This window comes from Dipodomys spectabilis, unplaced genomic scaffold (assembly GCF_019054845.1).
Source record: "Dipodomys spectabilis isolate Male_0828 unplaced genomic scaffold, ASM1905484v1 ptg000073l, whole genome shotgun sequence".
In the NCBI taxonomy this organism is placed as follows: domain Eukaryota; kingdom Metazoa; phylum Chordata; class Mammalia; order Rodentia; family Heteromyidae; genus Dipodomys; species Dipodomys spectabilis.
Genome location: NW_024870750.1, coordinates 8,095,524 through 8,166,403, shown reverse-complemented (window position 1 = coordinate 8,166,403; position 70,880 = coordinate 8,095,524). Strand labels below are relative to the sequence as shown.

The window sequence follows — 70,880 nt, the reverse complement described above, 5'->3', positions numbered from 1 at the left end:
CTGGGCCTGGGTGCTGTCCCTCAGCTCTTCAGCTCAAGGCTAGCGCTCTACCACTTGAGCTACAGCGCCACTTCTGGCTTTTTTCTTTTTGCTTATGTGGTGCTGAGGAATCGAACCCAGGGCCTCAGGCATGCAAGGCAAGTGCTCTTCCACTGAGCCACCTTCCCAGCCCCCAATACATTTATTTTTATTTCCACAAAATACTAAAGAGCTCCAAGGTACTAAAAAGCTGTACCAAAATTCAACTTTCAAATTATCAATGATTTATTTTTATTTTTTGTCAGTTGTGGGCCTTGAACTGCTCTTTTGCTCAAGGCTGGTGCTCTACTACTTTGTGCTATAGCTCCACTTAGGGTTTTCTAGTGGTTAATTGGAGATAAGAGTCTCATGGATTTTCCTGCCGGGGCTGGCTTTGAACTGTGATCCTCGGATCTCAGCCTCCCAAGTAGCTAGGATTACAGGTATGGGTCACCAGTCCCTGGCTCAAATAGTATTTTATAAACTGATTTCTGAGTAGTGCAGATGAACCTCTGATTACAGCATGAGTAATCCCATGTTTTTCATTCACCACCAAATCAAGGTGTCACTGTAGGTACTAATAACTATTTTGTACATGCAGGCTTTCATCACTCACCTCCCTTAAAATAGACCAATGCAGCTGGATGCCAGTGGCTCACGCCTGTAATCCTGGCTACTCAGGAGGCTGAGATCTGAGGATTGCCATTCAAAGCCAGCCTGGCCAGAAAAGTCCATGGACTCTTATCTCCAATAAGCCACCAGAAAACCAGAAGTGGCATTGTGGCTCAAGTGGTAGAGCACTTGCCTTGAAGTGAAGAGCTGAGGGACAGTGCCCAGGCCCCCAGTTCAAGCCCCACAACTGACGAAAATAAGTAAAAAATAGACCAATGCATACTCACTGTGAAAGTGTGTTGATTTCATATTCTGTAGTAGTTGGCCTCCGGCTCAAGAGGAGACAGAGCAATAATCCAAAGGTGTGCTTTGCTAAGACACCATTCCAATCATTCCAACGGTCATTTTTAGATTTCTCCTCCCCTTTCTTTATTCTCACCAGTTTTTCCTTTCTTGCCTTTGTTGCAGTTTTTTTTTTTTTGTTTAGCCTCATTTTGGTTTATCTGTGTGTGTGTGTGTGTGTGTGCACGTGCATGCACGTGCGAGCGCGTGCGTGCAGGTATGCTGATAATGGGGCTTGAACTCAGGGCCTCAATCTCTGGCTTGGCTTTTTTTCTTTCAAGGCTGGTGTTCTACCATTTGAACCATGCTTTCCAATTTGTGATGGATAGTTGGATGTAAGAGTCTCTCAGGTTTGTCTGCACCAGTTGACCTCAAACCAGATCTCAGATCTCAGCCTCCCAAATAGCTGGGGCTACAGGTTTGAGCTGCTGGCACCTGGCTTGTTGGTTTCCTTCTTACAGAAAATCTTCCTCTGCCCCTTTCCTCTGTCTTCCAAGTTGAATGTACACGGATTGTACCACCGCAGTGCAGCCAGTGTGGACAGCGAATTGACCACCACTGTCATTGTGGGGAGGCCATGTGCGCGTCCCACGGGGCTGATGTGCTCTGGCCATTGTTATTCACTGTCACAAGAATCCTGCTTTTAGCTTAATGATGGTTCAAGTGGATTTGAAATGACCACTGTCTCCATCAGCCAAGCTTCCTTCCATAGGTATTTTTCTTTCCTTGACAGACAAGGGTGTGAGAAAGAGATCTACTCACTACTATTCATTCTCTTTGCTTAAGTTTTCCTGCAATATGATCTCTCTCTCTCTTTCTCTCTCTCTCCCCTCTCCTCCCTCCCTCCCTCCCTCCCTCCTCCCTTCCTTCCTCCCTTTCTTCCTTCCTGAGCTTCTTTTGTTCAAGGCTAGCACTCTACCCACTTGAGCCACAATGCCACTTCCAGCCTTTTCTGTGTATTTGGTACTGAGAAATGGAACCCAGGGCTTCATGCGTGCAGTGCAAGCACTCTACCACTGAGCCACCTTCCCAGCCCTGCAATACGTTTTTCTTGTGTAATAAGCAGCAAAAGGTGGATGTTTGTGGGTCTTTAAAAAGACAGCATGGTGTTCTCATGAATTGAATATCTTCTGTAGGATGCCCCATGGCAAACAGTCATCGTTGTTTCTGATCAACTATAGGCACGAAATGCATTTAAACAGGACCTTGAACTCTGTCCTGGGTTCAAGTCCCTTTCAGCTACTGATAGGCCAGGTGATTTTAGCGAAGTCACTTAGCCTTCTAAACATCTATTTTCTCAGACACAAAATGGGAATAATGAATGAATTTACCTTTTAGGCTTGTTGTATACACAATGACACACACACAGCAGGACATGATTAAATGTTCAATAAGTAATGGCTGTCTATGCAGCTGTTGTTTCTACTGGCTTCCTTTCTTACTATGTAGCTTCAGGTATCAGAAATAAGCAGCGTGAGCCTCAGTTTCCCTCGCCTGAAAAGCGAGTAAATATCCATCTCTGAACTGGCATGAGGATTGATTAAGATGCTGTGTGAGTGCTTAACACAGTGCAGATAATTGGTAGATGGCGGTTGCCTTTAATCAAACACTATCTTGTGTGTGTCTGTGTGTCTGTGTGATTGTATTGGGGCTTGAACTCAGGACTTCATATTCTTTTTTTTTATGTCGGTCGCAAGCTCTACCGCTTGAGCCACTTCCGGTTTTCTAGTGGTTTATTGGAGATAAGAGTCTCACGGACTTTCCTGCCCGGGCTGGCTTTGAACCGCGATCCTCAGCTCTCAGCCTCCCGAGTAGCTAGGATTCCAGGCGTGAGCCAGGGGCGCCCGGCTCGTCTCTTTTTCACATGGATTTTCACACGGTGGGTTGCGCCAGCCCCTCTTCTGCTCCCCATGATTTTACCAACGGTGCCTGGCATGCACCCTGAGAAGAATCAGGCTCCCCGCCTGAGCGAAGACCGTGCCCGGGAGGGCGCGGCGCGGCCGCCAGGGGGCGCCAGAGGCCTCGCTCGCGCGACCCCGGCGCCGCGAGCCCCAGAGCCCCGCTTCGGGGGGCGGGAGCGGGGAGGGGGACCCGCGCCCCATCGCCAGCCCCCGCCCCGGGCGGCGTGGGGAGGGGGGAGGCCCTGCCTCTGGGGGGGCGCAGGTGGGCGGGGCCCCTCCACAGCCCCTCTACTTTCTTGGTTGTGTGGGCGCCCATTCACGTCCGCGCCGGGGCGGGCGGGGGGCGCTCTGGGCCGCCCCGCTTCCCTCCGAGGCGCCCCGGGACTCGCGATGGTCCCCACCGGGGCTGGGGAGGTGTGCGTCTAGTGTTCGCCGCCGCCCCTACCTCCGTGCAGAACCGATCCCAGCATCGGCCGGGCCCTGGCTCCGAATGCTCGCTCTCAGGCCTTCTGCGTTGGAGACCGGGGTGGGGTGAGGAGAGGTCTCCTCACACGGGGGGACGCCGAGGCCCAGAGCCGCTGCCCGGGCGCCAGCCCTTCCACCCGGGTCCTCCCGAGTCACGTGGGCTCGCCTCGAAACCCCTGCGCTCCCCACCTTCTTGCCGGTCTTTAAAAGCCAGAAGCTCGCGGTGAAGTCGGGGTGATCTCGGCGGCGGCTTGGTCCTCCCTCCCCTCCCTGCGCTCAGGCTCGGAGAATCACCCCTTCGGCGTCCCGGGACCACGACCAGGAGGAGCCGGCGGGTCCCCGGCACCCCGACGCCTGCGCCGCGCGGGGCTGCGCCCGGCGCCGTCCCTCGGCAGGTAGGCGTCCCTCGGCCCCGGGCGGACTGCCGGCCGGCTCGGTGCGTCGTCGGGGGGACGGTGAGAGGAAGGGGCGGCGGGACGGGCCCCCGCGCCGCCGGGCGGGGGGAGAGGGCCCCGCGGCGCGCTCCCAGAGCGGTCTCCTTAAAAAGAGCGAGACCGACCCGCCGCGGCGTCCCCGGCGGCTCCCCGCGAGGGTGCGCGCGGGCGGCGGGGCCGGGCGTGGGGCTGGCGAGCCGCTCCGCGCCGCGCCGCGCCGGGCCGGGCGTTTCCCGGAGCGCGGGGCAGGCCGCGCCGCCCGGGCGCGGGGGCCGGGGGCGCTGAGGAGAAGCGGCCTCCGGAGAGTTCCACGCACACCCGCCGGCTCCCGACGTGCTGACGAGAAAGCCACGGCCGTCTCCCCGTCCTCGTCGGATCGACAGCGCGTCAGGGGAGCGCGCTGTGTTCGCACACCCGAACTCCGATCCGGAGTAGAGTTGCGCGCAGGTGAGGAAGGGGACCACAGCCTCCCCGTTCCGCAGAGGCGTGTGTTCCTGCACACGACGCTGGGCAGAAGAGTGTGCGTGTGCGCGTGTGCGCGTGTGTGGAGAGGAGAGGGTGTGTGTGTGTGGAGAGTGTGCGTGTGTGGAGAGGGTGTGCGTGTGGGGAGAGTGTGCGTGTGTGGAGAGGGTGCGTGTGTGGAGAGGGTGCGTGTGTGGAGAGGGTGTGTGTGTGGGGAGAGGGTGTATGTGTGTGCATGTGTGCGTGTGTGTGTGTGCGTGTGTGGAGAGTGTGTAGAGGGGAGAGGGTGTGTGTGTGGGGAGAGGGTGTGTGTGTGTGCATGTGTGCGTGTGTGCGTGTGTGTGGAGAGGGTGTGTGTGTGGAGAGTGTGTGTGTGGAGAGGGTGTGTGTGTGCATGTGTGTGTATGGGGAGAGTGTGTGTGCATGTGTGTATATGGGGAGAGTGCGTGTGTGCGTGTGTGTATGGGGAGCATGTGCGTGTGTGTGTATGGGGAGAGTGTGTGTGCATGTGTGTATATGGGGAGAGTGTGTGTGCGCGTGTGTGTATGGGGAGAGTGCGTGTGTGCGTGTGTGTATGGGGAGAGTGCGTGTGTGCGTGTGTGTATGGGGAGAGTGCGTGTGTGCGTGTGTGTATGGGGAGAGTGTGTATGCGTGTGTGTGTATGGGGAGAGTGTGTGTGTGCGTGTGTGTATGGGGAGAGTGTGTGCGCGCGTGTGTGTATGGGGAGAGTTGTGTGCATGTGTGTGTATGGGGAGAGTGTGTGTGCGTGTGTGTGTATGGGGAGAGTGTGTGTGTGTATGAGGAGAGTGTGTGTATGGGGAGAGTGTGTGTGTGTATGAGAGTGTGTGTGTGTATGAGGAGAGTGTGTGTGTGTATGAGGAGAGTGTGTGTGTGTATGGGGAGAGTGTGTGTGTGTATGAGGAGAGTGTGTGTGTGTGTATGGGGAGAGTGTGTGTGTGCGTGTGTGTATGGGGAGAGTGTGTGTGCATGTGTGTGTATGGGGAGAGTGTGTGTGTGCGTGTGTGTATGGGGAGAGTGTGTGTGTGCGTGTGTGTATGGGGAGAGTGTGTGTGCATGTGTGTGTATGGGGAGAGTGTGTGTGTGTATGAGGAGAGTGTGTGTGTATGAGGAGAGTGTGTGTGTGTGTATGGGGAGAGTATGTGTGTATGAGGAGAGTGTGTGTGTGTATGAGTGTGTGTGTATGGGGAGAGTGCGTGTGTGCGTGTGTGTATGGGGAGAGTGTGTATGCGTGTGTGTGTATGGGGAGAGTGTGTGTGTGCGTGTGTGTATGGGGAGAGTGTGTGCGCGCGTGTGTGTATGGGGAGAGTTGTGTGCATGTGTGTGTATGGGGAGAGTGTGTGTGCGTGTGTGTGTATGGGGAGAGTGTGTGTGTGTATGAGGAGAGTGTGTGTATGGGGAGAGTGTGTGTGTGTATGAGAGTGTGTGTGTGTATGAGGAGAGTGTGTGTGTGTATGGGGAGAGTGTGTGTGTATGGGGAGAGTGTGTGTGTGCGTGTGTGTATGGGGAGAGTGTGTGTGCATGTGTGTGTATGGGGAGAGTGTGTGTGTGCGTGTGTGTATGGGGAGAGTGTGTGTGCATGTGTGTGTATGGGGAGAGTGTGTGTGTGTATGAGGAGAGTGTGTGTGTATGAGGAGAGTGTGTGTGTGTGTATGGGGAGAGTATGTGTGTATGAGGAGAGTGTGTGTGTGTATGAGTGTGTGTGTGTATGGGGAGAGTGTGTGTGTATGAGGAGAGTGTGTGTGTGTGTATGGGGAGAGTGTGTGTGCATGTGTGTGTATGGGGAGAGTGTGTGTGTGCGTGTGTGTATGGGGAGAGTTGTGTGCATGTGTGTGTATGGGGAGAGTGTGTGTGCGTGTGTGTGTATGGGGAGAGTGTGTGTGTGTATGAGGAGAGTGTGTGTGTGTATGAGGAGAGTGTGTGTGTGTGTATGGGGAGAGTATGTGTGTATGAGGAGAGTGTGTGTGTGTATGAGTGTGTGTGTGTGTGTATGGGGAGAGTGTGTGTGTATGAGGAGAGTGTGTGTGTGTATGGGGAGAGTGTGTGTGCGTGTGTGTATGGGGAGAGTGTGTGTGTGCGTGTGTGTATGGGGAGAGTGTGTGTGTGTATGGGGAGAGTGTGTGTGTGCGTGTGTGTATGGGGAGAGTGTGTGTGTGTATGGGGAGAGTGTGTGTGTGCGTGTGTGTATGGGGAGAGTGTGTGTGTGTATGGGGAGAGGGTGTGTGTGCGTGTGTGTATGGGCAGAGAGTGTGTGTGTATGTAAAAAAGTGAATCTATTTGAGTATGACAAGAACGCATTGATTTTTTTTCTCTTCCTACAAAACTCTGCGCTTTCCCATGCGTTCTGGAGAAGGTGAAATGCTGTAGGTGTTCATCAATGGAATGAAAGCTGGGAAAGTTTAATCGTTAGGCTTCCATTCTAGGTTCCAGCATTATCTTACAAAGGTGAACCTGAAGCATTCCTATTTCAGAAGCTGTCTTCTCTAACACTTACATCTTCATCAAGGCCTAAGGAATCTTTGAAGTCAATTAAAAACAGAACTAAATGTGGAAACGGAATGACTTTGACCATTTTTTCACACTTCTCAAGGTTAATATACCATATAGGAAAGGTGACAGCAGTAACTTCAACCTATACAGATAGAATCGACATTGAGTAGTTATTATGTCCCTTTTTATGAAAGCAGCATAAAACCCTCAATGAAAACTGTTGATCATTGGGGTATGGGGGAGTGGGGAAGGGAAAGGGGTTCTGTGTGTAGGAGGGTGGGGGTACTAGACAGGAGGCTGGGTTAATAAGGAAGATGAAAGAGGATGAATAGAATGGAAATAGCATGTTTGCAACTGTGAAAATAGAAGTGAAACCTGTTGAAATTGTTTTGGGAAGAGGGAAAGGGAGAGTAGAAATGCAGAGAAATGTAACAATGAAAGCCTCCTCTGTTTAACTAATGTAAGCATTGTAGCCTCCTCCTTTGTTTCCCCTTCCCATCCCATCCTCCCCCCTACTGTGCCTCTCTTAAAGAATAACAAACTGAGACTGAAAGTGTGGCTCAAGTGGTACAGGGCCTGCCTAGCAAATGGTAAAGATCTGAGTTCAAACCTCGGTACAACAAGAAATGACTACAATTTTCTATAAACATGTATCCAAACAAGTAATGATTTAAACTATACCATGTGACAATTTTTGATGTTTTAAGTCATTTTGCAGAATAGATAAGAAAAGTATTACATAAAATACTGAGGGCTAACCACATTATTTTACTTGATGATTATATCTAGAATCTTGGAGAACCCTGCGTTTGAATGTTGAACTTCATAAGTCAATGCCTAGCATGTTGTTTTAGCTTTATGACCTATAGTTAAAATCGGCCTTTTTAGATATACCATTCTATGAATTAGGACACAAAGGGAATTAGGCTTCACTCATTTAGGAAGATGTATGAGCATGTTCTAAAAAGTTGCTTGTAAAATCAATTATTACTTGATCAGTTCTGTGGGTTTTTTGAGTAATTTTTCCTTATTCCTATTATTTGTTTGTTTGTTTGGTTTTTTTGGAGGGTCTAGTCATGGGGCCTGAACTCTGGCCCTGGGCACTGTCCCTCAGCTTTTCAGCTCAAGGCTAGCGCTCTACCACTTGAGCCACAGTGCCACTTCTGGCTTTTTTCTTTTTGCTTATGTGGTGCTGAGGAATCGAACCCAGCGCCTCATGCATGCAAGGCAAGCGCTCTACCACTGAGCCACCTTCCCAGCCGCTTTATTCCTATTATTAAACTGAGGCCTGGATTTAATATTTTGTTTTGAAAAAGACACATTAAAAGATTATTATTGCCAGGTGCTGGTGACTCATGCCTGTAATCCTCAGGAAGCTGAGACCTGAGGATTGTGGTTCTAAGCCAGCCTAGGCAGGAAAGTCCTTGAGACTTCAGAAAATCAGAAGTGGTGCTGTGTTTCAAAGTGGTAGAGCACTAGCCTTGAGCGAAAAAGCTCAGAGACAGTGCCCAGGCCCTGAGTTCAAGCCCCACTTAAACAAAAAGCTTATGGTTGCTAGGTAAGTGCATATACAATTATATATATATATATATATATATGCATCAAACATCCTTGTGGATTTTATGTATATATACTACAGGAACCACAGTGCCACTTCTGGTCCTTTCTGAGTAATTTATTGGAGATAAGAATCTTACAGACTTTTCTGCTTAGGCTGGCTTTTTTTTTTTTGGGGGTCCAGTCATGGGGCCTGAACTCTGGGCCTGGGCGCTGTCCCTCAGCTCTTCAGCTCAAGGCTAGCGCTCTACCACTTGAGCCACAGCGCCACTTCTGGCTTTTTTTTTTTTTTCATTTTGCTTATGTGGTGCTGAGGAATCGAACCCAGGGCCTCAGGCATGCAAGGCAAGCACTCTACCACTGAGCCATCTTCCCAGCCCCTAGGCTGGCTTTTAACTGCAATAATCTGATCTCAGCCTCCTGAGTAGCTAGGATTATAGGTGATGCAAGAGTAGTTCTTTTAGTCAGAATCCTCAGTCTTGCACTGGCTTGTGTCTGGTACGACAATGAAACTCTTTACGAGTACTTTCACCAGGTGCTGGCAAGGAGTTGTTCCATTTTGTGGACCTGTCATGGAGAAGGTTCCCTTACTCAGCCTGTTCTGTCTATTAATGGGTTAAGTTCTTCATCCTGGGCTGTGGTATGGCAGGAAGAAAAATTCTTTGCATCGGCCTCCAAGTGACTAATGATCTAAGCGGCCACTGACAGATAGTAGGCCCATGAATCTGGAGACTTCCAGAAGATACTCAACCAAATACAAGCTTGCTTTTTAGTGTCTGTGCAGTTGTCTGATACAATAATCATTTTGATGTAAAGAAAGGCTAGAGAAGTTGATTGGCCATATGCCAGTGTGTGACACAAGACAGCTATAATAATGTTTGGGTTCTGTCCGTCAAGCACTTTAAAAAAAAAAAGTTGCTATCTTTAAGTGGTTGTACAAAGAAGTTCCCATCCTACAAAATAGTGTATGAATACAAAGTGTCTGATAACATTGTCACCCATCCCTCCAAACCTACCCCTTCTCTCACTTCTCTTTTCTTCTTCTTTTTTTAAATTGAGATTAGGTGAATACATAAATTTCACATATTTCACAGTATTGTGGAATAGTGATACTTAGTAACCTTCACAAGGCAAATTGTCATTTTCCTGGTCTATAAAGTTTGTGAATTCTATGAGCCGTCAAGCACTTTTAAATGTGCTTTGGTTAAATGTTTGTCTACTTCAGAGATGCTCAGACAATAGAATAACAACAATGAGCCAAAATATTATTAAGGTATAACATTGAAGGCATAAATCACCTGCTTTGTGAACAGGTGTGCATGTAGGTGGATTGAAATAGGAGAAGTGTTTTCCAGACAGATTGAGGCATAAATGCCTATTAACCATACTGTTATTTAATTGCTGCTATTTAATTGTTACCAATGAATGAATTACCAACTCTGGCAGTCATTTTGATATTTAGCTACTCTAACCCAGTCATTTCTGTGGATCTGGAACTGTTTTCAAACATCTCTGCAGAAAATGTTTACTTGATCAATCCAATATGGTCTGTGCATACAATGGAATATTATTCAGTTTTTTTTTTTAATGCTAGTCCTGGGGCCTGAACTCAGAACTTAGGCTCTGTCCCTGAACTTTGTTATTCAAAGCTAATGTTTTACCACTTGAGTCCAGCTCCACTTCTGGCTTTTTTGGTGGGTAATTACAGAGTCTTTCAGGCTTGTCTGCCTCCTGAGTAGCTAGGATTACAGGTGTGAGCTATTTATTTACTTATTTATTTATTTTTGTTGGTTGTGGGGCTTGAAATCTGGGCCTGGGCATTGTCCCTGATCTCTTCAGCTCAAGGCTTGAGCCACAGTGCCACTTCCGGTTTTCTGAGTGCTTTATTGGAAATAAGAGTCTCATGGAGTTTTCCTGCCCGGGCTGTCTTTGAACTGTGATTCTCAGATCTCAGCCTCCTTAGTAGCTAGGGTTGCGGGTGTGAGCTACCAACATCCATCCATCCATCTACCTACCTATCTGTCTGTCTGTCTGTCTGTGTAGATCCTTGAATACTGGACTTGGACTCTGTTCCTGAGCTTTTGTGTTCAGGGCTAATGCTCTACCACTTGAGTTACAGCCCCACTGTGGCTTTTCTTTCTGACAGGTTTAATAGAGATAAGAGTCTCACGGACTTCCCTACGTGGTTTGGCTTTGAATCAAAATCCTTGGATCTCAGCCTCCTGAATAGCTAGGATTACAGATGTGAGTCACCAAGTGTTTGGCTTATTCAGCCTTTTTTTTTTTTTTTTTTAAAGTAATTCGGATGCTATGACATGGGTGAAACTTGAGGACTTTAAGCTAAGTGAGCTAAGCTGGCGATGAAATGATGAATAGTGGGTAATCCATTTTTATGAGGTCTCTAGAGGAGAAGCTGTGTTTCAGAATTTGAATTTGGATTTTTCCTTGTGCCAGTGACAGACAATCCTGTCTGGATGCTGGGCACAGAAGCTTTCTGAAGGCAGGCTTCCCTGAGCCTCCCTTTCTTCAGCCCCATACCACGTCTGCCAAAGCTTATATTTTATGCTTATATTTGATATTCTTTCTGTTATTCTTATATCTAATATTCTTTCTCTATCACAAATATTTCTTGAGTTGTAGTGGAAGGTGGATAAGAAATTGCATATAAGCCGAGCATCAGTGGCTGCTTTGAAGCCAGTCCAGGCAGACAAATTCAAAGGACAATTCCTTCCAATTAATCAGCAAAAAGCTGGAAGTGGAGATATGGCTCAAGTGGTAGAGCACCACCAGTGAGTAGAAAAAACCAAGTGACAGTGTGAGGCCTTAAAGTTCAAGCCCCAGTACTGGTGTGTGTGTGTGTGTGCACATGCATGCACACATGCACATACACAAAAGGAAGGAAGAGTTGCATATGCCTTCAGAGAACTTAAACTCTAGTTTTACTTCGTACTTTCCTACCCACTTCTACCATTTCCAGGAAGGATTTGGTATATCTCTAATTCAATAAAGAGGATTTTGTTTCTAAGTGATTTAAAGCTACTGCAAGTGAAGTGCTTATTTCTTATGGACACAGCAGGTTTTCCGTGGGAAGAGCTGGTTAGAATGAATGAGAGTTTAGGCAATGTAGTAGAATGCCTTAAAGGAAGTGGTGTTATTTTTAGAGAGGTTGGTGGGAAACAGTGCAGATTGGATGGAGCTAGTTGTTTTGTTTGCTTTTGTCAAACCCAGGGCCTTGAGCTTTTTGCTCAGCCTTCCTGTTCGGTTAAGCACAGCTGGCATTTAATGTTTTGCTGGTTTATTGGAGATGAAGTCTTCAGACTTTTCTGGCTTCAAATCATAGTCCATCATAGTCCTTACATCTTGGTTTCCTTACGAGCATGAGCCACTGATGCTCAGCTTACTACTACTACTACTACTACTACTATGTGTTTGTGTATATGTGTGTGAGTAGTGTGTGTGCCAGTTCTGGGGCTTGAACTCAGAGCCTGGGTGCTGTCCTTGAGCTTTTTTGCTCAAGGCTAGCTCTCTATCACCCTAGCCATAGTTCCGCTTTCTGCTTTTTTGGTGGTTCATTGGAGATAAGAGATTCAGACTTTCCTGCCCTGATTGGATTCGAGCTAGGATCCTCAGATCTTAGCTTCTGGAGTTGTTAAGATTACAGGTGTAAGCCACTGAAGCCTGGCATCATTATTATTTTGTTTTTTAGTTTTGTTTTTTGCCAGTCCCTGGGCTTGAACTCAGCTTTTTTTTTTTTTTTTTTTTATGTGGTACTGAGGAATTGAACCCAGGGCTTCATGCATGCTAGGCAAGCACTCTACCACTAAGCCATATTCCCAACCCATCATTATTATTTTGAGACAAGGTTTTATTACGTAGTTCAGGCTACCACATACTCAAGATATTCCTGCCTCTACCTTTCAATTGCTGGGACTGCAGGTATGTGCCATTGGCTCTGGTATTACTTTATGCTTTTTTTTCTTTAATACTTTTAACCAAAAAATTCAAATTTACACAACAGTTGAAAGATTCGCATCACTACATTTCGATTCCTGCTATCTAGACTCAATAATTGTAATACTTTGACTCATTGGTTCTTACCAGTTTTACATTCTTTTGTGAAGAAGAGGTTTTTTTTTGACCTTGGGATAAAATAGAAATTTCCTCAAAAAGGCAGGGAATGGGCTGATTTTTTTTTTCTTTCAGTACTGGCGTTTGGCTTCAGGGCCTTGTTTTCTCATTTGTGGTCCTCAGATCTCAGCCTCCTTGAGTTGCTGCTCCACAGAGGAGCCATGCCTCTAGCTCAAGTCATTTCCTTTACTTCCCAGTTTCTCAGAGTAAGCAACGAATGTGACTGTCATTTGCAACAGTAACGAAGAATTCTTTTTCTAAGAAAGACTCATAATCCCCAGAGCAAAAACACATGGAGCTTTGTTATCTATTTCCAAAGGCCAATGGGATTGTTTCCTTTGGACGTTCACGATCATTATAGGAGAGAGTTCCATGCCCAGTATAAGTTGTCACACCTTTACTTTGCCAACCAGAGTTTTGAATTTTTGCCTACCATTTGAATTTTCAATCTAGCACCTGCTACTGAGGTCATTTTAGCTTTGAAGGAATTCACAGAACCTAGAGTGAAGGTGCATGCAAAGCAAGAAGCAATAGATTGATAAGTGGCAAGTTACCTTCAATTCAGTCAATTTGGTTTATAAGTAACTGATAATGATCAAGTTGCCTCATGTGATAATTTTAAATTATTTTCTAATTTTTTTATTATTAGAGATTTACAATATATTTGACTATAATGGATACTAGCCCTGTTCACTGATCTTTCCTTTTATGGTTTACCTGGCAATTCTTGTTTATTTTTTTATAAGAACTTACAATTGAGCTTATCACGGTCTAGAAAAAGGAATTTGCTGGCACTTAAATGTATTCCTGTATTTTTGAATTTGAAGATTTTGATTTCATTTCCTTCCTTCCTTCCTTCCTTCCTTCCTTCCTTCCTTCCTTCCTTCCTTCCTTCCTTCCTTCCTTCCTTCCTTCCTTCCTTCTTTCCTTCCTTCCTTCCTTCCTTTTTTCTTTCTTTCTTTCTTTTTTGTTGTTGTTGTTGATTGTGGGGCTTGAACTCAGCATCTGGGTTCTGGCCCTGAGCTTTCTTTGCTTAAGGCTAGCACTCTGATATTTTGAGCCACAGCTCCACTTCCAGTTTTCTGGTGGCTAATTGGAGATAAGAGTCTACGGACTTTCCTGCCTGGGCTGGCTTTGAACTGCAGTCGTCAGATCTCAGCCTCCTTAAGTAGCTAGGATTCCAGGCATGAGCCACCAGTGCCCAGCTCTTGTTGTTTGTTTGTTTGTCGGTCATAAGGCTTGAACTCTGGGCTTGGGCGCTGTTCCTCAGCTCTTCAGATCAAGGCTGGTGCTCTACCACTTGAGCCACACAGCACCACTTCTCATTTTCTGGTGCTTAACTGGGGATAAGAGTCTCATGGACTTTCCTGCCTACGCTGGCTTTGAACCACTATCCTCAGATCTCAGCCTCCTGAATAGCTAAGGTTACAGGTATGAGCCACCAATGCCCTGCATGTTTGTTTGTTTTTTTGAGACAGTGTCTTGCCTCTAGCAAACTCATGATCCTCCTGTTTCAGCCTCCCAGTACAACTTTAAAGAATATTTATAATAAATTATTGGGCATAAAAATTTTGCAGTTATCTGTCCAAAGCAATAAAGAAGTGAATGAAAGAGAAAGCGAGCTACCCATGCCTCACACTTCCACCCCTCGGTGGTTAGTATTTTCTTTTCTTTGCTGCTGACTCTCAGCAGCACTTTTACTGTACATACAAATTGAAATAAAGACCTCAGCTATTAAAAAAATATTTTCTTTTCTTTTCTTTTTGTTTTGGTCCGGTCATGGGGCCTGAACTCTGGGCCTGGGTGCTGTCCCTCAGCTCTTCATTCAAGGCTAGCGCTCTACCACTTGAGCCATAGCGCCACTTCTGGCTTTTTTCTTTTTGCTTATGTAGTGCTGAGGAATCGAACCCATGGCCTCAGGCATGCAAGGCAAGCGCTCTACCACTGAGCCACCTTCCCAGCCCTGGGATTAATATTTTCATCTATAAGTTTCCAGATGTATTTGTCATCCCATACAAATATGGGCATGTATTTAAAACAAAATTATTTTTTTTTTTCAGTCAAGGTCTTACTGAGCAGCCCAGGTTGGCCTCAAACTCAGGATCCTCCTTTCTCAGTTTTCTGAGCACTGAGATTACAGGCATGTACAGGCATGTACCACAACATCCAGGTATAGCTCCTTTTTTTTTTTTTTTTTTGGTCGGTTGTGGGGCCTGGGCACTGTCCTTGAACTCTTCAGCTCAAGGAGAACACTCTACCACTTGAGCCACAGCGCCACTTCCAGTTTTCTGGTGGTTTATTAGAGATAAGAGTCTCAGGGCCTTTCCTGCCTGGGTTGGCTTTGAACTGCAATCCTCAGATCTCAGCCTCCTGAGTAGTTAGAATTACAGGTGTGAGCCACTGCTACCCGGCCAGCTATAGCTCTTTAAACAGTTATTCCTATAGGGCTAGTGAAGTTACCAGGATGTTTCTTCTTTATAGGCACTTCACCTACTCATGCGGTTCTGAGACCATTAGAATGTCCATTTGTGCCTCTTCTCACAAGGAGTTTTCTCAGCTGTTACCTGTTCAAGACATGGATATCAAAAACTCACCGTCTAGCCTTCACTCTCCCACCTCTTTCAACTGCAGTCAGCCTGTCCTACCCCTGGAGCATGGCCCCCTTTATATTCCTTCCTCCTATGTAGAGAGCCGCCATGAATACTCAGCCATGACATTCTATAGCCCAGCTCTGGTGAACTACAGTCTTCCTGGCAATGCTAATAACTTGGATGGTGGGCCTAGTCGACAGACCACAAGCCCAGATGTGCTGTGGTCAGCTCCTGGACATCTGTCTCCTTTGGCGATCCATTGCCAGTCGTCGCTTCTGTATGCAGAGCCTCAGAAGAGTCCTTGGTGTGAAGCAAGAGCACTAGAGCACACCTTACCTTTAAACAGGTACGTATTCCTTTGGAATCGTCATTCAAGAGCACTGTTCAATTCACTTTATGAGCCATTGAGAAGGAGGATGTGTATGGTATGATGTCTTTATTTGTTAGTCGGCTAGATTACTTACATACTTATAGCATCCAAGACACAGGATGCTCTGTTCCATTCTGATATTCTCCTTCTTATTAAGAAATTATGCTAGCTGGCCAGGGTGGCTCAAGACTATGGTTCTAGCTACTTGGGAGGCAGACATTGGAGGATTGTGGTTTGAGGCCAGCCTGGGCATAACATTTTGTGAGGCTCTCAACTATTGGCTGGGTATATGGGTTCATGCCCATCATCTTTGGTGACATGAGGAAATTACAAGTAGGAGGATCAGATCCCAGGCTCGCCAGTTTTAAAGCCAGATCCATCCAGAAAATAATCAATTCAAAACAAAAAGGGACTGGTAGGGTGGCTCATGTGATAGAGCACTGCCTAGCCAGCATGAGGCCCCGCACCCAATCCTTAAAACCTATTACTGCCAAGTTGTGCTTATGAATGGATGTTGTGGGAAGAGTTCAAAATCATGACTACTGTTTTTATGCAATAAACTCCCAATTTGCTCTTGATGAAAGCGTTTGGGTTTGAAAAATAAATGTTTACTTTCAGCTTAGAGTGCTATTATGAAATGACAATTTAGTGTTCATGACAAGCTATTTCCAGAATGAAAGTAGCTATGTAGTATTCCAACTTAAATGAAGTACTAACAATGAAGTCTGAAGAGATAATTGGTAAAACACACACACACACACACACACACACACACACACACACCTTCAAAAATAATGAACTAAAATAGCACCTTGTAAGGATCACTGAGAAACTATTCAAATATAGCATTCCAAAGCTGGAAACTGGTGCCTCATGCCCATATATATATATATATATATATATATATATATGAAATAGCTCAGATTATAATCTGAGCTATTCAGGAGGCTGAGATCTGAGGATTGCTTTCATGCTTGCTAGTCAAGTGCTCTACCATTTGAGTCAGTCTCCTAACCTTTCCTTTCCCATTTAAGTTTTGGGTTTTTTTTTTTGCCAGTCCTAGGGCTTGAACTAAAGTCCTGGGTACTGTCTGTAAGCCTCTTTGTGTTCCAAGGCTAGTGCTTTGCCACTCGAGTCACAGAACTACTTCTGGCTTTTTCTGGGTAGTTTATTGGAGATAAGATATCTCACAGGCTTTCCTTCCTGGGCTGGCTTAGAACTCTGATTCTTAGATCTCAGCCTCCTGAGTGGCTAGGATTACAGGCATGAACCACTGACACCTTGTTTAAGTCTTTTACAATGGACATTTCCTTTGCTTCCAGAGAGACGCTAAAAAGGAAGGTTAGTGGGAGCAGCTGCACCAGTCCTGTTTCCAGTTCAAGCTCAAAGAGGGATGCTCACTTTTGTGCGGTGTGCAGCGATTACGCATCTGGGTATCACTACGGAGTCTGGTCATGTGAAGGATGTAAGGCTTTTTTTAAAAGAAGCATTCAAGGTACAGGACCATTGCTTTCTGCTTCTTTAATTTTCAACTTCTGCCTTCCAACAATTTTGCAGAGATGACCTGATAGACATTTCACTATGACCCATTTGACACTTGTACTTAATGAGCAGTTCCAAGGTTCAGTGTGTGTTTGAGAGAGTGGGTTGGGTATATGGGGGGGGGGTAATAGATTGCTTCAAATGTGAGTTTTTGTGAATTAAAAATAATTTCAATATTTGATATTTTATAACTTAATAACTTTGGTTGTACCTGTACCTATTTCCTACTCTCACCTGGGTAGTGTTGTCAGTATTATTGAACTGTAAGAGATTTCACTGAAGTATTGCAACAATGATCTTATTTTTTGTTTGTTTTTATTGTCTGCTTTAGGCCATAATGATTATATTTGCCCAGCTACAAATCAATGTACCATAGATAAGAACCGGCGTAAAAGCTGCCAGGCCTGCCGCCTGCGGAAGTGCTATGAAGTAGGGATGGTGAAGTGTGGTGAGCATTCCCATCCTTTCTGCTGTGTGGGGCAGGGATAGACGCTGGGGACTGGCGGGCTGGAATGACAGGAAATGGACGGCGTGGTTACTGCCTTCAGTATGTGGATGCTGTTGTGTTGCTCTGACTTATTTCCCATGGCTGCAGGCAGAGCTTGGGTAAGTGCAAGCAAACAACAGGAGGCAGATTTTACTTTAGCAGCAGAAGAGGCCACTACACAGCTTCAGGGACTTGTGGCCCTTGGTTGGATAATTACCTGACTGACACCTTGGCATGTCTTTCAAACCCAGGGCCTTGGTAATTTGGAGGCATCTTAGTAAAAAAAACAAAAACAAAAAAAACTTGGGCACTGGTAGCTCATGCCTGTAATCCTAGCAACTCAGAAGGCTGAGATCTGAGGATCACAGTTTAAAGCCAGCCTGAGCAGGAAAGTCTGTGAGACTTTCATCCTCAGTTAACTACTAGAAAACTGGAAGTGGTGCTGTGACTTAAGTGGTAGAGTGCTCTCTTTGAGCTGAAAAGCTCAAGCCCAGGCCCAGAGTTTAAGCCCTATGACTGCCCCCCCCCCCACTCTGCATTCCCCCCCCCCCACAAAAAAAAAAAAAGGTTTTCAGATGTAGATCCTAAACTTCTTTTCTTGGTCAGTTGTGGGGCTTGAACTATAGGCCTAGCACTGTCCCTCAGCTCTTCAGCTCAAGGCTAGTGTTCTACCACCTGAGCCACAGCACCACTTCTGGCCATTTCTGTTTATGTGGTGCTGAGGAATCAAACCCAGGGCCTCATGCTTGCGAGGCAAGCACTCTACCGCTGAGCTACCTTCCCAGCCCCCTAAACTATTTTTTAAAACAATTTTATTTTTATTATGAACAGAGGGGTTACCATTTCATTGTCAGGTAAGGAGTACAATTCTTTTTTTTTTTTTTGCTGGTCGTGGGACCTGAACTCTGGGCCTAGGAGCTGTCTCTCAGCTCTTCAGCTCAAGGCTAGCGCTCTACCACTTGAGCCACAGCACCACTTCTGGCTTTTTTCTGCTTATGTGGTGCTGAGGAATCAAACCCGGGCTTCATGCATTCAAGGCAAGCACTCTACCACTGAGCCACCTTCCCAGCCCCATGAGTACAATTCTTTTTGGACAATGTCACCCTTTCCTTTGCTTTCCCCCCATCCCCATCCATGCCTACAAGTTCCTAGATTCTTAAATGTGCCAGATATAGTAGAGAACAATGGTTCTTTTACTTTTAGGGCTTGTAACCTAGATGCCTAGAAGGGAGCAATACTTAGGAAACTATGACACTTATCATAAATAATTGTTACGTTGCCATGAGGACTTTGTAGTATTTACTTGAAAGAAACAACAGACATAGCATAGAAATTGAAAAAATGAATAGAAGAGAGGATGGAACACGGTACTTTTGTAGCAGCTCTACAAACCCCAGGGCCCAACTTCTCCTTGAAATTGACCCTGACTTGAGTGTATCCGATCCGGCAAAGTGGTTCTAGGAAGACACCTAGGACCAAATAAATCACTGTGCTTTGTAGACCTTTGTTGTAATGCAAACCGTCATTAACAACTACTAATGATGCAAACCTACATGGTCCAAGCAGTGCCACCATCAGTCATGGCCTGGGAATACAAGGGCTGCCATATAGGTTGGTGTCCCTGCTTTGTGAGGAAATGTCCTTATCAAACCCAGGGCCTTGCGCTTTGGTTTTGACACAGGGTCTCATGAGGAAGATTACTTGTGATCTACCTGCTTCAACCTCCAGAGTGTGAGACTGTAGGTAGGCATCACTATGCTCAGCACTTGAACAATATTTTAAGGTTTGTGTAGTTTGTTTTGTTTTGTTTCAAGCTGGGCACTAGTGGCTCATGCCTGTAATCCTAGCTACTCAGGAGGCTGAGATCTGAGGATCAAGGTTCAAATCCAGCCCGGGCAGGAAAGTCTGTGAGACTTTTATCTCCAATAAACCACTAGAAAACAAGAATGTTGCTGTGGCTCATGTGGTAGAGCACCAGCTTTGAGCTGAAGAGCACAGGATAGCACCCAAGCCCAGAGTTCGAGCCCCACAACTGACAAAAAAAAAAGCTTTCAAATTTGTTTTAAGATAAGAGCCTTTTGTGTGTGCATGTGTATGCAGTACTGGGGCTTAAAGTCAGGGCCTGGGTGCTGTCCTCGAGCTTTTTTTTTTGCTTAAAACTAGTGCCATACCACTTGAGCCACAGTTCTACTGGCTTTTTGGTGAGTAATTGGAGACAAGAGTCTCACAGACTTTCCTGCTGGGCTGGCTTTACAGCACTTTCTCAGACCTCAGCCTCCTGAGTAGCTAATAAGAACATTTTATTGTACTAGAATGAGTTGGTTCGGTTATGGCTGTCAGAGCAAGTGTGAGTCCTACAGAGGGCATCTTGTTTTGTTTCTTCATGTTATGTTGACTGTATGTGTTCAGATGACCCAGGCCTGGCACAGTGTCTGCTGCTTCAACTTCCCTTCCTTCCTCTTGCTCTCCCCTCATAGAACAGGTCATGTCAGTTACAACTTAACACATTGTAGTTCCAACATTTATTCTTCAGTGAACAGAATTCTAACCTACATTCTAGATCCACTTGCACCATCTACTTAACTTTTTATTCATGGCTCATGTTTCTTCTCTTACTGTCTTTTTCTTCTGCACTTCCGATTTTTTTTCCTATTGTAGTATTAATCTAATTGTTTAAATGGAGGAAATCTGGATAGAATGAAGAACGAAGGCTTCGTTATAAGGATGTACTGCTATGCAAAGTAGGCAGGAGAACAACTGGAATAGTTGCCTGTGTGGTCTGTACCCCTGGGTTGGGACATTAGCTCAGCATCTCCTGGTGACATCTCTTTACTTACCTGCTGTATGTACTTCCATGAAGGGGATTTGATAGGTAAGTAGAATGCAATAGTTATTTAAAGCACCAGCTCTGGATATAAACTGCTGCTTGGGTTTAGGTCCTGCTTCTGATGTTTTGTAGACTTCCTACTTTGGACAAGATACCTGAGATCTCTTATGTTCCTGCTCTGTGTGTTGCAGATGCAGTGGTCTCTAAGGCCCTTGTCAGCCTGGGATAATCTGTGTCCTATATATATGCCTGGCCTACGGAAGGTTCCAGTAGGTGACAGTTGCCACTTTTATCATTTATCACCATCATCATTGTCATTAAGTCAAGTCAATATCCCTTTTTTTTTTTTGGTCAGTCATGGGGCTTGAACTAAGGGCTTGGGTGTTGTCCTTGAGCTTTTTCACTTAAGACTAGCACTCTATCACTTTAAGCCACAGTGCCACTACCAGTTTTCTGGTGGCTTATTGGAGATAAGAGTTTCATGGAGTTTCTTGCTCAGGCTGTCTGTGAACCAAGATCCTCAGAGATGCTCCCTCTGAGGTGATGATGTCAAAGCCACAATATTTAGAAATGTCCTTATAGAAAAATGGATTGAGCCGGGCACTGGTGGCTCACCCCTGTAATCCTAGCTACTCAGGAGGCTGAGATCTGAGGATCATGGTTCAAAGCCAGCCTGGGCAGGAAAGTCTGTGAGACTCTTATCTCCAATAAAACACTAGAAAACCAGAAGTGGCACTGTGGCTCAAGTGGTAGAGAGCTCACCTTGAACTGAAGAGCTGAAGGATAGTGCCCAAGCTCAGAGTTCAAGCCCCATGATCAACAAAAAAAATGGATTGGAGGTATAGGTCAGGTGGTAGAGCTTCAGACAAAGAGCAAGTGAGCTAAAGTCCCAGTCTCAGACAAAAAAAAAAAAAAAAAAGAAAGGAAAAGAAAAGAAAAAAAAATGAATGAATTCCTTGCCCAGAAATATTTTTATTTAATTTATTGTGATTATAGAGGTGATGTAGAGGGATTACAATTACGAGTCAGGTAATGAGTACACTTCCTTTGTACAGTGTCTTCTGTTCCCTCATTCTCACCCATTCCCTCCTTCCTGTCTCCACTCACCACCCCTCCCCCCACAGTTGTATAGTTCACTTTTATCTGTGTCCAATGAACTCCACTGCTGTACTTTTTCACCCTTGAGTTCTGTACCTTCCTCTAACCCTTCTGAAGATATACACTTGAGAAGTGGCACTGTGGCTCAAGTGGTAGAGTGCTCGCCTTCAACTGAAGAGCTGAGGGACAGCGCCCAGGCCCAGAGTTCAAGCCCCACAACTGACAAAAAAAAAAAAAAAGAAGATATACACTTGAAGACACCATACATAAGGAAAAGAAGACAGAGTCATCAAAAAATAAAAACATAAAGATATAAAAGAAGAAATAAAAGAAAGGTTTCTTGTTTCCATATCTGAGAATTTGTTTCAATATATTATTTTATGTTAATATGAAGAGGCATATAGGCATTGCATCTTTGTGTTTCTCTCTTGAGTATCCTCTTTTGGTCTCACTGTGAGTATCTAGAATCTCCTATAATTTACCATATCCCAGTGTATTTTAGATCTAATTCCCAAATATCAGAGAAAGCATATATACCGTTTGTCTTTTCTGAGCTTGGCTTACCTCACTTAACATGATTTGTTCTAGTTCCATCCATTTCCCTGCAAATGACATTATTTTATTCTTTATAATGGCTGTGTAAAATTCCATTGTGTATAGGTTCCACATTTTTTGTATCCATTCATTTATTATGGGGCATCTGGGTTGTTTCCATATCTTGGCTATTGTGAATAGTGTGGCAATGAACATGGATGTGCAGTTGTCCTTATCATATCTTGGCTCATAATGTTCAGGTTGGATGCCCAGGAGTGGTAAGGCTGGGTCATAGGGAAGGTCTACATTTAGCTTTTTTGAGGAACCTCCAAACTGCTATCCAGAGTGGTTGTACATTCCCACCAGCAGTACAGTAAGGTTCCTTTTTCTCCACATCCCTGCCAACATTTGTTTTTGTTTGATTTCACGATGTTGGCCCATCTAACTGGGGTGAGATGGAATCTCAAGCATTGTTCTGATTTGCATTTCCTTTATGGCCAAGGATGCTGAGCACTCTGTCATGTGAAATTAAAAAAAAAAAGGAATCTAGCATGCCCAGAACTCACTACTGAACTTAGATTTTGTCAAAAATTGGTTAAATTTAAATGCAAGGATGCAAAATCTTTCACATTGGGTAAGAATATATTTTGTAAACTTCTTATCCTTATACATTACACAAAAGAGAAATGTGTAATCAAAGAAGTACTTTTTAAAAAGTTGTCAGTACTGAGGGCTGAAGATTGAATTCAAGGCCCCAAACTTGCTAGGCAGGCACTCTGCTTCAGGTCCTGAGTTCAGTCCTCAATACCAGCATGCACATGAAAAGTAACTACCCAGGTGCCACTGGCTCATGGCTGTAATCTTAACTACTCAGGAGGCTGGGGATTGAGCTTCAAAGCCTGGCAGGAAAGTTCATGAGATTCATCTCTAATTAACCACTAGAAAACCAGAAGCCACAGCTCAAAGTAGTAGAGCACTAGCCTTATGCTAGTTCCTAAGTCCAAGCCCTGCAACCAACCAAAAAAAAAAAAAAAAAAAGCAATAAAGTAGCTGGACACCAGTGGCTCACAGCTTCTCAGGAGGCTGAGATTCTAAGGATTGTGGTTTGAAGCCAGCCCAGGCAGAAAAGTCCCTGTAAGACTCTTATCTCCAAGTAACCAGTCAAAAACCGAAAATGGTGCAGTGGCTCAAAGTGGTAAGCCCTAGGTTTGCGCAAAAGAGCTCAGGGACAGCATCCAGGCCCTGAGTTGAAGCTCCACAACTGACCCCCCCCCCCCCAAAAAAAAAAAAAAAGGCAACAAACCACTTAAGAACAGTGGGAAAAACTTATTCAGTAAATAATATTGGGGAATTTGTAATCCACTTGGATATAACATGAAATACCAATATCACATAATACAAATGTGCATATAACTCCAAATAGATCTGAAATGCACAACTCTTTAAAAAGGTAAATGTTTGTATAAATTAGATGTGAAATGATATGACACACTTGATTGAGTTTCAAAGCTTTTTAAGACAAAGTATACCATGAACAAAGTTATATAAATAACATGACAAATATTGCATATAACAAAAGTTGTCTATCATTACTTATAAGTAGCCTTTTTAAATTTTAAGAGAGAAAGGGGGCAAAATAAACAATAGTTCATTCATAAGCAAAGAAATATAGGGCCAGCAATGTGGCTTAGTGGTAGAGTGCTTGCCTAGCAAGCATGAAGCCCTTGGTTTGATTCCTCAGTACTAAATAGAAAAAGCTGGAAGTGATGCTGTGGCTCAATTGGTAGAGTGATAGCCTTGAGCAAAAGAAGCTCAGGGACAGTACTCAGGCCCTGAGTTCAAGCCCTAGGACTGGCAAAAAAGAAAAAGAAGAGGAGGAGGTGGAGGAAAAGAAATAAAAAAAAATATATATTAGTCGACTTTATTACTAACTTTAAAAAATACAAAGTAGGATAATGGTTTAGTCACTCTTAAGATTAATAATGATTAAAAATTATTTTAATGCCCAATAGTATTATGAAGAAATAGGTAGAATTTAAGCTATTAGATTATGTAATTAGCTGTTTAGATTATGAAATTTAAAATGCTTTTGGAGATTAATCTGTTAATGTATATAAATTTTTTTTACAGGGGCTGGGAAGGTGGCTCAGTGGTAGAGTGCTTGCCTTGCATGCATGAGGTCCTGGGTTTGATTCATCAGCACCACATACGCAGAAAAACTGGAAGTGGCACTGTGGCTCAAGTGGTAGAGTACTAGATTTGAGATGAAGAGCTGAGGCACAGTGCCCATGCCCAGAGTTCAGGCCCCATGACTGGGAATAAATTAATTAATTAATTAAAAAATTACATGTATTCTTGGTTCAATAACTTAATTTCTTGCGGGGTGCTGATGGCTCATGCCTATAATCCTAGCTACTCAGGAGGCTGAGATATGAGGATCACGGTTCAGAGTCAGCCTAGGTAGAAAAGTCTGTGAGACTCATATCTCCAATAAAACACTAGAAAACCGGAAGTGGCGTTGTGGCTCAAGTGGTAGAGCTCTTGCCTTGAGCTGAAGAGTGCAGAGACAGTGCCCAAGCCCAGAGTTCAGGCCCCATGACCGACAAAAACAAAACAGAACAACCCCCCCCCCCCCCAAAAAAAAAAACAAAAAAAATTTCCTTAAATTATTGCAATGAAGTAATACATTTTTTTTCCGGTTGTGTGGGCTGAATTCTGGGCTTGGGTGCTGTTCCTCAGCTCTTCAGCTTAAGGCTAGCACTCTACCACTTGAGCCACAGCACCACTTCCAGTTTTCTGGTGGTTAATTGGAGATTAGTCTCATGGACTCTCTGCCCAGGCTGGCTTTGAACTGCGATCTTCAGATCTCAGCCTCCTGAGTATCTAGGATTACAGGCATGAGCCACTGGCACCTGGCTTCATGACACTTTTAATATGGGAAAAAGCAAGTTATGAAATAGTATATATACCATGATTCTAATTTTGCTTACAAAATATGAAAGAGTTTAAGAAGACTAAATGTATGCTAAAATCCCTTCTCTTCTATATTTTCCAGATTTTTTCAGTTAGTTTATTTGAGAAATACTTGTTTGTGTAAGTATGCAAAAAGGAAAAGATGTATACATGTATATAAGCATTAAAAATATTGGGATGTTAATATTTGGTACTTATTTAGAGATATCTATGTTGAAGTGTTATTATTTTCCCCATTTTCTACTTGAGGAAAAAAAAAATCTTCATTTCATAGTTTGGAAACTGAGATATGCCAGCACTGGACTTAGTATTGCTGGATGACCTTCAATGGAGACCTAAAAGTTATGGTGCTGAGTTTGTTAATAATGTCCAACTGTAGTCATCCTCCGTCCATGCCTCCCAGGTTCCAAAGAAAAGAGTGAAGTCTCTGCTCTCAGACACATTCTGAGGAGAGATTCAGGTCCTACAATGATATCATTACATCTTTTTCTCTTTTCTTCTTCTTTTTAATCCTGGCTTTTCAGGTTGCTGGGATCCTACCTGGGAAAGCACCAGCTTACCCTCTGCTGTCCTCTCTAGGCTCCCGGAGAGAAAGGTGTGGGTACCGCATAGTGAGAAGGCAGAGGAGTTCCAGCGATCAGCTGCACGTCCTGAGCAAAGCCAAGAAACCTGGTGGGCACGTGGTCCGGGTGAAGGAGCTGCTGCTGAACGACCTGAGCCCGGAGCAGCTGGTGCTCACCCTGCAGGAGGCAGAGCCGCCCCATGTGCTGGTGAGCCGCCCCAGCACGCCCTTCACCGAGGCCTCCATGATGATGTCCCTCACCAAGCTGGCGGACAAGGAACTGGTGCACATGATCGGCTGGGCCAAGAAAATTCCCGGTAGGGCTTTGCTGGGTCTTAATGGTGATCCATTTATAGTGGGCTACCTCTGCTGGCAGGGTGGCCTTGGAGGGTGCACCCAGGGAAATGACCCAACCAGCTCTGGGATTCAACTGGGGCCATTTGGGTCCTTGGGCCTGGAACATGGTGAAAAGGAGCGGGTAAGGAACCCACCACCGGCCTGTCTCTCTGGGCTGTGGGGGCTTCTCTTCTTGAAAAGAGGTGTCTTGGGGCTAGGAATGTGGCATAGTGATAGAGTGCTTGCCTAGCATGCATGAAGCCCTGGGTTCAAGTCCTCAGCACCACATACACAGAAGTAGCTGGAAGTGGTGCAGTGGCTCAAGTGGTAGTGCTAGCCTTGAGCAAAAGCAGCTCAGGGGCAGTGCCCAGGCCCTGAGTTCAAGCCCCAGGACCGGCAAAGAAAAAAGAAAAAAAGAAAAGGGGAGTTTGGTCAGGTTGGGGTGGGGTATAGGATATATGGCAATTATGAAATTGAATGAAAGGTTTGTCAGATGCTAAATATAAATTTGTAAGATACTGTATTATTAAACAAAAATCAGGCTGGGTATAATCCCAGCTACTCAAGAGGCTGAGATCTGAGGATCACTGTTCAAAGCCAGTCCAGGCAGGAAAGTCTGTGAGACTCTTATCTCCAAATAACCATCAGAAAACCAGAAGTGGCGCTGTGGCTCAAGTGGTAGAGCGCTAGCCTTGAGCTGAAGAGCTGAGGGAGAGCACCCAGGCCCAGAGTTCAAGACCTAGGACCGAACACCCGCCCCCCTGCCAAAAAAGAAAATCAGACTGGTGCCAGTGGCTCACATTGTAATCTTAGCTCCTCAAGTGGCTGAGATTTGAGGATCATGGCTCAAAGCCAGCCTGGGGAAGGAAAGTCTATGAGACTCTTATCTCCAATAAAGTACAAAAACAAAAAACAAAAAATTGGAAATATGGCTGTGACCCAAGTGGTAGAGCACTAGCCTTGAGCAAAAAAAGCTCAGAGATAGCTTCCAGGCACCCAGGCAAGCCTCAGAACTGGCAAAAAATAAAATAAATCACAAGCCAGCCTAGGCAGGAAGCTCTGACACACACAGTTCTTTCTCTCCCCCTACCCTCTCTCTCTCTCTCTTGTGGTGGTCCTAAGACTTTGGCGCTGCACTGTCCCAGAGATTGTGTGCTTTAGGCTAGCGCTCTACCACATGAACCACAGCTCCACTTCTGGCTTTTTGGTGGTTAATTGGAGATTAGTCTCACAGACTTTCCTTTCCAGGCTGGCTTTGGACCAAGATCCTCAGATCTCAGCCTGCTGAATAGCTAGGCATACAGGCATGAGCTCGCAGTGCCTGCCTCCAATTCTGTACACTGAAGGAATGAAATCTGTCTCAGGTTCTGAATCAGGGGGATGCTGTCATGGCCTGGGGCAGCAGCTGCAATAGGCAAACTGTAAAAACTGAGTGAGGCTGAGAAGCTGGTAAAGGGCACCTGTGGTAAGAGCTGTGGATACCAAGACCTGGGGTGATAGGGTCATTGATTGGCCTAGACTCATTCATTCCTGCTGAGCTGGGAAACTGCTGTTTTCTGGCTTTGTTTTGTCTTGTCTATCATGTTCTCCTTTGGCAAAATGACTTTATTTTCTTTGCTGTTTCTATGCATTTTTCCTCTAGTCTCTGATATAAGTATATTCCTAACAATATTTGGCAACATCCCATGTGGTGAGATTATTCCTGAAAACTGTACAGCTTGTGTCCTAGCAAAACTGAACTTTTAAGCTGATTAATACTTTTTCAAATCTAGTGCTTTTCACCTTTTTACAGAAAACTTGGGCACAGTCTTTGCTTGTGATCCCTTCTCCTTTATCTGGCCTGGCCATTTTCCAAGCCAAAACAATATTAAATAACATCTAGCCTTGAGCTTTTTGGGTACCTATAGAAATTAAAAGCTAGCCAGGTGCCGGTGGCTCACACCTAGCTACTCAGGAGGTTGAGATCTGAAGATCATGGTTGAAAGTCAGCCTCGGCATGAAAGTCCATGATACTCTTTTCTCCATTAAACCACCAGAAAACTGGAAGTGGCTCTGTGGCTCAAGTGGTAGAGCGCTCACCTTGAGCTAAAGAGTTGAGGGACAGTGCCCAGGCCCAGACTTCAGGCCGCATGACAGACAAAAACAAAACCAAAAACCAAAAAACAAACAAAAAAACTAAAAGTTTGCTAGGACCTGATGGCTCACACCTGTAATCCTTACAACTTAGGAAGCTGAGATCTGAGAATCATGATTCAAAGCCAACCCAGGCAGGAAAGTTGGTGAGACTCACCTCCAATCAACCGCCAAAAAATCAGAAGTAGAAGTATAGTTCAAGTAGTAGAGTACCAGCCTTGAGTAAAAAAGTTAAGGAACAGCCCTCAGGCCCTGAGTTCAAGGCCAGGAAGGAAGGGAGGGAAGGAGGGAGGGAGGGAGGGAGGACTGACTGATCTTTGTGGGGTGGGCTTATTGTCTGCAACTGTGGGTAAGATGGGAATGTGGACATCTCTCAGGAACTTGAACTAAGCACATGCAAGTGGTTTTGGAAAGCATTTGCCCAATCTTCACATTCATTACTTTCTTAAATTGTCCTTTGTTTGGATTTACAGTATAATTGCTCAAAGCTTTCAACCATGTGTGTGGTCTCTGTACCATAGTTTCTTTATGGTAAAATGATTGAGATTCTACCTGTAGAGAACCCTTAGAGGTAGATAAAATTGTCACCAATTTTTTCTGTGAGAAAAGCAGACTTAACAGGAGCTTAAATCATTAGCTAGGAAGGGACTGAGCTGACTGACAGGTGCTCAAACCAGGGTCTATTTCATTCCAACGATGTGCCTTTGGTGCCTGTATATTTATATTTCACCACTCCTTGCTTTTATCATAGCTTATAGAAGATGCTCTTGCTTTAAAAAACAAAAGCAAAAACCTCACTTCTCTGGAGATGACCTGTCTCTTTCCAATTGTGCCACCAGTGCAGGCTATTAGAGTAGTGGTTATATTTGCTCTTTAGGGTGAAATCACCCTGAGAGTACTCCTGCTCAGAATGATCCTGACTTTGGCTTAGAAATGTCAAGCAATCAGAGAAGCCATTTGAGTTGAAGCTTTGACTTTCTGCTGACTCTGGCCCTACTCTCCATGGCTTTCACTCCCAGCCTCTACCCACTCCAGTCACCTGCAGCCACGCCCCCCTCCGCTTCCCACATATGGATGGGTGGAACTGGAAGCTCTTCTGACCACCAGCCAAGATCTGGGTTTCTTAGCAGTGCTCAGAAATTACCAGGACAGAACAGCTATCAGATCAGACCTTCCATTGTCATCTAGCATCTGTCTGGGAAGCTGTTTTTGTTTTTGATTTTAAAATAACAACCATATGAAGTTTATTTGTCTCTAGGAGGGATTCAAGACCAGAAGCTGCAAGTTGCTTACCTTTAGTTCAAGTTTTTCTTCATTTTACTGGCATTTAATCACATCTTTGAGAGAGTGATTATTTCCTTATATTGTTTATGTCCTCTTAGCTTTTAAAAACTTGCTATTCTGTCTTTACAGAAACAGGTTGTTGAGCCAGGCACTGGTGGCTCACATCTGTAATCCTAGCTACTCAGGAGACTGAGATCTGAGGATCACGGTTTGAAACTAACTCTGGCAGGAAAGACTCTCTCTCTCTCTCTCTCTCTCTCTCTCTCTCTCTCTCTCTCTCTCTCTCTGTCTTTGCCAGTCCTGGGGCTTGAACTCAGGGCCCAGACACTGTTCCTGAGCTTCTTTTGCTCAAGGCTAGCACTCTACAACTTGAGCCACAGAACTACTTCCAGCTTTTCCTGTTTATGTGCTGCTACTGAGGAATCAAACCCAGGACTTCATGTATGCTAAGCAAGCACTCTACCACTAAGCCACATTCCCAGCCCTTCCACGAGATTCATCTCCAATTAATCACCGGAAGTGGTGGTGTGGTTCAAAGTAGTAGTATGCTAGCCTTGAGCAGAAAAGCTCAGGGACAGCACCCAGGCCAAGTTCAAGCCCTAGGACCAATTAATAAAAGAAAAGAGAAGAGAAGAAAAGAAACAGGTTGCCGAGGAGGAGGAGGAGGGTGGGTATGTCTCATGGCCTCTTGCTTTCCCCAGGCTTTGTGGAGCTCAGCCTGTTGGACCAAGTGAGGCTCTTGGAGAGCTGCTGGATGGAGGTGTTGATGGTGGGGCTGATGTGGCGCTCGATTGATCACCCTGGGAAGCTCATCTTTGCTCCAGACCTTGTTCTGGACAGGTGAGGAAAAACCAAACCAAACCACATGTGTTTCCTCTCCACCTTGTTTGTGTAAAGTGCTTAGTGAGTGGGAACAAAGTCCTAGGTGCAGCAATGACAGCATCACCTTGAGAGGACAATTAGAGAGCGATAATGTCACCCACTACTTCACCGAGTTGAGAATTCAAGAAGAGGATCTATGTACAAGGGCTGAGTGTATGCACAGGGATTTGTTTCTAAGCAGTGGAAAATAGCAGCATTCAGAGGCCAGGGTCACCACAGGGGATGGAGTCCTGCAGGAAATGTGGCGGCTATATGGCCAGTGACCACTGGTGACCTGCATTCCAAATTCTACTTTCAAGTTATCAATCCTAAATTGTCCTGCTGTTTTCTCCACCTAAAGTGATCAAGTACATCTCCAGCTATCTAGATAGGTGATAAAATTCTTACAAACCTTCCAAATTGGTTCTCATGTGCTTTAATGCTCTCTAAAGAATGTACTAGAAGAGTATTTTTGAAAATAGCAGTGGAAAGTCTAGTTATGAGCACTAGATGAATAGATATGGGGACATGACATTGCCAATGTTGTATCTTGGTTACATTTAATTTTCTTTTTTCTTTTCTCTTTTTTTTTTTTTTTTTTGGGGGTCCGGTCATGGGGCCTGAACTCTGGGCCTGAGCACAGTCCCTCAGCTCTTCAGCTCAAGGCTAGCGCTCTACCACTTGAGCAACAGCACCACTTCCGTCTTTTTTCTTTTTGCTTATGTGGTGCTGAAGAATTGAACCCAGGGCCTTGAGCATGCAAGGCAAACGCTCTACCACTGAGCCACCTTCCCAGCCCACATTTAATTTTCTTTTAAAGATGATACTGGAGCTTGAACTCACAGCCTGGGTACTGTCACTTAGCTTTTTTGCTCAAGGCTAGTGCTCTACTAGTGGAGCCACAGCTTCACTTCTAGGGGTGGTTAATTAGAGATAAGATTCTCACAGACTTTCCTGCCTGGGCTGGCTTTGAACCATGATCCTAAGATCTCAGCCTCTTGAGTAGCTAGGATTACAGTCATGAGCCACAAGTGCCCAGTAGAACAAATTTTCATTGATTCATCTAAACTGTTTCTGGAGGAAAAAAAAAAAAAAACTAGAATGTACACCATTCAAGTTTTTTTTCCCCCAAGAAAAATGGGAAAATCCTTAGTATATCATTTAAACAGTTGAAAAATCTCCATGGAAGATGGTTTTGACTTCCTTGTACACTGAGAACGTGGTAGTGTTGAGTGGTGGGCCACATTTGGCTGTGTGTAGAGGGTAGGGAGATACCTGGTGAACCAGAAGTGCCTGCCCCAACTCTCGCATCATAATCCTGTTACCACTTTAGGTCACCCGAAGACCCTCATTCGCACGTTACACAGATGAAGAGTGATGCCCCAAGGTATCAGCATCCATTCTGCCTGTTGCCATGGAGGGCATTGACAAAGAGCACTGTTCTGACTAATGGAGGTGTTTTGGTGGAGAACACAGCCTGTGGGAAGAGCTGGAGCCTGGGATGTGGCTTGAGCAGGAGCAGCCCAGGTGGTGAACCCTAGAGGGAAGTTGTGGAAGCCCAGAGCAGGGTGGGGCAGCAGACCCTGGAGTGGCAATCCAACTAGCTAACATGCTGACTTGTATGGGCCAGGTGCCATCCTGAGCACTTGACGTATGTTGACTGGTTTAATCTCCACAGCAACCCTTGGGGGGTGAGTGCCATTCCTATCTTAGCTTTTCCGCTGTGAAAATGGCAGGTTAAGTAAGTCGATGACAGTTAGTGGAGAGTAGTAAGTGGAGGAACAGGATTTGAGGATTGGTTTATGAAGTCTACACGTGTGTGTGTGTGTGTGTGTGTGTGTGTGTGTGTGTGTGTGTGTGTGTGTGTGTGGTGTGTATCCTGGGGCTTGAATTTAGGGCCTGAGTGCTGTCCCTGAGCTTTTGTGTTCAAGGCTGGCACTCTACCACTTGAGCAACAGTTCCACTTCCAGCATTTTGGTGGTTAATTGGAGATACAAATCTCACAGACTTTCCTGCCCAGACTGACTTGGAACCACACATGATCCTCAGATGTCAGCCTTCTGAGTAGCTGGGATTACAGGCATGAGCCACTGGTGCCTGACAAATCCAAGCTCCTAATGGCAATCATTTACTGCCACTCAGCAGGAGGGAGAACTAGAGGAAACAAGCCATAGAGCAGAGGAATCTTCTACTTTATTCTTTTGTCATACAACAACTCTATTCTATTTCTGCCTACTTCAGAAACCTACTCTACCTGTTGTCATCTCTGGGTACCATGGTACAAACAAGATTAAAACTTTAGTACCCAGGCAAGTATTGCTCTCAGTCCTTTATTCATTCAGTTTTTTTTGTGTATGCTAGTACTAGGGCTTGAGCTCAGAGACTGAAAGCAGTCACTTAGAATTTTTTTCTAGTGTTGTATCACTTGAACCACAACTCTACTTCTAGCTTCTGCTGCTTAATTGGTAATGAGAGTCTCACAGATTTTCCTTCCCAGGATGTTCTCAAAACATGATCCTCAGATCTCAGCCTCTGAGTAGCTAGAATTATAAGCGTGAGCTACCAGCAGCTAGGCTGTAATAGGCATGATTTTATTTTATTTTATTTTATTTATTTATTTTTTTTGGTCCGGTCGTGGGCCTGAACTCTGGGCCTGGGTGCTGTCCCTCAGCTCTTCAGCTCAAGGCTAGCGCTCTACCACTTGAGCCACAGCGCCACTTCTGGCTTTTTTCTTTTTGCTTATGTGGTGCTGAGGAATCGAACCTAGGGCCTCATGCATGCAAGGCAAGCACTCTACCACTGAGCCACCTTCCCAGCCCTAGGCATAATTTTAGAAGAGTGAGTTAGTTATTCAAAGGTCTGGGGACCATTCTTCATAAAGGAATTCTATTATAAATCTTTTCTTGCAAAGTGAATACTTGAAAACTGACTCTTTTGCTGGATTACCCTCCTCCAGTTCTTTCAAGTGGTAGAGTGACTATATCAGCAACAAATATAACTGATTCAACTAAGCCCATTTGTGAGTTCTTGAGACTATAAATTCTGTTTCCCTTTATTCAGCAAAAAACAATAACAAATAAAACCCATCCTTACCTACCAACACTAACCAAACTCCAGAATCTATTAAAGCTGAGAGAAGACTGGGAATGTGGCTTAGTGGTAGAGTGCTTGCCTGAATGCATGAGGTCCTGGGTTCAATTCCTCAGTACCACATAAACAGAAAAAGCTGTAAGTGGGCTCTGTGGCTTGAGTGGTAGAGCGCTAGCCTCAAGCACAGAGAGGCTCAGGGACAGAGCCCAGGGCCCTGAGTTCCAGTTCCAGGACCAGCAAGAAAAAAAAATGATGAGGGAAAAAAAACCCAGGTTATCTCTTTTCCCTCTCTCCCTTCCTTCCTTCCTTCCTTCCTTCCTTCCTTCCTTCCTTCCTTCCTTCCTTCCTTCCTTCCTTCCTTCCTTCCTTCCTTCCTTTCTTTCTTCCCTCCTTTCTTCTTTCTTGTATTGCTTAACTGGAGAAAAGAGTTTTCTGAACTTTCCTGCCTGGGCTGGCTTTCAACTGTGACCCTCAGATCTCAGCCTGTTGAGAAGCTAGGATTACAGGCATGAGCCACTGGTACTTGGCCAATAGCTCCTCTTATTTGTGGCAAGGTAGTTCTTTTAGAGACCACTAGAATTCTAAATTCATATCAAGATGTACTATAAAATCTGGACTTCTACTTGTGCAAAAGTGTCATATGTGACCTAGCGCTAGTGGCTCATACCAGATATCCTAGCCACTCAGGAGGCTGAGAATGGAGGATCTCAGTTTGAAGCCAATCTGGGGAGAAAAGTCTGTGAAATTTTTATCTCCATTTAGTCAGCAAAAAGCTGGAAGTGAAGGTTTGGCTCAATGGTAGAGCACCAGCTTTGAGTAAAAAAGCCAAACAAGAGCTTGAAATACTGAGTTCAAGTTCTATACCAGGAGAAAAAAAAGAGCTTATGAACTTTATTTTGATTTTTGTCCATAAGAGATTTTGCCCCCTTGAGACAGGATCTCACTACATATTCCAGACTGGCTATGTACTTATTATAATGCTAAGGTTGGCCTTCTTTTTCATGCCTCAGCCTCCTGAGTGTACGATTACAGGCATGCATCATTAAATCAGGCCTCCTTAGGTGATATTAAAAAATCAGCTTTTCTCAGCATTAAATGTCTTTGAACTCCGCACTACACTTTCTAATAACTGTCCAAGGCAGAATGACAGGATGATGTGGCAGGAGGGGCATTCATGAACAAGTGTTTCTTGGGCTCTTGCCATATGCAGTGCCTGGTGTCTTTTCAGAACCCAGTTCTGGGGAGTTGGGAAGGTAGGAATGAGAGTAGAATTAAGAGTTTTGTATTATTATGTTCTTTGGACTTTAAAATTCTGTTACTCTTTGCTCAGAACTTTGATTATTCAAGGTGGCCTTTCCAAGAGACACGTGTTTTGTCATTGTAGCTGTTATTCTTTGCAGACATTACCATGCTAATTTGTCAGAGTAAGCAATTTATATGTTTGAAGCATGGTCTAGGTTAGTCTGTGGGTTGCCAGCCTAGCTGACCACTTAATTAATCAGTGGGCTTTGCAAGGATTGGTGGGACCCAGTAGTGTCAGTTCATTAGAATTTGACCCAATACTTTGATTATTAGAAATGTTCTTGCTTGCCAGGTACTGGTAGCTCATGTCTGTAATCCTAGCTCCTCAGGAGGCTGAGATCTGAGGATCACAGTTCAAGGTCAGCCTGCATAGGAAATCTCACAAGACCTTTATCTCCAATTAACCACCAGAAAACCAGAAGTAGAATTGTGGCTCAAAGTAATAGAGTGCTAGCCTTTAGCAAAAGAGCTCAGGGACAGCGCCCAGCCCCAAGTTCAATCCCCATTACTGACAAAAAAAGAAAAAGAAAATAAAATGTCCTTGTTTGAGGGTACTGCAGTCAGGTGGGGAGCATTCAGCCCTTTGAGGACCTCAAGTCCCCTTCAGAGTCTATTACAGAGACTCAAAACTCAGAGACACCCATGCAATCATAGCACCCTTCACTGTATGATGCAGCACTCAGGGGTTAAAAACAAGAGAACTACTAGTCATATATTTTCAGTAGCTCTGGTACCCAGCATAACACAAGATTTTCTAGAGAGCACCGAAGTGGAATAATGGGTGAATAAAAGCCAGGATTTTTTGAAGTATAATGATTTACTTCCAAGGTATATTTAAAATTTCATTTCTGTAAGGACTGCTCAAAGAGTTTTGATTATACAGTTTGAAGTTTGTCTGAAAATTTGCTTCAAAATAATCATGTCAGTAATTTCCACATCCTCATTGCTGACTCTCCTGACTCTAAATTTGTCTTCAGTTGTGATGTCTTTGTGTTGTTTTTGTTCATTTCAACTTGCATTTAAAATGTCTCTTAGTTGCTATCCTGTTAAAGGACCACTAAGAAGTGGTGGTGCTGGAAACCCTTGCTAGATATGAAGGTTCAAGATTTCCCAAGAATAAGAGGGAACATCTTTTCATAACATGTGGCATTTCTAGCTATGGCTGTTTGACTAAGATTGAAAAATTATCAGTAGTAGTTCTATCCCTTTAAGAAAATATTTGGGGCTGGGAAGGTGGCACAGTGGTAGAGTGCTTACCTTGCATGCATGAGGCCCTGAGTTTGATTCCTAAGCACCACATAAGCAGAAAAACCCGAAAGTGGCACTATGGCTCAAGTGGTAGAGTGCTAGCCTTGAGCTGAAGAGCGAAGGGACAGTGCCCAGGCCCAGAGTTCAGGCCCATGACTGACAAAAAAAAAAAAAAAAAATTGGTGCTGGGCACCAGTGGCTCATGCCTGTAATCCTAGTTACTCAGGGGGCTGAGATCTGAGGATTGAAGTTCAAAGCCATCTGGGACAAGAAAGTCCAGAAGACTTTTATCTTCAATTAGTCATCAAAAAGCTGGAAGTGGAGCTGTATTTCACGTGGTAGAGCACTAGCCTTGAGCAAAAATAGTTCAAGGACAGTGCCCAGACCCTGAGTTCAAGCCCCAGGGCTGGAACCAAAAAAGGAAGGAGGGGGTGGGGAAGGAGAAATAATTTGGTATCGGGTACTGATGGCTCACACCTGTAAACCTAGCTACTCAGAATGCTGAAATCTGAGGACTGTGGTTCAAAGCTCAAAGACAGACTAGGCAGGAAAGTCAGAGACAGTTTTATCTCCAATCAGTTCTAAGTGGTATTGTGACTTAAGTGGTAGAGTGCTAACCTTAAGTGAAAAAGCTAAGGGTGAGTTCCAGGCCCTGAGTTCAACCCCTTAGTAATGGCACAGTTAAACACAAATCAAACAATAGCAACCATAAAAAAAAGGAAATCATTTAGTGAATCTGTAGAAGGAAAAATGCTGACACAATCTTTACTTTTCCTAAGTGGACATTGATTTGAATGTGTAGGATTTATAGGAAATTCACAGTGTCTCTGTTTCTATGTGTTTTTTTTCTCTTTTCCAATCTTGAGAATTGAACTTGGATCTCATCATATATACAAGCAAGGCTCTACCACTGTGTCACTGGGCTACACACGAATACCTCGTCCTCTGTGCACACATACACACACACACACACACACACACACACACACACACACACACACACACACACAGGTACTGGGGTTTGAAAACAGAATTTCATGTTCTCACCCAACTTTTTCACTCACAGTTGGTGCCCTATCACTTGAGCCAGGCCTCTAGTTCTAGCTTTTGGCTGGCTGGTTGGAGGTAAGAATTTCATGGATTTGTTTGCCCAGACTTTAAACCACAATCCTTAGATCTCCTGAGTAGCTGATTACAGATATGAGCTACTGGTGCCTGATATCATGTCTACTTTATAGGAAGACAATTCTAGTAATTTTATATTGCTAGATGTGGTCTTATTAACATAAAGGATGTTAAAATGAAATTGGAGATTTAAAAAGTTATCCTTATTCTTTTATAGTTGTCTGATGCTGTGTGTTCCTTAAATTCCCAAATGAACTTTTGTAGGGATGAGGGGAAGTGCGTAGAAGGAATTCTGGAAATCTTTGACATGCTCCTGGCAACAACTTCAAGGTTTCGTGAGTTAAAACTCCAGCACAAAGAGTATCTCTGTGTCAAGGCCATGATCCTCCTCAACTCCAGTAAGTATCCACACAGCCCAGCCATACTCCATGAGGGAGAGACTCTTCCTCAAGCTGGCACAGTGTGAAAAGAGTATTGAATGTCTGTGTTGTTTGATCAGAGGATAATGGCTTCCTTTCTGACTTCTTTGTTTTTATTTTTATTTTTGTAGGGATTTAAGCAGTATTTAACTTTTGGTACCAATTATGAATTATTCATTGGGTGAGCTACTGGCAATCAAGTTAAAGAGTTATTGAAGCTTGAAAAGAACAAAATTAGTGTTTAGCCTTCAATTTTTTTCAAAGCTTACATATTTTACAGGGTTGTCATGTATCTATATTTCTTATTTTGAGTTCTACTTTCACAGATTCATTCATTCATTAAAGATAAGGACAAGCCAGGCTCTGGTGGCTCATGCCTGTAATCCTAGCTAGTCAGGAGGCTGAGATCTGAGGATCGCAGTTCAACTCCAGCCTGGGCAAGAAAGTCTGTGTGCCTCTTATCGCCAATTAACCACCAGAAAACCTAAAGTGGGGCTTTGGCTCAGGTGGTAGGGCACTAGCCTTGAATATGAAAGCTCAGGGACAGTGCCCAGATCCTGAGTTCAAGCCCCAGGACTGACCAAAAAAAATATATATATAAGGACAAAACAGTCTTGTCCTTAAATAGCTCATAGTATAGAGAGGGGAAGGGGGGGGGGGGAGAGAAAGAAGGAGGGAGAGAGAGGAATGAAAAAATAACTAGGATCCCATCTTGTATGGAAGTGTACACAGAGTGCTAGAGTAGCACAGGAGGAAAGGCTGTGAAAGGGGAAGGTGTTTGAAGGAGTCTTTGAGGAAGAGTGGAGTGGGTGGATGCAGTGGTGAGGGTGCGTGGATGACTGCTTTGTACACAGGACCACAGCAACTTGACAGTGGCAGGAGCCACTGGCGTCTGGCTGGTTTTTTCTTCTTATATCACAATATTTTGTGAACATTCAAACAAAAGAAAACTATGTAAGGAAGATAATAAGAATTGCCAGTAATACAAGTACCCCTCTTAAAGATGGCCAATTAGACGTTCTCTCTCTCTCTCTCTCTCTACACACACACACACACACACACACACACGAGTTGTTCCTTAGTACTTATAGAGTGTTGGTTCTAGCACTCTCCATGGATACCTCAATCTGTGGAAGCTCAAGTCCATATAAAATTTTGGGGCATTTGCATATAATCTAGGTATATCTTCTTATTTATGTATTTACACATTCATTGACTCATTTTGGTGGTACTGGAATTGGAACTCAGGGCCTTGCTCTTGCTAGGCAACTTTACCATGTGTGTCATATCCCAAATGGCTTTATTTTTCAGATAGGTCTTGGGCTACCCACAGACTATGTTCTTTTTACTTATTCCTCCTGAGTTACTGGGATTGTAGTCATGACCTACTACTTCTGGTTTGTTTTATTGAGCTATAGATTGTGTGTGTGTGTGTGTGTTGGGGGGGTGGTATTTGGTTTTCTTTGCTGTTACTGAGGCTTGACTTCAAGGCTTTATACTCTTACTTGGCTTTTTTACTCAAGGCTGGTGCTTTACCACTTGAGTTACACTTCCACTTTTGGCTTTTTGTTGGTTATTTGGAGATAAGAGTATCTTAGCCTGGTGCAGGTGGCTGACACCTATAATTCTAGCTACTCAGGAGGCTGAGATGTGAGGATCATAGTTTGAAGCCAGCTGGGGCAAGAAAGTCTGTGAGACTCTTATCTTCAATTACCCCCAGAAAACTGGAAGTGGAGCTGTGGCTCAGAGTAATAGTGTGCTAGCCTTGAGCAAATAGCTCAGGTATAGCAACCAGGCCTTGAGTTCAAGCCCCATGACTGACTCCCCCCTCCAAAAGAAAAAGATTCTCAGTATTTGTCTATCTGGGCCAGCTTAAAACCATGATCCTCGGATCTCAGTTTCCTAATAGCTAAGATTTCAGGTCTGAGCCACCAGAATCCAGCTAAGATGAGATGTGGCTAATTTTTTTCACCCAAGTTGGCCTCAGATGGCAAGTCTGCTGATCTACCTTTTGAGGCCTTGATTTTAAATTATTTTAAGATTCCTTACCATACCTAACCATGTGAATGCTTTGTACATATTTGTTATACTATATAGTTTACAGAGCAATAACAAAAGTCTGCATGTGTTGATACAAATGCAGCCATTATTTTATATTACATTATGTTTTTTCATAGCTGGGGATTAAACCCAGAGCCAAATGGGTAAAAGCTCCACCACTGAGCTACATATACATTCAAATTTTATTGTCTTTATGAGCACAATGAGTGGGTTTTTTTATTTAATTTTTTTTCTAATTAGGTACAAAGGGATTTCAATTCCCTTAATCAGATTATGAATACAATGCATCTTGATCAATTCACCCTTTTCATCATTCTCTCCCAAGTCTACCAAAGATAAGCATTTTAATAAAATATAATAGCAATAACTGGACTGCAAAATGAAAAGTGAAAACTGTAGCTTATCATACTAGTGTATTATTATCACCTTCAGTGTATGCAAAGTTATTCTCTCACTTGCCATAGGCCAAATGCTTATACTAGGCTCCCATTCTCTCTTGGTGGATCTGAGCAACTGTGGACAGAGCTGGTGCTGCTCAGGAGATGAGTGGGTGGAAGGCGTGATTAAGCCTTGAAGGAGAGAGGTGAGGAAGAATGAAGAAAGAATCTAAAGGTCATGTGAAGATTCAGAGACTTCCACAACAACCTTTGGGTATTTCCTAATTGGGTCTCCGTCTGGCCTTACCTGCCTAATACTACATTCACCTTGTGACCAACAACACCGCACCCCATTTATTATCACCCCTCAGCATTTAAAAAATAATAAAATGGCTCACCTTGCATGGCTGAGTAAGTTGATACACATATAGGAAATGTCCAGCCAGAATGTCACCAACCTGCATACAGATAGGACCTCACGTATATCCATGGCCACTTCTGTCTTTGTTAAGGGAGGGATTGTTTGAAAAGTCCATTCTCATTTCATCAGTGGAGCCTATCAAATGCTAGAGGATGAGGCTTCTCTTTCAGAAATGAGTTAGAACTCTTTCTGGACCACACAGTGCTTTTTGGAATGTGGTTTGCTTATGACCTTCTGTTTGGCCCCGCTCCTTACAACCATTTGTGCCCCTGAGACATCATATTATGTTATTGTTGATGTTCAAAGCAGCATCTGTACAGATGGGAGGGACACAAACTCCAGCCTCCTCCTGAGGCATCTGACCAGGTGGCCATGGGAGAATTATAGAAGGCAAAGAGGGGCATGCCATGTAATTACCACTTGTGGCAGAGAATGACTCAAATTGTTGATGGTAAATCTGAAATTTCAATTTTTTTCCCAGAAAGTTTCTCGCTTGGTAAGTAGTTGTAACAGTTGTCAAATGGATTTATGTCAGTTCTACATGGCTGTGAGGAAACTTTGATTCTGTTTCCTTTGGGACATTTTCACTGTTGGGAGAAGTGAGTCTTTTCACACATGTTAAGGATTTACAGGTACAGGCCTTTTTCCCCCCTGGATTATTTGCAGCACCTAAATTACAAAAATAACAAATAAACAACAAAAATCCAGTAGAAACAATGTTAATAAGTTCAAATAAAACCTTAATGGAGTTTATCAGCCATTGGACAAACCACACTTGGCAGAGATCCTGAGAAAGGAGGGACGCAAAGTGAGGCCTTGTTGGTCCAGAGTCAGCTTCTAGGTTGTGATTCTAGGCAGGTGGCTATTAGCCAGGCATCTATCTACTCTACAGAGAAATAGAACAAATAGTATGGGTAGGTGGAAAGATATTGATATCGCTATAAAAGAAGGGATGTATTATGTAGTCTGGCTCAAGTGATTACCAAGCGTGAGAGACCCAGAGAAAAGCTGCAGCCTGCTCTGTCTTGGGTCCAGGCTTGAGAAATGAGGTCTGAGTATAGAAAATAGAGTGGCATCAGCCTGGAAATTATTACCATTACTCTCTTAAAACAGTTTAAAGCTGGGTGCCGGTGGCTCATGCCTGTACTCCTAGTTCTCAGGAGGCTGAGATCTGAGGATCGCAGTTCAAGCCAGCCCAGGCAGGAAAGTCCATGAGACTCTTAACTACCAGAAAACTGGAAGTGGCACTGTGGCTCAAGCAGTAGAGCGCTTGCCTTGAACTGAAGAGTGCAGGGACAGCGCCCAAGCCCAGAGTTCAAGCCCCACGACTGACAAAAAAAAAAAATAGTTTAAGTAGGAGCAGGCTTATTTATCTAAAAAATTGTGGCATTTCAAAATAATGAAAGTAATGGATGATTAAACGCAGGCAGATCTATTTTACATTAAACCAGCACACACACATACCCCATGCATATACCTCTCAGAAGCCTGAACATTTTCCCCATAGTCAGCACTCTGGCATTTTAATTAAACATTACACATCTTCTCCAAAGGCTGGAGAAGTTAGAGTTCTGATGTCCAAAGGCAGGAGAAGATGGACATTTCCACTCCTAGAGAGAGAGGAGAAGAAGGGAAATGGAAAGGAGAATTCACCTTTCCTTCTTCTTTTTAGACTGTTTGGGTCCTCTGCCAATTAGTCGCTATCTGCCCACTTTGGTTAAGAGCAGTTCCTCCTTACTAAGACCTGTGATTCAAATGCCAGTGTCTTCCAGAAACACCCTCACAGACAGACCCAGAAATAATGCTTAACCAGCAAGCTACGGGGTATCCATCCTTTAATCTAATTAAGTTGATGCCTAAAATTCACCATGAGGAGTAGTAACCGAAACAGAGGAGTTGGTCTCCTTGAACTACGACCTGTGAGTCTGGGGCAGCCAGGTCATCTGGATTTGCAGATCTGTGGAAGGCTTAGCAGAACACTAATATCCTTACGAGGATACTCAAGGGGGAGAACAAAGCAGCAGAACAGAGCAGGGAACATCTCTCCCTGGACATTGGGTATAGGACTCAGAAGACAATTGACCAAGTAAGGGAGTAAAATAGCTCCTACTCTAGTTTACTAAACTTAAAAGGAAACATGAAGGATAAAGATATTACTAAGCAGCTGAGTGCTGGTGGTTCATACCTGTAAACCTAGCTGCTCAGGAGTCTGAGATTTGGTCTGCAGTTCGAAGCCAGCCTGACAGGAAAGTCTGTGAGACTCTTACCTCCAATTACGCACCAAAAAACCTAGAAGTGGAGCTATGGCGCAGGTGGTAGAATGCTAGCTTTGAGCAAAAGAGCTTAGGGACAAAGCCTAGGCCCTGAGTTCAAACCCCAAGACTGACAAAAGAAAATTATATAAAAATATTAGCTTGGAAGTGGCGCTGTAGCTCAAGTGGTAGAGTGCTAGCCTTGAGCTGAAGAGCTGAGGCACAGCGCTCAGGCCCAAAGTTCAATCCCCACGACCGGCAAAAAAAAACCAAACACACACACACACACAAAAAAACAACAACAAAAATATTAACTATAGCCAGGTGCCAGTGGCTCATGCCTGTAATCCTAGCTACTCAGGAGGTTGAAATCTCAGAATTGTGGTTCAAAACCAGCCCAGGCAGGAAAGGCCATGAGACTCTTATCTCCGATTAACCACCAGAAAACTGGAAATGGTGCTGTGGCTCAAGTGGTAGAGTGCTCGCCTTGAGCTGAAGAGCTGAGGGACAGTACCCAGGCCCAGAGTTCAAGCCCCATGACCAACCACAACAAAAAATATTAACTGTAATCTAGCACAAAGCTCAAGAACATTGAAGGAATGATCAACACCAAATTCATATATACTGTTGCAGGACATTAAAGAGCAGGCAATAATGTGTGTGTGTGTGTGTGTGTTGGGGGGCTCGAACTCAGGGCCTTAGTGCTGTCTCTGAGCATTTTTGTTCAAGGCTAGCACTCTATCACTTGAGCCACAGCGCCACTTCCAGTTTTCTGGTGGTTAATTGGAGATAAGAGTCTCATGGACTGGGGGTGTGTGTGGGGGGGAGGATGGGAAGGGATGGGAAGGGGAAACAAAGGAGGAGGCTACAATGCTTGATAAGAAATGTACTCATTATCTTGCCCATGTAATTGTAACCCCTCTGTACAGTATTTTCACAATTAAAAAAAAAGAGTCTCATGGACTTTCCTGCCTGGGCTGGCTTGAACTGCGATCCTCAGATCTCAGCCTCCTGAGTAGCTAGGATTACAGGCGTGAGCCACTGGTGCCCAGCATAATGAGGTTTTGATAGGCCACTCAGACCAACACATTAGTCTGGGAGAAAAGGCAACGGGTCAATTTCACACACACACACACACACACACACACACACACACACACACACACACACACACACACACACACACACCACACGAGGGGTCACCAGGAATCTCAAGACTCGAATAACGCTCTCAGTATTAGATACACACACACACACACACACACACACACACACACACACACACACCCCACACACACACACACACGAGGGGTCACCAGGAATCTCAAGACTCGAATAACCCTCTCAGTATTAGATAGGGGTCTGAGTATAGAAAATAGAGTGGAGTCGACCTGGAAATTATTACCGTTCCTCTTTTAAAATAGTTTGTGTAGGAGCAGGTCTATTTATCTAAAAAATCATGAGACTTCAAAAGAATGAAAGTAATGGACGATTAAAAGCAAACATTAGACCAGCACCCATACCCCATGCATATACCTCCCAGAAGCCTGACAATTTTCTCTATAGTCAGCACTTTGGCATTGTAATTAAACATTGCATATCTTCTAATTTACTTGCCTTCAGCCAAGGAGAGCTGATATCTTCATCCTTTGAACATGCGAGGATGTGAGAAGTCCTAGGATTTTGCTTCTCAGAATGTCAGCTGGGCTGTTCCCAGGCGATAAGGCAGGGGGAGATGGCGGCCTTGATTTTATTTTACTTTCATTGGTATGTGTGGAGCATCATGCCAAGATTTTTTTTACTAGATTTCTTTAGTTTAATGATAAGTTTTTAAATTTTTTTCTGCAATGAATCCTAATTAACGTTTCTACTTTTGGAGGAATGGAGGGAGGCCAAATTCTGCTGCTTTCTCTGTGTTGATTGGTGAGGTTTTGTGTGTTATCCTTTGACCCTGCCCCAGGTATGCCTTTTAGCATACATCTTAGTACACTGAAGATGGAAGGAGTGTATGAATGCCAGAAACACAGGCATGCTCCTCCTGATTGGACAGGTAGGCAGCAAAGTGGGTATTCTCCAATCCGGTTTCTTCCTGGGATAATTTAGATTACTTCTGGTATTGTTTTTTTTAGATTCTATGCTGCTTACTTACTCAGCTGGTCCTCTACTGGTTGAGCCATGTCTCCAGTCTTGATTTTTTGCTGGTTATTTTAGAGGTGGAGTTGGAAAAACTTTTCTGTCTGGGCTGGCTGTGAATTGAGATGCTCGGGGTTCCAGCCTCCTGAGTAGCCTCTGACACCCAGCCTCTCCTTTCTTATTACAGTCCAAGTCACACTTCCCATGTTGATTCTGTGTTTATGGTTCTTAGTTGGGAAGTGAAAGCTCAGAAGAAAAGTTTTGATTATTTCAGGGAATGGAGGAGCTGGGCCTGCAGAGGGTGAAAGGAGGCGATGGAGCTCAGCTGTTTGGTTATATTGCAACCACTGAGTGTCAGCTCCTAGAGTAGGCAAGAACTAAGCACCGATGGGCTGAGGGGGGACAGCCCACCTGTCGGGTATCTGGGGACCTACAGAGCTATGGTCTTGTAAGCTTTCCTCCATGCCAAAATGAGACAGAAGAACTGGTTCATTGATCCAGGATCAGAGAGCCAGAGATAGTGGCCCAGCAAGGTTCTACAAGGAAGTAAGCTTTGGAGGTCCTGGAGCAGGTGGTGGTGAGGCCCTGCTGCAGCTGCTGGACATTGGAAGTAAAATTCATACAGGCAGGGCAGGCCTTATGACATTTCCCATTAATGTATGTTTCTTAAACCCCTAATCTTAGTGAGGCGCCCTTCTCAGGAGGAAGAGTAGAACTAGTCTCACCCTCTCACCATCTCTGTGCTGCAGATGAGAAATGCCAGGTAATGGTTTGAGGTGACTAGGTGAATCTGCAGCTGTAGCGCGGTGGGCATACCGAGAGGTTGTTCCAGAGCCCTGCGTTCTGGCAGGCTTTCCTTGAAGCTCGGTGATGGGGCTGGTGAGGAGAGAGAGCCCACTGGGCAAGTAAAGCCAGGTCCTTACAAGTCTCACCACACACTGCATTCTGATGGCTCATACCTGTAACCCTAACTGCTTAGGAGGCTGAGATCCAATGATCATGGTTCAAAGTCAGCCAAGACAGGAAAGCCTCCTATAAGCCTCCTATCTCCAGTTAACTAGCGAAAAACCAGAAGTGAATCTGTTGCTCAAGTGGTAGAGTATCAGCCTTGAGTGAAAATTAACTAAGGGACAATGCCAGGGCCCTGAGTTCAAGCTCTAGTACTGGCACCAAAATACCAACAACCAATAAAAGATCTCACCACACAGGTACAAGTCACTGGGCCAGGTCAACGTGGCCTCCTTTCAGGAGCATGTGCACTTGTTGAATGTCTGAATGAGCGCATGACCCCCGCTTCCTTTCCTCAGAGCCACGGCTTCCTTCTCTGTCCAGGTATGTACCCGTTATCTGCAGCCTCCCAGGAGACGGAGAGCAGTCGGAAGCTGACTCACCTTCTGAATGCGGTGACTGATGCCCTGGTCTGGGTCATCGCCAAGAGCGGCATCTCCTCCCAGCAACAGTCCGTCCGCCTGGCCAACCTGCTGATGCTCCTCTCCCATGTCAGGCACATCAGGTAGGTGAGGTACAGCTCTACAGAGCTCTACAGAGCTGTGCCATCTGCGTGGGCCAGTGCATGCGCTCTGAGCCTTGGGAATAGCGTTATGTAGGCTTGTCATCTTTAAAGGAAAAGGAACCCCTAGAAGGAAATGGCATGTCCTCACCACACACACACACACACACACACACACACACACACACACACACACACACGTAACCAAAGCTCAGCGTATAACAGGTAGTGAATGAATGTCACGTGGCACCTTGTAGTTTCACATGTCATCCTGGGGGGTGGGGGGCTTATTTGCTTTTTGGTTACTAAGGCTTCATGCTGGTTTATGGAGTCCTAAAAGGGACAGTTTCTCCCCCTAAAATGGACTACTACCCTCTTCATACCAAGTAGGGCTGAGGTCTTAAATAATTTTTTGTAAAGAGGCTAAGTCTGATTCTCTACACCACCCTCCCCCTCCCATCTTTCCCCTCCTCTTTAGTGTCAGTCCTGGGTCTTGAACTCAGGGACTGGGTGCTATCCCTTAGCTTTATCACTCAAGGCTAGCACTCTACCACTTGAGCCATGGCTCCACTTCTGTTGTTGTTGTTGGTTCATTGTTGCTAAGAGTCTGATGAACTCTCCTGTCTGGCTGGCTTCAACTCATGATCTTTAGATCTCAGCCTCCTGAGTAGCTAAGATGAAAGGCATTTGAGCCATTAGCACACTGTTGTCTTTCTCTTTGATGACATCAGGATACTGAGGATGGGAAACAAGGGACCTTCCCAAAAGATTTGGAAAGCAGGACTGTGGGTGGCATGCATGGCAGGGTAGGACATGGTACTGTGTGAGCTGATGGTGGGGGGGTGGTGTGGTGATGGCTCCTGGTTCCGTGATGCCACTGTGTGATGCCACCAGGAAGGTAGCTCTGCCCTGAGTCTGGAAGAGGAGAGATAAGGATGGAAGGTATACTTACCTGAGGAGGAAGGACTAGGAGCTGTGGGATCCTCAAGAGTTCAAGATGGGCTGGGCACTGGGGGCTCAATCCTGTAATCCTAGCTACTCAGGAGGCTGAGATCTGAGGATCGCAGTTCAAAGCCAGCCCAGGTTAGAAAGTTGGTGAGACTCTTATCTTTAATTAACCACCTGAAACTGGAAGTAAAACTTTGGCTCAAAGTGGTAGAGCACTAGCCTTGAGTGAAAAGCTCAAGGACAGCACCACCCAGGTTCTGAGTTCAAGCCTCACGACTAACCAAAAAAAAAAAAAAAAGCTCAACAACATGGAGAAAAAGTTAAAAAAGACCTCTGTCCCTTTTTCTCATTAATGATCACTCAGCTCATAGCTCTGTGCAGGACAGATATGGTTGAGTCATAGTATTTGTACATTTCATCTTTTGCTAGTACTGGGCTTGAACTCAGAGCCTGGGCACTGTCCCTGAGCTTCTTTTGTTGAAAGCTACCATTTGAGCCATAGTGCTACTTCTGGCCTTTTCTGTTTATGTGGTATTTAGGAATCAAACCCAGGGCTTCATGAATGCTGGGCAAACACTCTAACGCTAAGCCACATTCCCAGACCTGCATTTCACATGTTTGAATTTACCTATTTACTAAAATCTATTAGTAACCTGAGATTAGTACCATTGGTGCTTTCGAGGCCATGCTAAAGTGGCTTTTTTTTTTTTTTTTGGTCAGTTGTGGGACCTGAACTATGGGCCTGGGCACTGTCCCTCAGCTCTTCAGCTCAAGGCTAGCCCTCTACCACTTGAGCCACAGCACCACTTATGGCTTTTTCTGCTTATGTGGTGCTGAGGAATCGAACTCAGGACCTCATGCATGCAAGGCAAGCACTCTACCACTGAGCCACCTTCCCTGTCCCAGTGGCAAATTTTTTGAGTGGCTCAATATGCATGATTCCAGCTGAGGTGGAACAAATTGATGTTCTAAACCTTCCCGCTCAGCTCTCCCCTTGATTGAAGCACTAGCTTTACTCAAGCTGTTGAGAGCCATGGTCTTCTATTTTTGTGCTGTGTGTAGGTGGTTTCATTGTGTGACACAGCTTCCTAGCACAGTGCTGAGCACTTCGCACTGTTTCTAGGCACAAGAAAGTTGTGAGGTGCTTTTCGGGAGAAATGTGTATCTTAGATGAATTTTGTTCAGGTATGAGTTATAGCACTGTGAGTTCAATGAATGCATCGACAACCTATAAATAAGTTGTCTTTTGTAAGTATGTGTATGTGAGAGAGTGAGTGAGCCAGTGTGTGTGTGTGTGTGTGTATGTGTGTGTGTGTCTTTGTGTTTATGTATATTCTTGTTCTAGGCCTTGAGCTCAGCGCTTGAAACTGTATGTAAACTTTGTTGCTCAAAGTCAGTGCTCTACTGCTTGAGCCACAACTCCACTTGTGGCTTTTTGGTGGATTCATTTATGATAAAGAGTCTTGTGGCCTTGTCTGCCTAGGCTGGCTTTGAACCAAGATCCTCCTCTCTCAGCCTCCTGAGTTAGGATTACAAGCATAAGCTACTGACACGCAGCTAAGGTGTCTTTATACAAACACACACACAAGAATCTTATGCATTGATCAGCTGAGGAAAAGGTGACTAGACTAGACACTTGAGGAACCTGTGTATTTCCTCTAGGAACCACGATAAAGTGTTTGTTAATTCATTGTTTGCAGTGGTTTGTATAGACTGAAGATTGGGCTACGTGCTAGGTGCTGTGCATTATGGGTGGGTGGTGGGACATAGTGGTCAACAGGCTAGCAGCTTTGCCTCTGAACATAGACTAGTGAGGGAGCTGGCTGGCTGAAGTGGGGATGTACAAGGCTGTGGGGAAGGGGGGGAGGCCAGGCTCTGGAGAGGCTGGGGAAGATCTTGGTGTTCTGGGGACCCGCAGAGAAGGAATCTCAGTACTTTTTGTCCCCATAGTAACAAGGGCATGGAACATCTGCTCAGCATGAAGTGCAAAAACGTGGTTCCAGTGTATGATTTGCTGCTGGAGATGCTGAATGCCCACACGCTTCGCGGGTACAAGTCCTCTGTCTCAGGCTCCGAAGGCAGCTCAGCAGAGGACGGTAAGAGCCAAGAGAGCTCCCAGAACCCACAGACTCCATAATGCCCAGCCCTGAGGTGAATGAGCCCATAGAGGAGGCCAAGGTGGACATGCACACACCAGCAGGTCACAAGCCTGGGCTCTATGACCTCTCTCTCTGTTGTCCCTCCTTTGGTTATGGCGACCCGGTCATGCACTATCCTGCCCCCACCCCCATACATCCTAGGAGTCAAAGGTGGATGAGCCACAGTTTCCCTGGTACCAGGGGCACATTTGAATGCAGAGTTCCACTTGGGTCACCTTAGGATTTGATGCGATCCCTTTCTTACTTTCTAGCTCCCTTCCACCTCATTGAAGGTTTAGGATTGAATGGTGGAAATCTGACAACTAGACAGGGTGGAGACATGACACATTTATCAGAAGCCGTCTAGCCTTTCGATGTATGTTCTCTTCTGGACCATTTGATTGTAGGACTGAACCCCCCAGTGACAATCACTCATAGTTTCCCAGTTCTGTGAGGATGGATGTCATGATACTGTGTTGTTCTGTTAAAGACCAGAGGGCCAGGGGCCAGGCTGGGATAAGAGCCAAGAGCTTCCTGCCAGATCTTGATTCCTAGATCTTGCTAATTATTTGGTGTGTGTCTATGTGGGATCATTTTCATGGGGGGTTGTGGGAGATTTCAGTGGCTTCTGCAATTGGGTTTCTTTGAAATTCCATTGGCTCAGGGGTCCAGGGTGTGCTGCAGGAAGGCTCTGCTTGCAGGCATGGGGTTTTCTCCTGTGGGCATGGGTTAGGGTCTGTGCTCCCCTGGGGCATTGTGAATGCAGATTTTTGTCTTGCACAGCAGATGTAGCAGCCCCCAGCTGCATCTGCCACCCAGAGAGACAGGGACAGTCCGCACTGTGGAGATGCATGGTGTGCTAGCCTGTGGAAAGAAACTACACACAGTCCAGCATGTCAGCTTCAGGTCCATGATGCCAACTGCTGGGCAGACACTTGAACAAGAAGACATGGTTTATGAATGCCTTTAAAGAGGAATACTTGATACCTAGGCATAATTATTTCTAGCAAAACAAATACCCTGTGGCTCTCTTCAAGTATTTTCTTGTCTGAACATTTATATGGTGAGCTGGGTGACATTGAAACGTATAAACTATTCTTTTTCCAAGTGGAACATAGATAGGAATGAAAATAAAGTACTTCAAAAATAAAAATTTAGGAGTTTTAATTCCCATTTCTTGCTTGAGGAGCGGGAAATATTTCTTTTCTTCATTTTTCCCTACTTTAACTTGCTATACTAAAGAAAATTCTTATGTTCTCTCTCTTCTTTTTTTTCCTTCTTTCCTTCCTTCCCTCCTTCCTTCCTTCCTTCGTTTTCTTTTGAGATAAGGTCTCACTATGTAATCCAGGTTGGCCTTGAACTCTTGATGCTGCTGCTCAGACTCCTAAGTGCTGGGATTATAGATGTGTGCCACCTTGCCTGGCTCATTATATCCATTATTATTATTATTTTAACCAATTGTCCTGACAGCTTCTTGGGGCTTTTTGTTTCACTGTGTTTGGATTGAGCCTGACTTTGGGTCATTGTTTCTTGGCTCAAGTTTCAACTGTGTGCACTAAGGACACATGTGATTCTAACCTGAGGGCATGTAGGTGCAGACTGTGTTTTTATGCTTATATCTAGGGTAAGCAGGTGGTTGAAGTATGACCTATACTCTAAAAGTATTTGGAGCTGGGTGCTGGTGGCTCATGCCTGTAATCTTAGCTACTTAGGAGGCTGAGATCTGAGGATCGTGGTACAAAGCCAGCCTGGTCAGGAAAGTCCATGAGACTCTTGTCTCCAATAAACTACCAGAAAACCAGAAATGGTGCCTTCTGAGTAGCTAGAATTACAGCCATGAGTGACCAGTGTCTGGCTATTTGTTGTTTTCATCCTAGAGCTTTCCGCTCTTTCAGATGAGATGCCTGCTCATCATCTCCAAACATGTATGGCTAACACTTTTTTTAAAAAAAATTATGGCATCAGGCTGCCTATTCTATGTGTTGGAAAAAAAAATCTCTTCTTAAAGGCCACTTATTTCTCTTTAACCATAGTGGTTTTCTGTATATGCTTTCTTTTTGGGGCTATCCATCCTGCAGGCCGTTCGTGATCCATTAGGATAAGCTGGGAGCACTCCCGCTGCCAATGGTGCATCTCAGTGGTCAGGAGTGAGCGAGGATTAGTGGGACCTGATAATTGGAAACAGGAACTGGGTTACTGAATAAAAACAGAAAACAAGGGCATTTGTTGTGTTATGAAACAGTGACCACCAATTCTGTCTTAGACTGGCCTGGCCAGATTCCTTCCCTCTATTTTAATTGGAAAGTGATTATTAAATGAAGATAAATTTATATGTTTGATGAGTAAGATTTGGGTTCATCTCCAAATCATGTGACTAAGGTGGGACCATAGAGACAAAATTTTTGTTGGTCATGGGTCTTGAACTCTGGGCCTGAGCACTGTCCCTCAGCTTTTCAGCTCAAGGCTAGCATGCTACCACTTGTGCATAGTGCCACTTCCAGTTTTCTGGTGGTTTATGGGAGATAAGAGTTTCATGGCCTAGCCAGGTGCCGGTGGCTCACGTCTGTAATCCTAGATACTCAGGAGGCTGAGATCTGAGGATCATGCTTCAAAGCCAGCCGAGGCAGGAAAAGTCTGTGAGGTTCTTATCTCCAATAAACCACTAGAAAACTGGAAGTAGTGCTGTGGCCCAAGTGGTAGAGCTCTAGCCTTGAGCTGAAGAGCTGAGGGACAGCTCCCAGGCTCTGAGTTCAAGTCCCGTGACCAACTGCCCCCCCCCCCCCCCAAAAAAAAAAGAGTTTCATGGCCTTTCCTGCCTGGGCTGGCTTTGAACTGTGGTCCTCAGATCTCAGCCTCCTGAGTAACTAGGATTACAGGTGTAAGCCACTGGCGCCCGGCTCCAGAGACAAATTTTAATAGTTGCCATGAAATACCCTCAAAACAGAGTTCATCTGTATTCCTAGGTGTGAACTTACCATCTCCAATGAGAACAATGCAGGAGAGCCACCCTGAGATTTTTCCATGAGTTTTGTTCTATTCTAGCCTCCCTCTGTTCTCACTGGCTGCATGTCCTTAGGCCTGTCCCATAATAGGGCTGACCACAAAGAATTTAACCTGATTTTTCTTGAAAAATGGAGGTAGGAACCTAGGACATTGCTGTTATCCAAATAATAAAATCCAGGGGAGTTTTAACCATGTAGAAAACAAGGCCCAGCAGCCAGAGCTTTGCAGGGAGGCAGCGTTCATAATGCAGCTGGTAGGCCTGTTATTTTGGAATTCAGGAAAAAAAGAAGAGTAACCAATTATTGGTAGAGTCAATCAATCAATGAATGCTAAGTGGAAGGAATTCTCAAATTTTCTAGCATGGGAAAATAGGGTTTGGTTCATATTTACATCTGTTAAGGGGCTTGCATATGCCAGTGGAAACATGAAATTGCAGATAAACAACCGTTTCTAGCTCTAATGAGAAACAAAGTACTTTTGTTTAATAAAGACTTCTATACATTTCTTTAAGCTGCTAAAAATCTTCAAGGAAAAAAAGCCACAACAAAAGTTTAATAAAATAATAAAAGCATGCCAATTAGTACTTAAAGATAATATTGGTGGGGGCTGGGAAGGTGGCTCAGTGGTAGAGTGCTTGCCTCAACATGCATGAGGCCCTGGGTTCGATTCCTCAGCACCACATAAGCAGAAAAAGTCAGAAGTGGAGCTGTGGCTCAAGTGGTAGAGTGCTAGCCTTGAGCTGAAGAGCTGAGGGACAGCGCCCAGGCCCAGAGTACAGGCCCCACAACTGACCAAAAAAAAAAAAAAAAAAAGATAATATTGGTGGAACACTGCCAGTTAGTGCCTCTCACACACATTTAATCCTTGTAATATGACTGTTATCTGAACTTGCTGGCTGTGGAAGCTGGGAAGAGTCTAAACAAACTTGCTCAAGGTCATATAGGACAACTGATAAAGCTGAGCAACGGCCAGTCCAACTTGTGTTGAAAATGATTGGGTGACTGAACTAGTTGAAAAAAAAAAACCACTAGGGCCAAGGGGCAGCTTCAGTGTAGAGTTCTGGCCTTGTATGTGTGAGGCCCTTGGCGTGGCTCCCGAGTGTTCTGCCTCTGAGCTACAGCCCCAGTCCAAGCAGCAGAATCCATTTATCAAATACAACCTGACATGCATAGCTCCTGCGGCTTAAGTGAGACCCCCTCAACTCCTAAACCCGGAGCTCCCTCCTAGACACAACAGCTTGCAAACCTCTCACCCAGAAGTTCAGTTCTATCTTTCGTACACAGGCAAATGGAAACCCAGTAGGGCAAACTGACCTGCTCCAGGTCATAACAGTATTATTTATGGCCAAGGCTGGAATGCAGTTCAGATCTTCTGCTTGTCTGGCTAGCACTGCCCCCACTGCCGGACCCTGCTTCATGAGCTGAATCTCACTATGACAGGGCTAGTCGTAGCAGTCTTGACTGCCTTCCTCTGGACCTTTAGATCCTGCCTTCTTAGCTTAGATGGGTTTGCACAAACCTTGACGGGACAGCAGAAAAATAAGGTGGAATGTGTTATTCCTGTGTCCCTATCCTGGGCTCATTAACTAGTGGGTACTGCCATCTCGTCAGTGTTTTCGCCATACCTTGCAGATGTATGCATGCTAAATCCCATGTCTCCCAGGCATTGCTGCTTTCCTGTGGAGTTTGGTACTGCATAGTATGAAGACAGGCTATTTATTATTTATAGCTCCCCAACTCTGCTGGAATTTTGGCTTTAGTGGAAGTTTTAAGCTACACATTGTCCCTGTGGTACATCATCTTTCTAGCATCTTTTTTCTTTGTTGTTTTAGAGTTGTTTTTTGTTTGTTATTCTAAGGATCCTATTCACTTGTAAAGCCATTATTGGATAGTGGCTTGCTTTCATGGGTATGGCAGGTTTGCGAGCTCAGAGAGGCTGCTGGTTGGCCGTGCCGTCAGTGCGGCTGCATTTACTTCTCTGTTTTGGGTCTCTAAGTGCCACGTGCATTGGTCCTATAACTTCATTATGCAATGGTCTTGTATATGTTCAAACCTGTTGATTGGAGATGATGTATTTTTTTCAGATGGATGCTTTGTCACATTAGACTAATATGCTGGTTATCACTCATGGGCTTTAAAATGCAGGCCTTTTGAAGAAATCGGTGTTTGATATTGTGTGAAAGAAAACTTCAAGACTTGCTTTTTATTCCTCTAGGTGGTACTTTTTCCTTACTGTGTCCCTACTATCTATGGAACTACTGAGAGATATTTAATGTGACATAAATAAAGATGTTTTTCATAAACTTGGCTTAAAATGTATTTCTTGGGAGCTGAATGTACAGTTATAAAATGTCTATATTCTGTTGTGAATTCTATTGTTTTGAATTTATAGAACTTGGAAATCATTTTAAAAACAAACATGGACAGCTCAGTAGCTCATGTCTGTAACTCTAGCTACTCAAGAGGTTGATATCTGAGGATCAGTTTAAAGCTACCTGGACAGGAAAGTGTGTGAGACTCATCTGTAATTAACCACCGAAATCCCCTAAGTAGAGCTGTGGGTCAAGTGGTAGAGCACTAGCCTTGAGCATAAAAGCTCAGGGACAGCTCTGAATTCAAGCCCCAGAACTGGGATGCATGTGTGTGTGCACACACATGCACACGCACACAAAAGCAACATGGACAATCTTTGTTGGATTAATGCACATAAGCACAAATGCTTCTATACCATTTTATGTTAACCTTCCAGTCGCTGACAGCTTCTGAAATAGGAACAACTCAATCTTCATTCATCTAACCTCTTGTGGTAACTTATGACTGCAGGCACTGTATGAATAGGTGGAATGTAAAAGTCACAAAATGCATAGAGCCTATCATTTGTTTGCATAGATCTTCAGTAATTACTCCTTCTGAGTCAATTAGTATTAACCCTTCAGAGATGGGAAGAAGAGCAACTCATTAATACTGAACTTATTTTCATGCTAATAGTCATTTGAAAACTTCCCTGGTCCGGGCGCTGGTGGCTCACGCCTGTAATCCTAGCTGCTCAGGAGGCTGAAATCTGAGGATTGAGGTTCAAAGCCAGCCCAGGCAGGAATGTCCATGAGACTTTTTTTTTTTTCCGGTCATGGGGCTTGAACTCTGGGCCTGGGCACTGTCCCTAAGCTCTTCAGCTCCAGGTTAGTGCTCTACCACTTGAGCCACAGTGCCATTTCCGGTTTTCTGATGGTTTACTGGAGGTAAGAGTCTCATGGATGTTTTCTGCCTGGGCTGGCTTTGAACCGTGATCCTCAGATCTCAGCCTCCTGAGTAGCTAGGATTATAGGTGTGAGCCACTGGCGCCTGGCCGTGAGACTCTTCAACCACCAGAAAACTGGAAGTGGCCCTGAGGCACAAGTGGTAGAGTGCTAGCCTTGAGCTAAAGAGCTTAGGGACAGTGCCCAGGCCCACAGTTCAAACAGACAAACAAAACAAAGCTTCCCTGGCAACTGCGGAAGATGCAAACATATGTGACAACATAAAACACAGGTTTCTCATATAAGTGTTTGTTCCTACAGTAGATCTATGCATGGTCTTCACAACTACATGGTCACAAGGAGAAAGCAGTGGAGGCAAAAATGGTCAGTTCAGTGCTGCACTGCAGATGGTGGATTCACTTTCCCCACAATGACTCCCAGTTTTTTGCTAAACATACGCCTACCACCTTTCCACAAATCTCCAGTTTTAACTTGATTTGGGGTACCAACTGCTTTTGTAGCTGAGGTAGACTGTCACCTCAGTAAGGGCAGGGAAACACTCAGAAGATTGCATAATGATTTGAGCCCAACCTAAACAGGCTGGGACTGATAGCTTCTCTGAATCAACTGAGCTATAGAATATGTGTTAACTGGAGGTAAGGGTCTTATGGCTTTTGTACTTGGGCTGGCTTTGAACTGTGATCCTCAGATCTCAGCCTCTTGAGTAGCTAGGATTACAGGTGTGAGCCACCAGGTCCCAGAAATAGACTATTTTAATGAGCTAAAACACTTTGATCAAAGACACTGTCAGGCCAGGCACTGGTAGCTCACATCTGTAATCCTAGCTACTCAGGAGGCTGAGATCTGAGGATCATGCTTCAAAGCCAGCCCAGGCAGGAAAAGCAGTGAAACTCTTATCTCCAATTAACCACCAGAAAACTGGAAGTAGTGCTGTGGCTCAAGTGGTAGAGTGCTAGCCTTGAGCTGAAGAGCTCAGGGACAGCACCCAGGCTGAGTTCAAGACCAAGGACTCACACACACAAAAAAGGTACTATCAATAAATCTATTTTACTTTGTATGTCAATTCAACTATCAAATCTCTCTCTCTTTTTTTTTTTTTTTGCCAGTTGTGGGGCCTGAACTCTGGGCCTGGGCACTGTCCCTCAGCTCTTCAGCTCAAGGCTAGCGCTCTACCACTTGAGCTACAGCGCCACTTCCGGCTTTTTCTGCTGTGGTGCTGAGGAATTGAACCCAGGGCCTCATGCATGCAAGGCAAGCGCTTTAGCACTAAGCCACCTTCCCAGCCCTCAAATCTCTTTAAAAACTGAATGAAAGACAGATTCTTCCAGATGGCCTTCTTTGCAAGTTAGTGGTTAACTTCCTAGGCCTTGTGGATGCCTGACTTAGGAGACCCCTGACATTGAACTATCCTTGTGGGCTTCACTGGCTCCCCTGAGGTGTGTGCCTTGTTGAGAAGGGATGTGGAGACTGAGGCTGGGGTACAGGAGTGGAGCTGGTGACTTCCATCAAGGAAGCAGAGAGGCTAAGATCTGTTTAGGTGGAAAGTAGACCTAGTGGTACAATCGCATGGCGGGCAGGTGGGCTTGCCTGTAACATCTACCACAGATGGAGCATCTCTCATTCAAAAATCCTAAATGCAGCTGGGTGCTGGGGACTCATGCCTGTGATTTTAGATTCTCAGGAGCCTGAGATGTGAGGATCTTGGTTTGAAGCCAGCCCAGGCAGAAAAGTCCCCTGAGATACTTTAGTTAACCACTCAAAAACCGGAAGTGGAGGGATGGCTCAAAGTCGTGGAGGGCTAATCTTGAGCAAAGAGCTCAGGAACAGCACCCAGGCCCGGAGTGCAAGCCCATGACTGACAAACAAATCCTAAATGCTCCAAAATCCAAAACTTTTAGAATGCCAAGCTGATACCCAAACTGGGAATTTTATACCGTGAAATTTGTTACATGCATACAATTACTAAAAATGTGTTAGCCCGGCGTTGGTGGCTCATGCCTGTAATCCTAGCTACTCAGGAGGCTGCGATCTGAGAATTGTGGTTCAAAGCCAGCCCAGGCAGGAAAGTACATGAGACTCATCTCCAATTAACCACCAGAAAACTGGAAGTGGCACTGAAGCTCAAGTGGTAGAGCACTTGCCTTGAGTGGAAGAGCTGAGGGCTAGCACCCAGGCCCAGAGTTCAAGCCCACGACTGGGGGGAAAAAAAAGCTATATTAAAGTACTTCTAGCCTATGTGGGACTGAGGTATACATGAAAGAAACATAAATGAATTCCTTATTTCCCAGTTATTTCAGTATATGTATATATAAATATTCCCAAAGTCACACAGCTCCAACCTAAAACTTTCCTAGCCCTGAACACTTTGAATAAAGGGCTACTTAACCTGTAATTCACTCCCCAACGTAGTGAAAATAGAAAAGCTGGGTGAAATGGTCCTTGCTATATCCTCCTTCCTTGTAGTGCTGCCTAAGCCTTTCCCTACAGAGCCTGAGGTGACCAAGGGTCATTACACAGAAGGGTCCTCTCTCCAGACAGGGATGTTTCTAAGGCCTCATAAATAATCTTGCACAAATTTAGCTAAGTAGAATGTAAAACTTGGAATAAAACTTTCCCATAAACTATTTTAGAAATAATTTCTGTCCTAGGAGAAAATAATTAGGGCGCTGACCTGCTTGATAAACATAATCCAACACAACAGTCTGGCTAATTTTATTTTTTGTTTAATGAGAAACATCAGAGTTGTACATACCACAAACAGCTTCAGGTTTCTGGACCACCATTCCCCCCCCCCAGCGACGAAGTAGCTCAAACAAACCAGAAGTGTCTCTTTAAATGTGAAAAGTCTTATAAAATTAATTTACAAAAACATCCTTATCAAGTCTGTAGTTTGGCATTTACTGTACATTAGTCAAAAGTTCAGGCTAAAATCTGATTTTTATTTTAAAAAAATCCAAGTTTACATTATTCATACAGATTCAGCAATTTAAAAAATATGCACAAATAACCAAATCCATGCAATAAAATTTCTTAAAAAATTTAAAGCAATATAAAAGAGCCAACCTAGGTCCTGAACAGAACATTTTGGCTTATGATCAGTAGCTCTGATTGCTGACTAATGATTCCCCTCAAATTGCTGAGGAAAACCGAGTCGGAACATTTAAAAATGCTTGTTTCAATCCATCAGCTCAGGATCCATGAGTCTCTGAACCATTTCTAGGCTGAATCTGCTTGCTGGTTGATCTAATGCATTTTATGTGCTGAACACCACTGTTGAGGGACAAGGTAATTATTCTGTTTTACAAATAAGTCAGAATTCACAAAGTGCATGGCTCCTTGGAAACTGTCCTTCCTAGAGTTCCCCTAGGCCATCAAGAAGCTCTGCCAAGATGCTGGCCTGATTCCCTGTCCCCTGCCAGACGAACTTCTTTTGAAAGTTGCTCTGGGCCCCAGCAGCCTATCTTGGCAACATCTGGGGGGATGTGTCCATAGCAGGTCCCTGGACCTTGCCAGTGTTAAAGAGTCACGGCTGGTGGTGGTGGCATTGTGGCTGTGAAGCCTCCTAGGTCGGGGGTGGCCCGTTGGTGTACCGCAGCATGGGATAGAAGGAGCGGGCAAAGTTGTTGGCCTGGGTGCAGCTGTAGTCTTCTTCGGAGGAGGGCAGCAGGCAGGCCAGAAGCAGCAGCAGCAGCAGCAAGAGCTGCAAGGGCAATGCTGCCCTGACCACCCGTGAGAGAAAGGAGCGCTGGGGCTGAGCGCTGCCGGAGCCAGTGGAGCCCCTCACCCTGTCAACAGAGGGCCAGGACCTGATCAGGAGCATCCAGAGGCCACGCCCACCCATCCCACCTGACCCCCCCCCCCCCCTCAGACCATGTGATGCCAGTAGGGCCAACAGCTGGGGAGAGTTTGGGAAGAGAAGTCCAGGGTTTTCCAGATGAATGAAAAAGGAAGATTTTTACAAGGACCTGGACAGCGGCACTGGCAAGGCTGCTGGAGTGGTGTGGGTCCCGGGGGACTCATGCTGTGACAGAAATGCCATTACCTGCCATGGGTCTCCTTCTCTTCTGTTCTCACTGCCCTGAACTGCTGGAACAAAGAAGCCAATATGAGCAAGCTGCAGACAGGTCCATCTGATCAGGGATAAGACTGGGCCTTCCTACATCATATACCTCCCCTGGGACGTCTTTCTGCCACACTACTGGGACTAGAGTAATATATCTGAGACTCATCCCAAACCTCTAAAAGATAATTGGGTTTGTTAAATTGTCAAGAGTTCCAGGTTGCACTTTGTTGGCCTCCTATAATGGAGACACCAGGAAGCCTTTGACAAGGACCTCATCATTATCAGTCTACTATGCAAGAGTAACTGAGACCCTTTGAAAAAGCTCTTAAAAAGTGTGTTAAAAAAGTGAATCAAAGTGTATTCAACCAGTAGGTTAAAGCAGATCTGTACTGTTATGAAAGGTGTAACAGCAGCTTTCAAGTTCCAACTTTCTATTAACTTGGTGACAGGAAAAAAAAAAAAAGTCAGTATGGCTGAGTGCCAGTGGCTCACTCCTGTAATTCTAGCTATGAGGAGGATCAACAGTTTGGGGCCAACTTGGACAACAAGTTTAAGAGATCACCCCCATCTCAACAGAAAAAGTTATGGTAGTTTGTGTCTGGTGGTCCTAGACAAAAATCAAGACCCTATCTCCAAAATCACCGAACAAAAAGGATTGGAGGCATGGTTCAAGAGGTAGATAGAATGCCTGCTCAGCAAGCAGGAAGCCCTGTGTTCAGGCTCTGGTACAGCTGAAAACAAAAACCAAATACGCAGCGTGGTTCTCACAGAAAACGTTTTTACCTTTGCTTGGGTAGCTGGCAAAGCTGCTGGAGACTGGTCCCCTGAGTCTACTTCATCAAAGTCAGGCAGAGACAGGTCTGGATTCTGAAAGCCACAACCCAATGGTTCAGTTCAAGGAAAGAATGTTCTGTACAGTCTCAAGAGCATAAACCTCTGCATGAAGCAGTCTTCAAGCAGCAGCCCACCCATTCCCATAGCAGAAATCTTTCAGGATTGGGGCTCTTCTAATTGCTCTTCTCTCCTTCCTGCAGTGGCTTGAATAGTTTTCAGAAAAAAAAGAGAATATATCCATAGCAAAGCCAACCATTTGCATTAAACATCTGTAACAGCAGTTGACAGTGAGCGCCCCATAAGTAACTGACAGAAGTACACAGCAATCAAGATGAGTTAGCCTTGATTATCCAGGAGAAAACAGACTAGAATGGAGGGCCCTGCTCCAAGTCTCACAATCTGGGTATTTTATTTGTTTTAAGTTGTATCACATTAAAAAAAAGTATAGACAAAAAGTACTAGGACAGAACTTGAAGCCCTGTCACTTGAGAAAGTAAAGGCTTGTGATTGTGACATTAAGATAACGATGGCATAATGGAGGAAGCCACTTTTCCTAATCCAGACATGCTAAGCAGGGGCTTAACTCTCCATGCAGCCCATCCACCCCTTGCTCAGCCACAGCTGGGCTGCAATCCTGCCTTCCTGTTGGCATATAAAAGCCCTGAGAGTCTCACCTGGCTTCCTTGCAAGGACATTAAATCTTGAGCGACTTGCTCACGTAACTGCTTGAGTTTCTTCTCAATCACGTGAACCTTCTCTTCTACCTCGATATAGTCTTCTCCTTGCCTCTTGATGAGCAGGCTGGAGGCAATCTCCTGCAAGGAGTTCACTTGAGGCTGACGCTCCACCAGCTCCTTTTCCAGTTGCTGAAAATTATAAGGTGTGTGAAAGTTGTCCAAATAGATGCTAGGGTAGCATGGGGGGGGGAGGGAACTGCTCAATTCCAGAACCTTCTCAGAGTTGCTTATCTGAGTCCTCAGCCTAGCACAGTTTAGGGTGTAAGCAAGTAGGCTGTTTTTTTTTTTGTTGTTGTTGGCCATGGGATTTGAACTCTGGGCCTGGGCACTGTCCTTCAGCTCTTTAGTTCAAGGAGAGCGCTCTACCACTTGAACCACAGTGCCACTTCTGGTTTTCTGGTGGTTAATTGGAGATAAAGAGTTTCACAGACTTTCCTGCCCGGGCTGGCTTTGAACTGTAGTCTTCAGATCTCAGCCTCCTGAGTAGCTAGGATTATAAGCATGAGCCACCAGTGCCCGGCCACATTGGGGTTTAATTCTTTTTCACTTTGAAGAGAATCATGATACTGGAGAATATAGAGGAAAGAAGGGAAGAAGGTGGTGTGGGAGAATGAGGCCCTCATCCACTAGGATGGAGGTGAGGGAAACTCTAAAGCTGGAAAATTGAGAAAGAGCAGTGAGGTGCACAGAATCTTGCTCTCTTGCTGTCCACTATGGGAGCTAGGAGACACATGGCTGATTCAGTCCTGAGAGCCTGAAGCTAGTGGTTACCTGACTAGATATGCAGACAGAACAGTTCCACTATTGTACAAAGTTCCACTGGATAGTTACAGATCTACAGAATGGGGTTTTAAAGCAATGGCTAGAAACCTTAAATTTAAAATACAGCTGAGTACCATTTCTATAATCCTAGCTACTCAGAAGGCTGAGATCTGAGATTTCAGTTCAAAGTCTGCCCGGGCCGACAAATCCATGAGACTCTTACCTACAATTAACTAGCAATAAATCCCAAAGTGGAGCTGTGGTTCAAATAGTAAAGTGCCAGCTATGAGGGGGAAAAAAAAAAAGCAAGGTGCCAGTACTGGCACAAGGAAAAAAAAATTATGCAGAACAAAAAAAACTAGCATACTGTACGTGCAAAGACTTTTTCTTCATTATTCCCTAAAATAATAAATGTAACAAGTATTTACAAACCATTTATATTATAATAAGTATAAGAAATATAGAGATACCGTAAGTGTATAGAGAAATGTAAATAACATAAGCAAATATAAGCATTTTAGCTAAAGGACTTGAGTATCCAAAACTTTTGGTATGTGGGAGAGTCTTGGAACCAATTTTCTGAGATGGCTGACTGTATTTACCACAATAAAATTACTTCTCTTTTAATGGCCTTCTGTTTCTTAGGACATTGTAAATACTGATGTCTTCAGTTTCTGACAGTCTCAAAAACCTTGTGTTCTGCCTTTGGCTCTTCATCCCTGCAAGTCATTTATCTCCAAAACAACCCAAGACCCCTTTGTAGACATCAATAGGAACATGAGGGTTGAGCACAGTTATAGCCACCATGTGGACTATATGGTCCCCAGGAACACTGGGCAAGGCTGTTGGCTACTCTGACCCCTGGAGTCAACAGTGAGCAGTGGTCACTCAGAGCCCCTGATAGAGAAACTTACCATCAGTTCTTCCTGACAGTCCTGGAGAGTCTGGTGATCTGCCTTTGGATTGGTGGCATGAGCCTTCTGCCTCTGCTTCTCGGCACTCTCTAGCCATAGCAGCAGGTTTTGACTCAACTGGTGAAAGTCCTTTATGAGACAATGTGTATGAGAGCATCAGAGCATCGTCCTTGGAGAGCTCTAAGGGGGAGCAGGAAAGGCAGCTTCCCTCTTCTGGTTTACCACTGTCCCAAGCCTTCTACCAGCAGGTGACTGAAAGGGCCCCATTTCGATGAAAAGCCAGGTCTCAAAGAAGAAAAGGGGAAAGCAAGGAGGCAGAGCGAGCACCCTTGGCAGAGCCCTGGGAGGCAGTATATAGACAGTGCTAACAGTGCTTATGGAAGGGCTTCAGGACACCTCCACGTGGGAAGAGCACGTGTTACTGAACAAATCTGCTAAAAGAGTCCACCCAACAGGACAGGCTATGCGGGGTTCACAGCCCTCCTTAAGATGAGGTCAAAGGTAATGTGTATGGAGTAATTACACATAGACACTGGGCTAAGATTATTGATACCACCATTTTAGTCCCCAGAAGGACTCAGGGAAGTGGGCACTAAAGTAATTCCCATTTTTCAGATATGAAAAAAGTTTAGGAAGCTTAGTGTTAAAACTGTTTCTCTGTTCCAGGGCCAGGTCTCTGACTTACTCTGGCAAAGGACAGAGAATTCCCAATCTCCTGGCCTGCACTGGGTCAATGCAATGTACTGGGCCTTACTTAGCAGGATGGAAACAAACAGTACACAAACCACATTTGGCTGCCTGCACTCAAGCAGCCTGACAAAATACTGCTCCCACCACGTGGGCTTAGCTGCTGCTGGGGACAGGGCCTTGGGCTGAGTCAGCATACCTGGCACTGCATGAGCGACTGCCGTAAGTCCTCTCGCCAGCTGTCCACTGTGCTCTGGACCCCTTCCCAGCGCAGGTTCAGCTGACGGAGCCTAGTTTGGAGCTCTGTAGATTCGGCGCTCTCCGTTGGCAGAGATTCCTTGCAGCTCACATTGACAGAGACCATTAAGGCCTTGTAGGTGTCAAAGGTTTTTAGCAACTCCTACCATAGAAAAGATTAGGTTAGGCCCTCTGGAACTAGGAGGGGCTCGGAAAGGGATCTTCTACATGCTTCTCCAAGCTGTGGCTACAGCGACCAGAGGGACCTTGCCTGTGACTGGCTGAGAAGCATCAGGTGAGAGATCTTCCCTACAAGGTCAGTGAATGTGGCCAGCTGGGCAGCAGAGCCTGAAGGCAGAGGCTGGCCTCCTGGCTGCCAGACTTGATGGGAGGAATGAAGAGACAGACCTCGGTAACCTCCACTGCCCCAGCTCTGCCACTGGCTTCCTAACATTCTGAAGACCACATTAAGTCTTCCAGATTAAGTATGTGGAGATTCTTCTCTCTCTCTCTCTTTCTCTCTCTTTCTTTCTCTCTCTCTCTCTCTCTCTCTCTCTCTCTCTCTCTCTCTCTTCTTTCTTTCTTGTCAGTTGTGGGGCCTGAACTCTGGGCCTGGGTGCTGTCCCTCAGCTCCTCAGCTCAAGGCGAGTGCTCTACCACTTGAGCCACAGCACCACTTCCAGCTTTTTCTGCTTATGTGGTGCTGAGGAATCAAACCCAGGGCCTCATACATGCAAGGCAAACCCTCTACCACTGAGCCACCTTCCCGGCCCCTTCATTTACCTTTAGAAAGCCAGAAATGTCATTCCATAAGAGGAATGGTGATTCCTGGTAAATAATGCCCGCAGTAAAAGGATGAATATGGAGAGTACCGGGATATCCTCAAACCATGCCTTAGGTCTCAGCAGCTCAGGCTTATGCTCAGGGTACCCACAAAGTGTAGATCTCAAACTTCCCTCCCTGCTCTCTGGGGCTACTTCCTGCAGGACAAATCCTGCTTGCACAAAAAGGTAACTAAGATCAAGCCATAGGGTTTATTAGTCAGTGAGCTGGGCTTCCCAACTCTGCCCCTTCCACAGGTCAGACTAACCGTGTCTGAAACTGCAAGAAGGGCAGCATTCAGCCAGTGGCCACCCACATCTCCAACCCATAATTCATTCAGTACAGCTGTGCTTGAGCAGGCACACTCCGAATGCCCTCCCCTCTGCACCTCTAACTCACCTGCAGTCTCTTCACTCTGAGTTCCATTTCCTGGATGGTGGAGGGAGGTTTCGCCATTGTTAAAGTTTCTAGTTCTGCTTCGATTTTTGCCAGCCAAGCAGTGATGGTGTTGATATCAGAGCTCAGTTGCTGCATGTTTTGTTTTATTCTGAGTTTACTGTGCAGCTCTGGTGATTCAACTAGCTCCCATCTGTCAAAGGCACCTGGGATCAAAAGCCACTGATTAAAATAAGCACCAATGCAAACAGATTTCTCTCCCTGAAGTAATTATAAGTTAGGGTGGAGCGCTGGGTGCCGGTGGCTGAGATCTGAGATCTCAGTTCAAAGCCAGCCTGGGCAGGAAAGTCCATGAGACTCTTTGTCTCCAATTAACCACCAGAAAACTGGAAGTGGCACTGTAGCTCAGAGTGGTAGAGTGCTAGGGGCTGGGAAGGTGGCTCAGTGGTAGAGCGCTTGCCTTGCATGCCTGAGGCCCTGGGTTCGATTCCTCAGCACCACATAAGCAAAAAGAGTGGTAGAGTGCTAGCCTTGAACTAAAGAGTTCAAGGATAGTGCCCAGGCCTTGAGTTTAAGCCCCACAACCTACAACTGACCAAAAGAAAAGTTAGGGTGATAAAAGAGTGTCAAGTATGCTCCTCACAGGAAGGTCTGAGCTGGTGAGTTCTTCTGGAACCTTCACAACATGTCTCCTGCCCAGGTCTGAGGCCTGTCTTTCTCCATTGCCACAAAGGCTGGAAGGAGGTGGGATTAAGAGGCAGAAGACCTGACCTCTTGTCAGTATGTGCTCTGGGACTCCAGTGCACACTTCAGTTTATGTTGCTGTTAGGGTGCTTTTTCCTTTGGTGCATGCTCAGCATGTAGCTGAGCAATTACTTAATAATTTACAGCCTGGTCTATAATGCTTTGATCATCGCTTTCATGTCTGATTTTTTATGTACACATGAAGTTATTAAAGTATATACTTCTTCATCAGACATGGTAGTACACAGCTATAATCCCAGCATTTGAGAGATTGAAGCAGAAGGGTTATGAGTTCCAGGCATCTCTGAACTATATAGTGAGACCCTATCTCCCTGCCCTCCACCAAAAAAACCAAACCAAAACCAAAAACCAAAAACCCAAAAACCCATAACACAATAAAACCAAAAACAAAACATGTATGCCATCATGCCAGCCTCATTTTGTCAATGTTTAAAGAATAGCTTCTAAATTAAACCAATAGCCTACAGATTCATTTATAAACATAAATCAGCTAATTTGGAAGTACATCAGCTATTATTGGTAAGTTTGGTGGTTTTGGTGAAGGATAATTCATCCAATTAAGACTCCGATGCCAAATTCCACTTCCTCTGAGGGCCGTCCATTCGGCCATACCTGAGGCCTGGCCTGTCAAGGCAGCCAGTGGCTCGTCTTCCTGCTGAGGGTTGCCATTCAAGACTTCTGAACCTTCTTTGTCACCATCAGCACCTGGACGTAATAGTAGCTTTACCTAGAATGAGCCAATTATAAGTCACCCTCTGTTAAATGGAAGGGTTATATAAACAACAACCAAGCTCATGTTAATAGGCAAGACATAAAGATATAGGGCCCTTTCCTTCAAAAGATAACTTCAAAGGCTTACACAGAGGTGCATGTGTGTGGAAAGCCTTTATGAATAAGCCAGCAGCACTGAGGGTGGAACCAGAGTCCCCAGGGAGGCGGATAAGGTGTTCATGATGGGAGATAAAATGGCTGTTTTACTTTGCATTCTTTCTAAAACTCCCTTAAAAAACATGCAGAAACAATCATCAAGCTTTCCAGACATGGGCTCCTATGTTATTAGCACTTGTACATTTTCACAGTGCTTTACAAAATCTTCTATACTATTCCTCCTTATCACCCAACTAGTGCCGGTGGCATCTTTATCACAGTGAACTGGTAGTACAGAGGACACTGCTAGGGTCATTCATCACCCATGCCAGGTCCCCGTTACTGTGCACACTGTTATCAAGGAGCTGACTAGGCTTTGCTCTTGGGCCTTCCAAAAGGTAAATGTATTCCTTTTAGAAAAGCTATGCTTGGATTCGTTCATGTCCATAAGGCCTGTTTGTGTGGAAGGGGAACAATTATAAATCTCTCAGATTTGTGCCTAGTTTCTGATGTAATAAAGGGGATTGAGCTTTTGGAAAGGGCCAGGTGAAGGAAACAAGCGTAGTATCTGAAGACGCCAGACCACATAGCCTAGGGGGTGAGGCTGCTCAGGGGCTAGGGTCTCTTTCAGTCTTCCTCTGCACCACAGATGGACAGATTAAAAGTGACAGCTGCTTGCTAAGCAACACGGCCAATCTGTTGTCAAATGGCCTTGGATCTGACCAACTGAAGACAGAACCATCTCCAACTATGGAACCATAGTCAGCCTCACATGCAAGGTTCTGATTGAATCTACCACTGGTTTCTTTAAAAGGTGGCACTTAAATGCAAGCTACATTTTCATCTTGACTATGTTGTTGATGATTTTCTGGACTAAGAATGCTCTGTGTCCAAAATTCAACTTTAGATTATCTCCTAGGAGCTGCCTAGCCGGAGCATACCAAAACCTCAAAACTAGGGAGTAGCGGCTGCAGATATACAATGATCTGAGACTAATGTAATGACCAGTGTTTCTCAGAGCCTTCTTGTATATCAATCCCAACACCAGCTGTGTAAGACAGGCTGCCTCTGGGTAGGAAGGCTTACCAAGTGCTTTCAGCTTCACAGGAATGGACTGGTAGGACTGGGAATCAAACCCATGTCTACCACAGCACACCTTTACATCTGAGTATGAAATTCTGGTGTTTTGAATAGGTGTGGTCAACAAGTCATTGTTTCCTGGACATCTGACTCAACAGGAGTGAATATTGTTGCATCACCACAACATAGCTTTTGGCTAGAGAACTCTCTCTACATCTAGGTCAGTCTGACCTGGATTCTAATGATACATGGACAGTTCAACAGAGATTTTGGTTCTTATTTTTTGGAGGTGGTAGTGATAGGAATCAAACCCAGGGCCTTATGCATGCTAGGCAAGATCTCTAACACTGAGCTACTCAGTTTCTCAGCAAACACTGTCATCATGAAACAAAACAACTCAGAATTTGGGCTGGGAATGTGGCTCAGTGGTAGAGTGCTTGCCTAGCACGCAACCCTGGGTTCAATTCCTCAGTGCCACATAAACAGAAAAAAGCCTGAAGTAGAGCTGTGGCTCAAATGGTAGAGCACTAGCCTTGAGCCAAAGAAGCACAGAGACAGTGCCCAGGCCCTGAGTTCAAGCCCCATGACAGGCCAAAGCAAAACTCAGAATTTGCCCAGGGAATGAATACAGTTTGTACAAAAGAATGCTACCATGATGGGCACCGGTGAGTCACATCTGTAATCCTGGCTACTCAGGAGGCTGAGACCTGAGGATTGCGGCTCAAAGCCAGCCTGGGCAGGAAAGTCCATGAGACTCTTATCTCAAAAAAAAAAAAAAAAAAAAAGCCCACCAGAAAAACCAGAAGTGGTGCTGTAGCTCAAGAGTTAGAACGCTCACCTTGAGCCTGAGGGACAGTGCCCAGGCCCAGAGTTCAAGCCCCACAACCCATACATGTGGGTTATATTCTTTGGGGGTGGGGTGTCAAGACTTACATAGGCTGGCTTGAAAGGGGTGCTGGAATCTGAGGGGATAGGTGGTACATTTCTGACATCGTCCATTTGTTGGTAGTGATGCTTGGGACAGGAAGGGCTGTCAGGAACATGCCATGAATGGCCATCAGAGATGGATTTACCTGAAACAAATGAAGTCCCATGTGCTGATCTATTCTCCAACCAAAGGACTCGTATTTAGTGACACAAAGATGGTCATGGATCACACGGCACCGGGTTACAGTGTCAAAATGAGCTCTGCAGCTTGTCTTGCAAAACATGCGTATTTGCAAAAATGTCAGTATGTCTCAGAAGGGAATGAAATGAGTCATGCAACTGAGTGACATTGTGCCTTCACGAGACGGGATCATGGTGGAGCACAACACACATAAAACTTGCTGTAAGATGAGGGGTGTTTGCATGAAATGGGTTTCTTAAGTGATGGGGACCCTGGGTCGTGAGGCCATTCTGGGAGCCAAGACAGGAGGCTGCTCAGGAATAAGGGGACAGTGCCCATGAAAATGGACTTGGGAACCAAAGGGCCACGTGTAGCTGTTTGCCACCAGTGCTGGTGGGGTGGGGGGGAGGGGACAGATTAGCGCTGCAAGTCAAGGAAAGGTTTCTTCTCCTGCGGCAAAGGCAATGGTCATTTCCTACCCCCACCCACCCAGCCAATCCTGCCCCAGGAAATCACCAGAAGCAAGGACAGAGTTCCAAACCAAGCCACCATGAGAAAAGCTTGGCCCATGCCAAAAGACTTGAGACAGGTGAAGGAAGACAATAATAATACTGGAAAAAGGCACCAGGAAGAATTTCCTTCTGCACAGGCCTGCGGGGGAGGAGAGGGCGGGCGCGGTGCCTGCCCTGGCGCGGGCGGGGCTGTGTAAGGAGCACGCAGGTATGGGTGAGTAGGGAAGTGTAAATACACCATGACACAAGGACCAAGGCGCATGGTGTCCACAGAGGCACAGGTCAGACATGACATGGGAGCGAGGTTGAGGATGCAGTATGCGCCACAGGATGCTGCCATGTTGACACATGCACAGGCAGGGGCCTACCAGAAGACGCTTTCAAAGATTTTGTGGTCATTTTAAGATATGCCTCAGGATTTTCAGGGATTTCTACATCTGAAAAAGAATAATGTCATTGTCCTCACTGGAGGTGGCTGCAGATGAATGCCCACGTAGTAAGTTTAACCCAGTAGAAATACTGCCAGCTGGATGGAGAAAACTACTGTCTTGGTTTGATTTGAATCTTGGAAACTAGACAGATTTTTTTTCCTTCCTAGCCAACTCCTCCCTGTGCAGAAGGTGGATAAGGCTAGAATGAACTCAATCTACTAAGACTTACACACATATCACTCCAAGTTTGCCCAGGGGTCTCCTAACAGCCGTAACCATGCGTGGACGGCCTGGATATCTGAGTGTGAATTTCTTTCCTTCTTATTCCCCCTCCCTCATTCTTTCATTTTGCCTGACCTGGGAGTGACTCAATTCTCAGGTGAGTTAAGAGATGGGCAGGACACCACCCAGGAAGCCACAAGCTGGACTCTCGGTCACTGAGAGCTGGTTGTGTAACTAGGGGGCTAGAAATGCAGCCAGACAGGTGGACTTCAAGGCTCTGGAAATCTGGCCATTACCTGACAGTGCACTGTAGTATGGGCCTTCCTCGTCTTCTTCGTGGGAGGAGGAGCCCCCCACATCCCCTGTGTGGTCCCACTCGAGAGGGATGGAGTCCACGCTGACGGGGGTCTCACAGCCAGACCGTTCGTGCCCTGGAGCTGGGGGCACAAGGTGACACAGAGACTGGGGAGAAGAGGGCTCCTCGTTCTCTTCACTTTTATGCCAAGCGTCAGTCTGGATGTCTCTGGGGTCTTCCATATCTGTGTCATTCTCAGATGCCTCTTTTTCATCTTCCAGGCCCTAAATGGGAGCACCCAGGTGTGAGCATTCCCCAACTCAAAGCTGCTGCAGTTAGTAGGACAAACACTGGCAGTCTGCCTGTCAAACAGCCTCTGAAAACAGCTGCCATTAGTCATTCTAAGGTGGTTTTTAAGAAGAACTGGGTTCTGGCCCTGTACTTAGTTATTTGAATTTAGATAATCCAGACTGGGGCCTAGAATCTGTGTTTTACAGAAATTCCAGCTCCCCCTAAGCTCAGTAACTCTATCTGGCCAAAATTTCATTATGGTTCATACCAAGTTCCTCTAAGAAACAGGACATTTTCAGATTCAGATGTTCTGGGTAAGACTCATGACTTCAAAGACCACACATACAAGGTTTGATTTTCCTTCTTCTCCAGTCTTAAGACCTGGGCTCTTTATTGGGCTTATATTGTAATGCCTCCAAATCAGTCTAGGATAAATGGACTACCAACTATTATATTTAAAAACGAGGAATTAGGGCTGGGAAGGTGGCTCAGTGGTAGAGCGTTTGCCTTGCATGCATGAGGCCCTGGGTTCGATTCCTCAGTACCACA

At 45.0% G+C, this 70,880-nt stretch overlaps 2 protein-coding genes across 2 annotated transcripts in view; one reads left to right on the top strand and one right to left on the bottom strand.

The window, feature by feature from the left end:
- The first annotated feature begins 14,945 nt into the window (after positions 1-14,945).
- Esr2 (estrogen receptor 2) lies at positions 14,946-49,048 on the top strand. Its single transcript, XM_042682516.1, has 9 exons — positions 14,946-15,364; positions 16,711-16,883; positions 17,262-17,378; positions 25,429-25,728; positions 29,866-30,004; positions 31,359-31,412; positions 37,055-37,188; positions 45,786-45,966; positions 48,862-49,048. Exons 1-9 carry the CDS (start codon positions 14,946-14,948, stop codon positions 49,046-49,048), a joined length of 1,704 nt encoding a protein of 567 aa, XP_042538450.1.
- Positions 49,049-58,015: 8,967 nt separating this feature from the next.
- The window catches only part of Syne2 (spectrin repeat containing nuclear envelope protein 2), a 259,939-nt gene continuing 247,074 nt past the window's right edge, over positions 58,016-70,880 (bottom strand). Inside the window, 11 exon segments of the mRNA XM_042682550.1 lie at positions 58,016-59,093; positions 59,351-59,394; positions 60,155-60,238; positions 60,880-61,071; positions 62,619-62,747; positions 63,505-63,705; positions 64,764-64,966; positions 66,138-66,252; positions 68,406-68,545; positions 69,461-69,529; positions 70,042-70,324. Of these exon segments, the coding sequence (XP_042538484.1) occupies positions 58,871-59,093; positions 59,351-59,394; positions 60,155-60,238; positions 60,880-61,071; positions 62,619-62,747; positions 63,505-63,705; positions 64,764-64,966; positions 66,138-66,252; positions 68,406-68,545; positions 69,461-69,529; positions 70,042-70,324 (1,683 nt within the window). The 3' untranslated portion in view covers positions 58,016-58,870.

What these genes read in the sequence shown, in the direction of transcription:
- Esr2 (XM_042682516.1), top strand. Translation starts at nt 14,946, where the DNA reads ATGTCCATTTGTGCCTCTTCTCACAAGGAGTTTTCTCAGCTGTTACCT. An exon ending in AGTAGGGATGGTGAAGTGTG is followed by an intron (nt 17,379 to 25,428) that starts GTGAGCATTCCC and finishes TGTCCTCTCTAG; the next exon opens with GCTCCCGGAGAGAAAGGTGT. An exon ending in CCAGACCTTGTTCTGGACAG is followed by an intron (nt 30,005 to 31,358) that starts GTGAGGAAAAAC and finishes TTACCACTTTAG; the next exon opens with GTCACCCGAAGACCCTCATT.